Source organism: Oryctolagus cuniculus, chromosome 18 (genome assembly GCF_964237555.1).
Source record: "Oryctolagus cuniculus chromosome 18, mOryCun1.1, whole genome shotgun sequence".
NCBI classification, from domain to species: domain Eukaryota; kingdom Metazoa; phylum Chordata; class Mammalia; order Lagomorpha; family Leporidae; genus Oryctolagus; species Oryctolagus cuniculus.
In genome coordinates, this window is record NC_091449.1 from 9038075 (window position 1) to 9110163 (window position 72089).

Here is a 72089-nt window from a genome sequence, read left to right on the forward strand (position 1 = left end):
ATGAACATGGGCTATCTTGGGCCATTTGTAAGTTCCATGGTGACTCACAATCTCCTGTTCATGGCACTGATGATCTGGTCCAGCCTCTACATGGTGGGGCTCCTCTACAGACACCACAGGAGAGCCTGGCACATCCACATCTCCAGCCAATCCTGGCAGAAATTTCCAGAAAACAGAGCCACCCACACTATCCTTTTGCTGGTATTTTGCTTTGTGTTCTTCTATTTTTCATACAACTTTTTGACCCTTTTGGTGGCTTATAGAACTGAAAAAGACTCAAGATTGGAGAGCATTAGTGGATTTTTATCAACATGCTATCCAACATTCTGTCCCTTTTTTCTGATGAAAAATAACAAAATGATTCCCAAATTACTCTCCTTCCTTTCAAATATGAGAGTGACCTTTCTTCGGAGAGCTTTCAGTGGCTGATCTGACATCTTCATCAGAGAGGTCTCCACATAGATTTTATGAGGAAAAGAAGCCATGTGTCCTTGGGAAACTGCAAATGGGACTATTGGAGTTGAACTATGCTGTACTTTTTATATAAATTCAGACTTTGAAATGTTTTTGAATAAAAATATATAAATGAATTAATATTCACAATGATAACATATTTAAGTTATAATATTTTAGGTTAAAATAGTGTTTTATATTATTAAGACTACTGTATATGCTTAGTTTTGTGTTTTTTAATTCAGCCACGAGAAAATACAAAATTTCCACTTATGCTTGCCTTACATTTCTGTTCCTAAGAATCCATCCAAAAAAACCACAATACTCAAATCATACATTTGAAGGACTCAGGTAGGTGGATAGAATGAGTGCACTAAATCAATAAAACACAGGAACTAATGGGATTCCCAAAGAATGTCTCTGATGCAGGAAAAATATGTACAAAAAGAGCTATAAAAATAGAGCTGATCAAGAGGACGGGGAGTCTTGGGGGTTCAATCCTTAATGTACAGTAAAACGCAGGGCTGTCTCTGCGTCTTCATAAACCCACCCACAATGATCCCCTCCCCTTCTCAGGCTGACATATTTGTCATTTGTATCCAGTCCCTTGTGCTGTCCTGAGATGGGTCTCTGCAGTTCAGTACTCACCAGCAATGGCCTGAAGCTTTCCCAGTGCTCTACATCTCTGGATGTAGATCAGCATGTTGATGACCCAGAAGAAAAGGAAAGATGGGAAAATCCAGGTGGTCAGTTTAGACTTCAGCCATGCCCATTTGGAATGACTGGGACTGATAGTAATGGCTTGCAGATAGCATTGGCTTGCAGTGTTTCACTTAGCAAGTCTCTTTCTTCAATACTATTTTTCCTTATATTCAGTTTCCCTAATCTTTTTTTTTTTAATTTTTTTTAATCTTTTATTTAATGAATATAAATTTCCAAAGTACGACTCATGTGTTACAATGGTTTCCCCCCCATACCGTCCCTCCCACCCACAACCCTCCCCTTTCCCACTCCCTCTCCCCTTCCATTCACATCAAGATTCATTTTCGATTATCTTAATATACAGAAGATCAGCTTAGTATACCTTAAGTAAGTATTTCAACAGTTTGCTCCCACACAGAAACATAAAGTGAAAAATAATAGATGATTTTTTTTAAATGATGATGAAATCAGATCAGACCTATTGTCATGTTTAATCCCAGTGAGAGTCAAGTTGGGAATTGATAATTTCTTTCTTTCTTTTTTTTTTTTTTACAGAAGATCAGTTTAGTGTACATTAAGTAAAGATTTCAGTCGTTTGCACCCCCATAGAAACACAAAGTGAAATATACTGTTTGAGTACTCGTTATAGCATTAAGCCTCAGTGTACAGCACGTTAAGGACAGAGATCCTACATGAGGAGTAAGTGCACAGTGACTCCTGTTGTTGACTTTACCAATTGACACTCCTGTTTATGGCATCAGTAATCTCCCTATGCACCAGTCATGAGTTTCCAAGGCTATGGAAGCCCCTTGAGTTCTCCGACTCTTATCTTGTTTAGACACGGTCATAGTCAAAGTGGAGGTTCTCTCCTCCCTTCAGAGAAAGGCACCTCCCTCTTTGAAGACCTGTTCTTTCCACTGGGATCTCACTCACAGAGATCTTTTTGCCAGAGTGTCTTGGCTTTCCATGCCTGAAATACTCTCATGGGCTTTTCAGCCAGATCCGAGTGCCTTTAGGGCTGATTCTGAGGCCAGAGTGCTATTTAGGACATCTGCCATTCTATGAGTCTGCTGAGTATCTCACTTCCCATGTTGGATCACTCTCCCCTTTATTTATTCTATCGGTTAGTGTTAGCAGATACTAGACTTGTTTATGTGCTCCCTTTGACTCTTAGTCCTTTCATTATGATCAATTGTGAACTGAAATTGATCACTTGCAGTAGTGAGATGGCATTGGCACATGCCACCTTGATGGGATTGAATTGGAATCTCCTGGTATGTTTCCAACTCTACCAATTGGGGCAAGTCAGCCCGAGCATGCCCCAAATTATACATCTCTTCCCTCTCTTATTCCCACTCTTATGTTTAACAGGGATCACATTTCAGTTAATTTTCAACACTTAAGAATAACTGTGTGATAATTACAGAATTAAACCAGTCATATTAAGTAGAACAGACAAAAAAAAATACTATGAGGGATAATGTATTAAGTTGTCCATTAGCAGTCAGGGCTATGCTGATCAAGTCACCATTTCTCATAGTGTCCATTTCACTTCAACAGGTTTCCTTTTTGGTGTTCAGTCAGTTGTCACCGATCAGGGAGAACATATGGTATCTGTCCCTTTGGGACTGGCTTACTTCACTCAGCATGATGTGTTCCAGATTCCTCCATTTTGTTGCAAATGACTGGATTTCGTTGTTTCTTACTGCGGTATAGTACTCTAAAGAATACATATCCCATAATTTCTTTATCCAGTCTACCGTTGATGGGCATTTAGGTTGGTTCCAGGTCTTGGCTATTGTGAATTGTGCTGCAATAAACATTAGGGTGCAGACCGCTTTTTTGTTTGTCAATTTAAACTCCTTTGGGTAAATTCCAAGGAGTGGGATGGCTGGGTCGAACGGTAGGGTTATCTTCAGGTTTCTGAGGAATCTCCAGACTGATTTCCATAGTGGCTTTACCACTTTGCATTCCCACCAACAGTGGGTTAGTGTCCCTTTTTCCCCACATCCTCGCCAGCATCTGTTGTTGGTAGATTTCTGTATGTGAGCCATTCTAACCGGGGTGAGGTGAAACCTCATTGTGGTTTTGATTTGCATTTCCCTGATTGCTAGTGACCTTGAACATTTTTTCATGTGCCTGTTGGCCATTTGGATTTCCTCTTTTGAAAAATGTCTATTGAGGTCCTTGGCCCATCTCTTAAGTGGGTTGTTGGTTTTGTTTTTGTGGAGTTTCTTGATCTCTTTGTAGATTCTGGTTATTAACCCTTTATCTGTTGCATAGTTTGCAAATATTTTTTCCCATTCTGTCTGTTGTCTCTTCACTCTCCTGACTGTTTCTTTTGCAGTACAGAAACTTCTCAATTTGATGCAATCCCAATAGTTGATTTTGGCTTTGACTGTCTGTGCCTCCCGGGTCTTTTCCAGAAATTCTTTGCCTGTGCCAATATCTTGAAGGGTTTCTCCAATGTTCTCTAATAACTTGATGGTGTCAGGTCGTAGATTTAGGTCTTTAATCCATGTTGAGTGGATTTTTGTGTAAGGTGTAAGGTAGGGGTCTTGCTTCATGCTTCTGCACGTGGAAATCCAGTTTTCCCAGCACCATTTATTGAATAGACTGTCCTTGCTCCAGAAATTGGTTTTAGATCCTTGATCAAATATGGGTTGGCTGTAGATGTTTGGGTTGATTTCTGGTGTTTCAATTCTGTTCCATTGGTCTATCCATCTGTTTCTGTACCAGTACCATGCTGTTTTGATTACAACTGCCCTGTAGTATGTCCTGAAGTCTGGTATTGTGATGCCTCCGGCTTTGTTTTTGTTGTACAAGATTGCTTTAGCTATTCGAGGTCTCTTGTGCCTCCATATGAATTTCAGCATCATTTTTTTCTAGATCTGCGAAGAATGTCTTTGGTATCTTGATTGGGATTGCATTGAATCTATAAATTGCTTTTGGGAGAATGGACATTTTGATGATGTTGATTCTTCCAATCCATGAGCATGGAAGATTTTTCCATTTCTTGGTATCCTCTTCTATTTCTTTCTTTAAGGTTTTGTAATTTTCATCGTAGAGATCTTTAACGTCCTTGGTTAAGTTTATTCCAAGGTATTTGATTGTTTTTGTAGCTATTGTGAATGGGATTGATTTTAGCAGCTCTTTCTCAGTCATGGCATTGCTTGTGTATACAAAGGCTGTTGATTTTTGTGCATTGATTTTATATCCTGCCACTTTGCCAAACTCCTCTATGAGTTCCAATAGTCTCTTAGTAGAGTTCTTTGGATCCTCTAAGTACAGAATCATATCGTCTGCAAAGAGGGATAGTTTGACTTCTTCCTTCTTGATTTGTATTCCTTTGATTTCTTTTTCTTGTCTGATGGCTCTGGCTAAAACTTCCAGAACTATGTTAAATAGCAGTGGTGAGAGTGGGCATCCCTGCCTGGTGCCAGATTTCAGTGGAAATGCTTCCAACTTTTCCCCATTCAATAGGATGCTGGCTGTGGGTTTTTTATAAATTGCTTTGATTATATTGAGGAATGTTCCTTCTATACCCAATTTGCTTAGAGTTTTCATCATGAAAGGGTGTTGAATTTTATCAAATGCTTTTTCTGCATCAATTGAGATAATCATATGGTTTTTCTTCTGCAGTCTGTTAATGTGGTGAATCACATTGATTGATTTGCGAATGTTGAACCATCCCTGCATACCAGGGATGAATCCCACTTGGTCTGGGTGGATGATTTTCCTGATGTGTTGTTGTATTCTATTGGCCAGAATTTTATTGAGGATTTTTGCGTCTATGTTCATCAGGGATATTGGTCTGTAATTTTCTTTCAGTGCTGCATCTTTCTCTGGCTTAGGGATTAAGGTGATGCTGGCTTCATAGAAAGAATTTGGGAGGATTCCCTCTTTTTCGATTGTTCTGAATAGTTTGAGAAGAAATGGGATTAGTTCTTCTTTAAATGTCTGGTAGAATTCAGCAGTGAATCCATCTGGTCCTGGGCTTTTCTTTGTTGGGAGGGCCTTTATTACTGTTTCAATTTCTGTTTCAGTTATGGGTCTATTTAGGTTTTCGATGTCTTCATGGTTCAATTTTGGTAGATTGCATGTGTCCAGGAATCTATCCATTTCTGATAGGTTTTCCTGTTTGCTGGCATACAGGTCCTTGTAGTAATTTCTGATGATTCTTTTTATTTCTGTGGTGTCTGTTGTTACGTTTCCTTTTTCATCTCTGATTTTATTGATTTGGGTCTTTTCTCTTCTTTTTTTAGTTAGTTGGGCCAATGGGGTGTCAATTTTGTTTATTTTTTCAAAAAACCAGCTTCTCGCTTGGCTGATTTTTTGGAATGTTTTTCTTGATTCAATCCTGTTAATTTCTTCTCTGGTTTTAATTATTTCTCTTCTCCTACTAGATTTGGGTTTGGTTTGCTGCAGTTTTTCTAGGTCCTTGAGGTGCGCTGAAAGCTCATTTATTTGGTACCTTTCCAATTTCTTGGTATAGGCACCTATTGCTATAAATTTGCCTCTCAATACTGCTTTTGCTGTATCCCATAAGTTTTGATATGTTGTGTTGTTGTCTTCATTTACTTCCAGAAAGTTTTTGATTTCTCTTTTGATTTCTTGAATGACCCAGTGTTCATTCAGGAGCATGTTGTTCAGTCTCCATGTGTTTGCATACTTTCTGGGGTTTCCTGAGTTGCTAATTTCCAGCTTCATCCCGCTGTGGTCTGAGAAGCTGCATGGTATGATTCTAATTCTTTTAAATTTGCTGAGACTTGCTTTATGGCCTAGTATGTGGTCAATCCTAGAGAAGGTTCCATGCGCTGCTGAGAAGAATGTGAAGTCTGTAGATGTAGGGTTGAAAGTTCTGTAGATATCTGTTAGATCCATTTGGGCAATAGTGTCAATTAAATCTACTGTTTCCTTGTTGATCTTCTGTCCGGATGATCTGTCTATTTCTGAGAGTGGAGTATTGAAGTCCCCCAGTACTATTGTATTGGAATCTAAATCTCCCTTTAAGTCCCTTAACATATCTTTTAAATAGACCGGTGCCCTGTAATTAGGTGCATATACATTTATAATAGTTACATCTTCCTGTTGAATTGAACCCTTAATCATTATATAGTGTCCCTCTTTGTCTCTCTTAACAGTTTTTGTATTAAAGTTTATTTTGTCTGATATTAATATGGCTACACCTGCTTTTTTTTTGTTTCTGTTGGCATGGAATATCTTTTTCCAACCTTTCACTTTCAGTCTGCATGCCTCTTTGTTAGAGAGATGTGTTTCTTGTAGGCAACAAATAGTTGGGTTGTGTTCTGTGAGCCAGTCAGCTAAACGGTGTCTTTTAACTGAAGAATTCAGACCATTAATGTTCAATGTGACTATTGATACGTAGTGACTTTGCCCTGCCATTTTCCCGGAAATATTTTCTAGTATATGCTTTGAGCTTCCCATGCTCTTTTACTGGTAGGTGTTCTTCCTTTCCCTTCTTTCATATTGATGGCCGTGTTTCTGTGTTTCTGAGTGTAGCACATCTTTAAGTATCTTTTGCAGGGCCAGATGAGTGGCCACAAAGTCTTTCAATTTCTGTTTGCTATGAAAGGTCTTTATTTCACCTTCATTCACAAATGAGAGCTTGGCAGGATATAATATTCTGGGCTGGCAATTTTTCTCTCTTAGCACCTGTGCTATGTCTCGCCATTCCCTCCTAGCTTGTAGGGTTTCTGATGAGAAGTCAGCTGTGAGTCTGATTGGAGATCCTCTGAGAGTAATCTGACGTTTCTCTCTTGCACATTTTAGGATCTTTTCTTTATGTTTCACTGTGGTAAGTTTAATTACCACGTGTCGTGGTGAGGATCTCTTTTGGTCATGTTTATTGGGGGTTCTATGAGCTTCCTGTACTAGGATATCTCTGTCCTTCTCCAAACCTGGAAAGTTCTCTGCTAGTATCTCACTAAAAAGGCCTTCCAATCCTTTCTCTCTCTCCATGCCTTCAGGAACTCCTAGAACTCGAATGTTGGTTTTTTTAATAGTATCCTGTAGATTCCCAACAATATTTTTTAGGTTTCTAATTTCCTCTTGTTTTCTTTGGTTTGACTGTATGTTTTCCTGTGCTCTATCTTCTAAGTCCGATATTCTCTCTTCTGCTTCACCCATTCTGTTTTTAAGGCTTTCTAATGTGTTTGTCATTTGATCTATTGAGCTCTTCATTTCATTTTGATTTCTCTTCACTATAACACTTTCCTGTTCTACTAGTTTCTGAGTTTCATTTTGACTCTTCCTTAAAATTTCGTTTTCACGAGAGAGATTTTCAATCTTGTCCATTAAGGATTTCTGTAGTTCAAGGATTTGCTTTTGAAAACTTCTAAATGTTCTTATCATAAATTTTTTGAAATCCGTATCTTGCATTTCTTCTATCTCATCATCTTCATACTCTTGGCTTGGGGTGTTTTGCTTATTTGGAGGCATCATAGTGTCATCGTTGATCTTGCTCCCTCAATTTCTGTGTTTGTTACTCGGCATAGTTAATTCTTCTTGCATCACTGTGCGTTTTTTTTTTTCTTTTTCTTTTTTTTTTTTTTTTTATACTGTGTCTGTGTTAAGTGGACTGCCTGCTGTTGGAGGAGCCTTGGAGGCTTGAGATGGGTGCGGCCTGAGAGCTCTGCCTGGTTCTTCCAGGTTAAGGGTGTGCAAAGGTGACACCCTCAGGTTATGCGTGGTAAATCTCTCTCTTTTTATTTATTTATTTATTTTATTTATTCAGGGGGTAAGTAACACCGCAGGGCATGGCTGTGCAGAATTGATGGTATTTAGCTTCCAGTCTTTGGCTCCTCTGGACTCCCACTGGGTTGCCTAGGCTACTGAATTGTAGTGACTCAGTTCCTTAGCTCTCCCCCATTGATATGTAAATCCAGAGAGCAGGCCTGCTCTTTGTCTCTTGGGAATTCTTCTAGCCTCCCAGTCTTGTAACCTTTGCAAGGTTAGGGGGAAGAGAAACCCCGAAGCTTTTTTTTCCTTCTTTCCGGTAGTGAGTTTGCTGCACTTTCTGGCCCCCCTCTAGATTCTGACCCCCGTTTCCCCACCAATGTCTCGGGTTATTGAGCTCACCTCCCCTTCCAGCGCCGATGTGTGGACTCGGAGCCCTGAGCGTCCCAAGTCTCCCCGCTGTTGTCTGTGTGGCATGCACTCCCCTTGGAGCACTGGGGCTTCTGTGGCTCGGTCCCGCGACTTGGCTTCCGTGCGGTGGGCGACCTTGTTCTCCCAGTAGGTCCTCCGATTCACGATTCCCGTGCAATTTTTTCCTGGTTCTTTTTTCTGCGGCTACCGTAACTCCCTTTTATTAAACTAAATTTTCCCGGACTATCGGTGCGCGCCCTCACTATTCCGCCATCTTGGCTCCGCTCCTTTCCCTTTTACCCAGTTTCCCTAATCTTACAGCCTGTGTCCCACTGAAGTCATTGATGAATTCCAGTCCTCAGGGACATCGCACAGGGCTCTGCAGCCTGAATCCTTGCACATCTCTTTGTCCCCGAGGTTCATGGGTTCCACCTTGTCTGTCCCCTAGATTCCAACGGTCGTATCCCCATCTCTCAAGAGCTCCCATTTCCTCTCTTCAGCTTTCTGTGGTTCAAGCACAATGTCGAACACCAGAAGGAGGCTCTTCCCACGGAGAAACTCACTTTTTGTCCATGAGCTTTTAAAAATATTCTTTAACCTGCTGTGTCAGATAGGGTGAGGTTTGGAAACCCATCAGAGACCATCAGCTCCGGTTCTGTTCTGGTACTTGGCGGCAGGCTGGCCTCCTCCAGGTTCCTGCTCTCCCTCTCCCCCTCCTCCTCTCCCCATCATGGCTGCATTTCCTTGATGAGTAGTTTGATGTTTTCTTTTCCTTAAATTTCCAAATTCATCTCAGGTTGCATCATTGGATGTGCTCTTGCTCAAAAGTATTTTCTGAATCTTGTTTTTGAAAGTCCCGGAAATACTCAGCAACTGGTCCAGTTCCACAGGTGTCCTAGTGGACACGCACACAGCAGCTCCCACGTCAGGAAGCCGACGAGTGTGGCTGCCTCGAGCCCCTCACACCTGCCCCGTCACCAGCCCGCGGTGCCTGCTCTGGACTAACAAGCCCTCACTGCCCTTGTCGGCTCCTCCTCTCTTGTCCATCGTTCCTGTGTCTCTGTGGAGCGGACCACGCGACTCCTCCCACGTGGTCCTGCAACTGCTCCCCTCGCACCCTGCGCCAGCGGTGGCTGCTGGGAGTTCTGAGGGTGCCCCCGCCCCCACCTGCCACTGGCCGCTCAGCAGTGAATCTTACTTCCGGGTCTGCGCGCGGTGCTCCGCAGTGATCCTCTCAGGAGGCAGCGCCCTGAAGACGCAGAGAAATGACATCATAGAGGGGCCGAATGCAGACGCTGTGCAGGGGAGGCCCTGCAGAGGCCTCGGGGTGAGACCCGTTTGTCTCCATGTTTGATGTGTGCCCGGTTTTCTCAACTTGGATGACAAAAGCAGTGAAGAAACTCTACCGGGACTTACAACGCAAAGCGGACAGGCGCAGACTGCCTTGGTCACTAGTTTTCCTCAATGCGTCTGTTCCCGAGCACAGTCTAATCAGGCTGCCATGTTGACAACATATTGTGGACTCCAAAGAGCAGAAATTCATTTCCTCCCGCGTCTGGAGGCTCCGCGTCTGAGATGAGGAAGCCAGCATGGCCGGACCCTGGCAGGGCTCTCATCTGGGTTGGGGAAGGTGGTCCTCTTGCTGTACCCTCACATGGCCTTTCCCGGGTGTGTGTGCGTGGAGACAGAGGCACACTGGTCTCCCTTCCTCTTATCACAAGAACAACCCTAACGTGTCAAGACCCATCCTCATGGCCTCCTTTATAATTACATGACAGTCGCATCTCCCAACACCATCACATTTGGGGTTAGGGCATAACAATGACATTTCAGGGGTCACAGGTGGTCTGTGACACACACACACACACAGGGGACTTATCTCTACATAGAAACCTTCACGCTTGAAGCTTCCCATATTTATATGCTAAAAATAAATAACTTCTTATGCCACTCCTTTGGGGGACTTGGGAGAAGCAAAGGTTATTCGTTTCCTTTGAAATGTTTTTTGGCCCCTTTTCTGTTGGCCACAGATGATGAGTGAACCAGGTCCTATGGAGTGGTCTGCAGACTTCTTGCTCTGCCCCCACAAATCCCCTGAAAATTGGCTCCTATTTGATTGTATTGGAATCTGTTCACTTGGATCACCCCCAATTTGGCAGAATCTGAATTTAGCTCAAGCAGGTTCAGAATACATGGCGATTTCTTCACAGATGGAAAATCATGGCAGAATTCAAAGCAAAGATATATCTTTGAAACACTTTGGATTTTTGCTACTAGGATCAGGAAGAGCTGTCTTACACACTGTATTTCTATCATTATCATTGACACACTTTGTTTAGTCCTTCATCATGTTTCACTGAGTGTTTCTTTTGTTTTAAGTTTCTGGAATAGTTTTTGCAATATTCAGATGATTCTGTCTCTGTAAGCTTTTTAGAAACATGAAAGAAGAATTCACTATGTTTTGATAGATGTTTAAAAAAATCATAATGATTGCTTGTTATTCAACTGTTTCTTTTATTCTGAGTATCTGTGAAACTCTCCAGATCTCTCATTCCCAAGCCTACTGAATATTTCCTTTTCTGCTCAGACCTCCTCTTTTCTCTCAATACCTAAATGGATATTATCTATTTACATTGGGGATAATATGCCTCTAATTTTATTTTATTAGTTCCTTGTATACTCTATTGTTATTTTCTCAGCAACATTCCATTTTCAAACAACCCTTTATTTCAAATTAATGGATACATATTTTAAAAGATTTATTTTATATGACAGATTTAAGGAGAGACACACAGAGAGAGATCTTCCATCCATTGATTCTCTCCCCTCATATGGCCACCATGGCCAGGGCTAGTCCAGGGCAAAGTCAGGACCCTGGGACTCTATTCAGGCCTCCCGTGTGGGTCGTAAGACCCAAGCACCTTCAGTATCCTCGAATGTTTCTCAGGTGCATTAGCAGTGAGCTAGGTCAGAGGTGGAGCAGCCTAGAATCAATCCAGCACGTACATGGGATGCTGGCAGCACCATACCCTACTGTGGCCCTCACATTTTTATTTTAGAAGGTTTCAGTCACATTTAGATTAATTTATACCATCATTTCCAATTAGAAATTTTATATATTTTATCATATATAATTTTGAGGCTAATCATATATTCATGTTATTTAACTGGTGTTAAATCTTTAAATTTTTAAAATAATTTTTGCTGGACTATGCAAATCAAAATAATTTATATACTCTTTTAGTATCCCTAAAATTCCTAAAATTATTCAAATAATTTAGCCAGTTACTTCATTAATTTTTTATTTTCATTTTTTGACAGGCAGAGTGGACAGTGAGAGAGAGAGAAAGAGACAAAGGTCTTCCTTTGCCGTTGGTTCACCCTCCAATGGCCGCCGCGGCCGGCATGCTGTGGCCGGCGCACCGCGCTGATCCGATGGCAGGAGCCAGGAGCCAGGAGCCAGGTGCTTTTTCCTGGTCTCCCATGGGATGCAGGGCCCAAGCACCTGGGCCATCCTCCGCTGCACTCCCTGGCCACAGCAGAGGGCTGGCCTGGAAGAGGGGCAACCGGGACAGAATCTGGCACCCCGACTGGGACTAGAACCCGGTGTGCCGGCGCCGGCCATTAATTTGTTATTAACGCATATAATCATTGATAAGAGGCTGTTAATTTATTTGTAATGATATTGATTTTACTTTCATTCTTAAAATAGACCCATGCAAAAGCATGAGTAGTAGAAGTGGTGAAATTTTTCTGATATCCATTATCAAAGCAATATTTTTATAAGATTTATTTTATTATATTTGAAAGGCAGTGTTACAGAGACAGAATGAAATAGAGAGATCGATGTTTCATCTGCCAGTTCACTCTCCAAATGGCTATGATGACCAGGGCTGGGCCAGGCCTAAGCCAGGAGCCTGGAATGTCATCTGTGTCTTCCATGTGGGTGCAGGGGCCCAAGCACTTGGGCCATTTTCCGCTGCTTTCTCAAGCACACTAGTAGGGAGGTGGATCATAAGTGGAGCAGCCAGGACTTAAACTGATGCCCTTATGGGAGGCTGGTGTTATACATAACTTTTCAGTGTTAACCTTACACTTCCTCTGTGGGTAATTCTCTTGGTCAAATGCTAGACTCATTTTGGAAAGCACTGCATTCATTTTGATAATCAATGTTTGTAGATTACTTAAGTAGGTAGTCTTGTTATCAAGCACTTAAAAATTTAATTATGTTTTGCTACTAAGATTATGCCCACCTCATAATGCAATTAATAGAACACTCTTCTCTATCCTTAGAAATTGTTTATAGATATTTTTTGTGCCTCACTGTTTATTTTGACATAGTTCAGCTTTATTTCCTCTTTTGGTACCAGTGATTTTTCTGTCATAGCCAAATAATGATTGCCTAGATCTGCATCAAAACTTTTTTCCTTATGGTTTCAACTAGAAGTTTTTTGGTGTCAGGTCTCACATTTATGTCTTTAATCATGTTTGATTGATTTTTGTATATATTGTTAAATAATGATTTAGTATCATTCTTTTGCATGTGGATATCCAATTTTCCTAACATCAGTTATTTTATACACTCTCCTGTCACCATTGTGTATTCTTGGAGTCTCAGTCAAAGATTATTTGACCATATACATATTGATTTGCTTCTTGGATCTTGGTTCCATTGGTCAGTGAGTCTACTCTAATGTCTCTACTTCAATCTTTAGGTGACTACAACCCCCAGGTATGGCTTGAAATCACAATATCTAATGATCCAGCTATGTTTTCCTTACTCAAGATTGATTTATCTTTTCAGTGTCTCTTGTGTTCCATGAGTTTTTAGACCACGTTTTCTATTTCTCTGAAAAATGTGGGAACTTTTGGTAGGGATTGCCTTGAATCTATCAATAGTACAAACATTAATATTACTTTTCCATTTTCCTTCCTAATTGGTATGGATAAGACCTGTAGTACTATGCTGAGCGTAAGTGGCAATAATGGGCATCCTTGACCATGATCCTAGAAGAAAAGCTTTCATCTTTCCATTTGACATTAGCTTTGAACTTCATATATGTGGCATTTATTATATTTAGGTCTGTGCATTCCACACATAGTTTATTGAAAATTTTTTATCATGAAAGGATGTTCAAGGTTATCAAATGCTTTTTCTGCATTAAATCATTAAAATAATTGTATGGTTTTTGCTTTCATTCTGTTAATGCAATGCATCACGTTTATCTGCATTTGTTGAAATGTCTTGCATAAATTGTGATCAACTATGGTGAAGGATCCTTTCCATGTGCAACTGCAGTCTGCTTCAAAGTGTTTTGTTGAACATTTTTGCAGAAATTTTCATCAGAGATACTGGCCTGTAATTTCCCTTTTCCAGAGTCCTTCTTTAGCTTTTTTTTTTTAATCTGGGGGATTCAATTCTAAAATGAGTTCAGAAGTATCCCCTCTCTTTGTGTTTTGGAGAATGTTGAGAAGGATATTAGCCAGTCTTTAAATATTTATTAGAATTCAATATTTAAGCAGTCTGGTTCTGGAATTTACCTTGATGGAAGACATTTTATGACTGATTCAGTAGCCTCACTCATTTTATTCATTTACCTTTGATATTTGTTTAGCATTATCCTTAGCATTTTTTGGTCTAGGAATTTATTCACTTCTTTTAGTTTGTTTGCATATGATTATTTGTAGTAGGCTTTTATGATCCTTTGCATTTTTGTGGTGTCAACTGCCATGTCTCCTCTTTTACTTATTTTAATTTTCTCTTGTTTCTTGGATAGTTTAGCAAAATATTTTCCTCTGCTTCATCTTATATAAATTTTTTGCATGATTACTTTTTTATTCAAGCTTAATTTTCATTTCTCTTTTTCTCTTGCATATGTGTCTGCCTATGCATATCTACATATGGATATCTGTATATAGACAGATGCATATCTTTAGGAACAGGTCTATGTCTAGCTCTGTCAAACTATCTGTCTTTATGTTATCTATGATTATACCATGATAATTTCACTTCACTCATATTTTATTTCTCCGAATATCTAACATGATATCCTTTAAGAGTTTTAAACTATATATAGCAATGTATACAGTATCAAAAGTTGTAAACACAATGAATAACACACAAACAGAATCACATGGGATTTTTAAATATCTTCTTTTGTGCAGATGGTTTTACAGATCTTCAGTTCTCTGAAGGATGATTATATATAATATTTGAGAGCCTTATTTTGCTATTGCCTTTAATTCAAAGTGAATGTAGTATATAAAGATGTCAAATGGACAGTTGTGTAGCCTGTGGTTAATCTTGATTTATAAACTTGGCTGTCTGTCGTTCCTGAGACTGAGCCATATTTTTCAGAAACCCCTTCCTTGGAGAACAATGGGCCTGATTTGGCCAAAACAGGTCCTACTAGTTTAGAATGCTAGGGTTGGAACATACGCCTTCTGTTGTTTCAATATTTAGTCACCAGACTCAGACACAGAAGCTCCCAAAGAGCTAAGCTTTCAGTTCATCTTCACCAATACCCCAATCTCATGCATATAAGACCAGCTGCAGTTTCTTTACCTTGGCAGCTTTTCTGAGAGCTCCACAAGTCACTCCTGTAGAAGCTAACCTTGATCAGATACCCATGACTGTTGGATGTTCCCATAAGCTTACCCCTGCCCTCCCAGGGAGTGCTCAGGAAACTGCTAGGTGACATTCTCCATTCCTCTGATTGCCTTTTCTAGACATCCACTGAGGCACCTCCCACATGTTTGTAAGGTTTAATGTCCATTTTGACCCTCCTTCAAGGATTCTAGCTGTTCCATATTTTTTATAAGATTTATTTATTTGAAAGACAGAGTTATACAGAGAGAGGAGAGGTTGAGAGAGAGAGAGAGAGAGAGAGAGAGAGAGAGAGAGAGAAAGAGAGAGAGAGAGAGAGAAGGGAGAGAGAAATATCTTCTTTCTGCCAGTTCACTCCCCAATTTGCCACAATGGCTGGAGCTGCACTGATCTGAAGCCTGTAGCCAGGAGCTTCTTCTGGGTCTCCCATGCAGGTGCGGTGGTCCAAGGGCTTGAGCCATTTTCTACTGCTTGCCCAGGCCATAGCAGAGAGCTGGATCAGAAGTGGAGTAGCCAGGACTTGAACTGGCATCCCATATGGGATGATGCTGGCACTGCAGGTGGCAGCTTTACCCACTATGTCATAGTGCCAGCCCCTGTTCCATGTTCTTGAACTAATGTGACAGATATAGTGTTAATATAGTTATTTTAAATTTTTTGTTCAAATCAGGGCAAGCATATCTGCATGAACATTTATCATTTCTTTGTGGTGAAAGCATTTGAAATCCTTTCTTACAGCTTTTTTGATATTTATACATCATTATTATTATCTGTAGTCACTCTACTAAGCAATATAACACCAGAATGTATTTCCTATCTTTTTTAAAGATTTATTTATTTATTTGAAAGTCAGAGTTACACAGAGAGAGAAGGAGAGGCAGAGAGAGAGAGAGGTCTTCCATTCACTGGTTCACTCCCCCAGATGGCCACAATGTCTGGAGCTGTGCTGATCTGAAGCCAGGAGCCAGAAGCTCCCTTGGGGTCTCCCACATGGGTGTGGGGGCCCAAGGACTTGGGCAATCTTATACTGCTTTCCCAGATGCATTAGCATGGAGCTGAATCAGAAGTGGAGCAGCTGGGACTTGAATTGGCGTCCACATGGGATTCCAGCACTACAGGCGGCAGCTTTACCTTGTACACCATAGCTCCAGCCCCTTTATTTTCTATCTTAATGTAACTTAATACCCATTAACCAACTTTCCTCATCCCTTCCTCATACCTACTCTTCAAGCCCCTGGTGACTGGTATTCTACTGTCAGCTTCCATGAAACCACCCTTTTGAGATTCCAGATGGGAGTGAAATTGGACAGCATCTCATTTTTAAAAATCTTTGTGGTCTCTACTGCTAGCCTCTCAACATTTTCACAGATGATTTTTTGGTGCCTTTTTGGAGAAGGTATGATCTCACTATTGGTTTCCTTTTTATTTTTTATAGAAAACTTTTATTTAATAGATCTAAATTTCAAAAGTACAACTTTTGGATTATAGCAGTTCTTCCCCCCATAATCACCCTCCCACCCACAAATCATCCCATCTCCTACTCCTTCTCCCATCCCATTCTTCATTAAGATTCATTTTTAATTATCTTTATATACAGAAGATCAACTCTATACTAAGTAAAAATTTCAAAAGTTTTCACCCATAGACACACAAAGTATAAAGTACTGTTTGAAGACAAGTTTTACCATTAATTCTCATAGTACAACACATTAAGGGCAGAAGTCCTATATGGGGAGCAAGTGCACAGTTACTCCTGTTGTTGATTTAACAATTGACACTCTCATTTATGACATCAGTAATCACCCGAGGCTCTTGTCATGAGCTTCCAAGACCATGGAAACCTCTTGAGTTCACAAACTCTGACATTATTTAGACAAGGCCATAGTCAAAGTGGAAGTTCTCTCCTCCCTTCAGAGAAAGGTACCTCCTTCTTTGATGGCTTGTTCTTTCTGCTGGAATCTCATTCACAGAGATCTTTCATTTAGGTCATTTTTTGCCAGAGTGTCTTGGCTTTCCATGCCTGAAATGCTCTCATGGGATTTTTAGCCAGATCCGAATATCTTAAGGGCTGATTCTTAGACCAGAGTGCTATTTAGGGCATTTCGCATTCTATGACTCTGCTGTGTGGGCCATTTCCCATGTTGGATCATTCTCTCCTTTTTAATTCTATCAATTATTATTAGCAGACACTAGTCTTATTTATGTGATCACTTTCACACTTAATCCTATCTATTATTAGTTATAAACTTAAACTTATCACTTTAACAAGTAAGATGGCATTGGTACCTGCCACCTTAATGGGATTTGGAGTCCCATGGCAAGTTTTTAGCTTTACCCTTAGGGGTAAGTCCAAGGGAATGTGTGCCAAACTGTACATCTCCTCCCTCTCTTATTCCCACTCTTATTTTTAACAGGGATCAATTTTCAGTTAAGTTTAAATGCCTACGAATAATTGTGTGTTAATTAAAGGGTTCAACCAATGGTATTAAGTATAAAAAGTAAATACTAAATAGAATAAAATGGTATGCTGTTCTTCTACAGACAGGACAAGGGCTAATGAAGTCATTGTTTCTGATTGTGTCAGTTTCACTTCTACAGGTTTCCTTTTAAGTGTTCAATTGCTTGTCACAGATCAGGGAGAATATATGATATTTGTCCTTTTGGAATGGCTTATTTCACTCAGCATGATGTTTTCCAGATTCCTCCATGTTGTTGCAAATGACCAGATTTCATTTTTTAAAAGATTTATTTATTTGAAATTCAGAGTTACACACAGAGAGAAGGAGGGGTAGAGGGAGGGAGGATCAGAGGGATAGAGAGGTCTTCCATCCAATGGTTCACTTCCCAATTGGCCACAACAACTGGAGCTGTGCCGATCTGAAGCCAGGAGCCTGGAGCTTCTTCTGGGTCTCGCACATGGGTGCAGGGGCCCAAGGACTTGGGCCATCTTCTACTGCTTTCCCAGGCCATAACAGAGAGCTGGATTGGAAGAAAAGCAGCTGGGTTTTGAACCGGCACCCATATGGGATGCTGGCACTTCAGGCCAGGGCTTTAACCTGCTGCACCACAGTACCAGACCCAGGATTTCATTTTGATTTACCACTGTGTAGTATTCCATAGAGTTCATATCCCATAATTGCTTTATCCAGTCTTCTGTTGATGGGCTTTAGGTTGATTGCATGTCTTAGCTATTGTGAATTGAGCTGCAATAAACATTGAAGTGCAGACAGCTCTTTTATTTGCCAATTTAATTTCCCTTGGGTAAATTCCGAGGAATGGGATGGTTGGGTCATGTGGTAGGGCTATATTAAGGTTTCTGAGGAATCTCCAAACTGTCTTCCATAGTGGCATTACCAGTTTGCATTACCACCAACAGTGGATTAGTGTGCCTTTCCCCCCACATCCTTGCCAGCATCTGTTGTTTGTTGATTCCTGTATGTAAGCCGTTCTAATCAGGATGAGATGAAACCTCATTGTGGTTTTTGATTTGCATTTCCCTGATTGCTACTGATCCTGAACATTTTTTCATGTGTCTGTTGGCCATTTGGATTTCCTCTTTTGAAAAATGCTTGTTTAGGTCCTTGGCCCATCTCTTAAGTGGGTCATTTGTTTTGTTTTTGTGGAGTTCCTCAATCTCTTTGTAGATTCTGGTTATTAATGCCTTATCAGTTGCATCATTTGCAAGTATTTTCTCCTATTCTTCAGTTGCCTCTTCACTTTCCTGTTTATTTACAGTACAGAAACTTCTCAATTTGATATAATCCCAGTTGTTAATTTTGGCTTTGACTATATGTGCCTCTGGGATCTTTTCCAAAAAGTCTATTCCGGTGCCTATATCTTGCAGGGTTTTCCAATGTCCTGTAATAATTTGATAGTGTCAGGTCATAGATTTAGATCTTTAATCAATAATTTCTGGATTTTTGTGTAAGGTATAAGGTAATGCTTCATACTTCTGCATGTGGAAATTCAGTTTTCCCAGCATCGTTTGTTGAATGGACTGTCCTTGCTCCAGGAATGGGTTTTAGATCCTTGATTAAATATAAGTTGGCTGTAGATATTTAGATTGATTTATAGTGTTTCTATTCTGTTCCATTGGTCTATCCTTCTGTTTCTGTACCATTGCCATGCTGTTTTGTTTATAGCTGCCCTGTAGTATGTCTTGAAATCTGGTATTGTGATGCTTCCAGCTCTTTTTTTCTTGTACAAGATTGCTTTAGCTATTCAAGGTCTCCTGTGCCTCAATATGAATTTCAGCATCATATTTTCCAAATCTGAGAAGAATGTCTTTGATATTTTGATTGGTATCGCATGAAACTTATAAATTGCTTTTGGGAGAATGGACATTTTGATGATATTGATTCTTCTAATCCATGAACATGGAAGATTTTTCCATTTTTTGTATTCGTCTCTTTCTTTCTTTAAAGTTTTGTAATTCTCATCATAGAGATCTTTGACATTCTTGGTTAAGTTTATTCCAAGTTATTTGATTTTTTGGTAGCTATTGTGAATGGGATTGGTCTTAGTAGTTCTTTCTCAGCTGTGGCATTATCTGTGTATATAAAGGCTGTTGATTTTTGTGTATTGATTTCATATCCTGCTACTTTACCAAACTCTTCTATGAGTTCCAATAGTCTCTTAGTTGAGTTCTTTGGATACCCTAAAAAAAGAATCATATCATCTGCAAAGAGGGATAATTTGACTTCTTCCTTCCCAATTTGTAGCCCTTTGATTTCTTTTTCTTGCCTAATGGCTCTGTCTAAAACTTCCAGTACTATATTTAATATCAATGGTGAGAGTGGGAATCCATGTCTGTTACCAGATCTCAATCAGAATGCTTCCAACTTTTCCTCATTCAATAGGATGCTGTCCATGGGTTTTTCATATATTGCCTTTATTGTGTTGAAGAATATTCCTTCTATACCCAATTTGCTTATAGTTTTCATCATGAAAAGGTGTTGTATTTTATCAAATGCTTTCTCTGCATCTATTAGATACTCATATGGTGTTTTTCTTCTGCAGTTTGTTAATGTGGTGTATCACATTGACTGATTTGTGAATGTTGAACCATCCCTGCATACCAGGGAAAAATCCCACTTGGTCTGGGTGAATGATCTTTCTGTTGTGTTGTTAGATTTATTGGCTAGAATTTTATTGAGGATTTTCTTGTCTATGTTCATTAGCGAAATTGGTCTGTAATTCTCTTTCTCTGCTGCATCTTTTTTAGGTTTAGGATTTAAGGTGATGCTGGCTTCATAGAAAGAATTTAGGAGAATTCGCTATCTTGCAATTGTTTTGAGTAGCTTGAGAAGAATTTGAGATAGTTCTTTAAATGTCTGGTAGAATTCAGCAGTGAATCCATCTGGTTCTGAGCTTTCCTTTTGGGAGGGCCTTTATTACTGATTCAATTTCTGACTTGGTTATGGGTCTGTTTAGGTTTTCCAAGTCTTCATGGTTCAATTTAGGTAGGTTGCATGTGTCCAGGAATCTATACATTTCTGATAGATTTCCCTGATTGCTGGCATACAACTCTTTGTAGTAATTTCTGATGATTCTTTTTATTTCTGTGGTGTCTGTTGTTACATTCCCTTTTTCATCTCTGCTTTTATTGATTTGGGTATTCCCTCTCCCTTTCTTGGTTAGTTAGGCCAGTGGTGTGTCAATTTTGTTTATTTTTTCAAAAAAGCAGCTCTTCGTTTTACTGATCTATTGCAACTTTTTTTGATTCAATTTTGTTGATTTCTTTTCTAATTTTAATTATTTCTCTTCTCCTACTGGTTTTGGGTTTGGTTTACTGTAGTTTTTCTAGATTCTTAAGATGTATTATAGTTCATTTATTTGGTGCCTTTCCAATTTCTTGATGTAGGCCCCTATTGCTATAAACTTTCCTCTTAACACTGCTATTGCTATATCCCGTAAGGTTTGATATGTTGTGTTGTTATCTTCATTTGCTTCCAAAAAGTTTTTGATTTCTTTTTTGGTTTCTTCTATGACCCAGTGTTCATTCAGGAGGATGTTATTCAGTCTCCATGTGTTTGCATAAGCTCTAGAGATTCCTGAGTTGCTGATTTCCATCTTCATTCCATTGTGGTCCAATAAGATACATGGTATGATTTCCATTTTTTTGAATTTGCTGAGACTTGGTTTATGGCCTAGTATGTGGTCAATCCTAGAGAAAGTCCCATGCACTGCTGAGAAGAATGTGTATTCTGCAACTGTAGGATGAAAAATTCCATAGATATCTGTTACGTCCATTTGGTCCGTAGTGTTGACTAAATCTTTGTTTCCTTGTTGATTTTTTGTCTGGTTGATCTGTCCATTGCTGAAAGTGGTGTATTGAAGTCCCCCCAGTACTATTGTATTGGAGTCTAAGTCTCCCTTTAAATCCCTTAACATATCTTTTAACTAGCCCAGTGCCCTGTAATTAGGGGCATATAAGTTTATAATAGTTACATCTGCCTGTTGAATTGCTCCCTTACTTATTATATAGTCCCCCGTTTGTCTCTTTTAACAATTTTTGTGTTTAAGTCTATTTTATCTGATAGTAAGATGGTTATGCCAGCTCTTTTTTGGTTTCTTTTTCCAACCTTTCACTTTCAGTCTGCATGCACCTTTGTTGGAAAGATGTGTTTCTTCTAAGAGGCAAATAGATGGGTTTTGTTCCTTAACCCATTCAGCCAATCTGTGTCTTTTACCTGGAGAGTTGAGGCCATTTACATTCAGTGTGATTGTTAATAAGTAGTGACTTTGCCCTCCCATTTTTCCAAAGATATTTCTAATTTATACTTTGAACTTCCTGTGATATTTTACTGAGAGATTTTCTTCCTTTACCTTCTTTTGTATTAATGGCTATGTTTCTGTATGTAACACATCTTTTGCAGGGCTGGATGAGTGGTTACAAATTCTTTCAATTTCTCTTTGTTATGAAAGGTCTTTGTGTCACCTTCATTCACAAGTGAGAGCTTTGCAGGGTATAATATTTTGGGATGAGTTTGTTTTTCTCTTATGACTTGGACTATATCTCGCCATTTTCTCCTAGCCTTTAGGGTTTCTGATGAGAATTCTTCTGTGAGTCTAATTGGAGATCCTCTGAAAGTAATCCTGCATTTTTCTCTTGCACATTTTAGAATCTTTTCTTTATGTTTCACTGTAGTGAGTTTGATTACAATGTGTCTTGGCAAGGATCTTTTCTGATCATGTCTATTGGGAGTTCTGTGTGCTTCCTGTACTTGACATCTCTTTCTTTCTCCACACCTGGGAAGTTTCCTGCTAGTATCTCACTAAAAAAGCCTTCCAATCACAGGTGGCAGGTTAACTGTGATGCTATCATAGTTTTCTTCTTCCATGGTAAGAAGCAGCCCATCTTTAAATTTATTTACATAGCAAACTTTCTAGGATATAAATTTGGAGTCATTTTCTTTCACTAAGTGGTTATCTAGAAGTACCCTTCTTAAGTTTGAACATATGGGGATGTGAGATATGAGTAATATTTCTTAGTCAATTATTTAATAATTTATAACTCACTATGATTATATTCACATAACAGTCTGCATAAATTAGTCTTGAAACTTGTGAACACCCACTAAATGTTCTCTGCATGTATGCTTTTTTTAAGTGCTTCATCTGTGCTAGAGAAAGAAAAATGAGTATTTTTTCAGCAAGTGAGTAAATTAGTAGTCTAGGCAGTTAGGTCAAGAGTGTTAATTGTGGGGCTGGTACTGTGACCTGGAAGGTTATACCTCTGCCTGCAGTGCTGGCATCCCATATGGGTTCTGGTTCAAGTCACAGCTGTTTCACTTCAGTTCGCTGCTAATGCACCTGGGAAAGGAGCAGAAGATAACCCAAGTACTTAGGCCCCTACACCCACTTGAGAGACCCAGAAGAAGCTCCTGGTTCCTGGCTACAGATCAGCCCAGCCCCAGCCATTGGGGCCATTTTGGTAGTGAATCAGCAGGTAGAAAATTTTCTCTCTTGCACACGCATTCTCGCTCACTCTCTCCCCATTCTGTCTCTGCTCACTTTGCTCTCTCTCCTGCTTTTCACATAAATAAAAAAAATTTTAAAAAAGAGTGTTAATTTTCTGCTCACACTTTCTTGTAGCCCTGACAGCCATGTGGTATATCTGGTTTGATTCCTGGCTCCCAGTTTTGGCCAGGCCCATACTGGGTGTTGTGGGCATTTGAGGAGTGAAACAGTGAGTTTGAGCTCTGTCTTTCTGTTCATCAAATAAGAGAAAATCTAAAACTTACAGAATATAGAGTCAAGAAGAAATAGAAAACCAGAATATTTGGATGACCATCTAAGAAGTAATCTATATGATTTTTAAAAATCTCTTCAAAAATAGTGTTATTCACTTATGAGTTCTAAAAACTTAGAAATATATGAATATTGAAATATGATGAGCTTTGTTCTAAAGCACATAAATGACAACAGTATAATTAAGACATGAATAATGGGAGACCCGGAGGAAGTTCTTGGCTCCTGGATTCAGATCAGCACAGTTCTGGCTGTTGCAGCCATCTGGGGAATGAACCCCTCTGTCTCTACCACTCTCTGTAACTCTGTCTTTCAAATAAATAAAATAAATCTTTAAAAAAAGACATGCATAAGACAACTATACGTGTTCCTAGTTGCAAAAATCCAAATAATATGTTTGAAAAAATATCCTATCCATTGCATTTTGCCATGATTTCTCCATTTATTCGGAAGCACAGTGATTTCTGAAACTTGTTTTAGCTAAATTCAGATTCTTCCACCCCTGGGAATTATCAAGGTGAACTAAATCAAACAAACAACAGGAACCAATTATCAGGGATTTCCTAGGTGCAGGGGAAGAAATCTGTAGACATACTCCAAGGACTTGGTTCACTCATAAAATGTTGCCTGAAGAAGCAGCAGAAACCATTTATAAAGAAAACAACCTTCACTCCCCCAAAATCCCCAAAAGGAGTGGATAAAAAGTTACATCTTTAAATATGAATATACAGCAAGATTCAAATGGTATAAAGATTTATAGATAGCAACGGGATCCCTTCTCCTAATTTTTACAATGACCTTCTCTCAGTTACATAATGATCATAAAGTTAACCCTGCACTATGTATAAGAATTCAACAAATAGTGTGAAGGAAAAAACACTGTTCCTCAACAGAAGAGACAAGAGCTGCAAACAATCTTAGAATCTCAAAATGTGCATTTCACTCCAATACATTACATTTCAGGTACTCTATTAGTTACTTCAGATCAAGGAAAACATATGGTATCTGTCTTTTGGGACTGGCTTATTTCACTAAGTATAATGGTTTCAAGTTGCATCCATTGTGTTGCAAAAGACAGGATTTTTTTTTATAAAGATTCATGTATTTATTTGAGAAGTAGAATTACAGAGAGAGGGAGAGACAGACAGAAATCTCTTCCATCCACTGGTCATTCCACAGATGGTCACAAAAGCTGGAGTTGGGCATATCCAAAGTTAGGAACCAGGAGCTTCTTCTGGGTCTCCCATGTGGGTACAGGGGACAAGGACTTGGGGTCATCTTCCACTGCTTTCCCAGACAATAAGCATAGAGCTAGATCAGAAAAGGATCAGCCAGGATACGAACTGATGCCCAAATGGATTGCTGGTGCCACAGGTGGAGGCTTAACCTACTATGCCACAGGGCTGGCCCTAGGATTTCATCTTTTTTAACAGCTGAGTAGTACTCCATAGTGTATGTATACCATAATTGCTTTATCCAGTCAATAGCTGATGGACATCTGGGTTGATTCCTTATCTTCTCTATTGTGAATTAAAAGCACAAATTTAAGAGCTTGTGGAGTAAACTGAGTTTATTCATAGAAAGAGCCTCTTCTGGAGTTAGATAGTGGGTTTAAACTACAGAAAACTGAAGAGAGTGGAACGGTGAGCTCCTGAAAGACTGGGACCCAACCCTCAGAATCTAATGGTGATGTGAGGTGAAACCCATCATCCTTGGGGAATCCTAGATGTGCTAGGATTCAAGCTGCAGGGTACATGGATGATGTCCCTGGGGAACAGGCTGAACAAGTCAAGTGGCTTAGAGACTTTACGACAGTGAAGATGAAAATAAGGAAAATAATGTTGGGTAAAAAGATTTTATAAAGTAAATATACTGAAAGTCTCTACACCCCAACCACTGGGAAAGCCTCAGGCCATTGCTGGTGGGTATTTAACTGCAGAGATGCAATTCGTAGACATCACAAAGGACTGGATCCTAATAACAAAGACATGAGCATGAGAAGTGGAGGGGATCTTTATGGAAGGATTTATGCACACTGGCAGACATCCCTGCATTTCATTGTTTGTTAATGAACCTCCAAGATTTCCCATCCTGTTCATCAGCTCTATTTTCTGAGCTCTTTACACAGGAGGTCTATATTTCCTGCATCCCATTCTGTAGGAATTCCTGTGTTTCATCTCCTGAGGTCACTTGATGCACATCCAACATCTAGCTGAGTCCCTGAAATATGAGACCTGGGTATTAAGATTTGTTGATTGAATAAGGAAGTTCTTATGAGCAACATGGCTCAGAAATATAAGGCAAGCCCTGAATAAAATTTTGCATTTTCTAGTAGCTACATTAAAAAGCAGAGAAAATTAGCTTTAATGATATACAACATATTAATTTCACCCAAACATTGTAACTTAAACATAGGTGTTAGGAAACTGGCACAGTTTTATCTATGGCGCAATCTATACCCTGATTTACATCCTAGGCTCTATCCCCTGCCCCCATTGATGGAAGCCAAGTGGCCACATGGCCCAACCGCTGTTGTCAAGCTCCACCCCCATCCTAAAGGGAATAACTGCTCCTGCTTCCCTGCCTGCCCTCCGGCAAAGTTTTAGAAGGGCCTGTTCCTGAACACGTGCTCTCTTGGCTCTTCTCTCCTGCTCTCTTGCCTCCTCTCATCTGCTCTCCTCTCCTCCTCTCATCTCTCTTCTCTCTGCTCTATCTTATCTCCTCACTAGCTCCTCTCCTCTGTCTCTCTCTTATACTCTCTCTCTCTTATCCTTCTTCATCCCTCCCCTCCAGTCTGCTGGGTTTTCCCCAATAAACCCTTTCCCTTACTCTGGTGTTCGGTGTGCTTTGTGATGGCTAACAATAGGCTCATTGGGAAATTAATGTATTTATATACTTTGACTCAATTTAACATTTTGAAATGTGTTTTTAATTTTTTAAAAAGATTTTATTTATTCAATTGAGAGGTAGAGTTACAAACGGAGAGGGAGAGAGAGAGAGATCTTCCATTTGTTAGTTCACTCCCCAAATGGCCGCAATGGCCAGAGCTGGGCTGATCCAAAGCCAGGATCTTCTTACAGGTCTCCACACAGATACAGGGGACCAAGGACTTGAGCCATCTTCTACTGCTTTCCCAGACCATAGTAGAGAGCTAGATTAGCATAGGAGCACCCAGGATTACAACCAGCACCCATATGGAGTGCAGGCACTGAAGGCAGAGGCTTAGCCCACTAGACCACAGTGCCAGCCCCAAAATGTGTTTGTTTTTTTTTTAATTGACTGGATAGTTCCACTGAGACTAGCCCCATTATAGGTACTCATGTCACCTACTGCCTTTTCCTCATAAAATATTTATGAAAACTGCTCTGTGGTAAAGGATGTTGAATCAGCCACTGAAAGCTCTTGGAAAAAAAGGCATTATCATCATTGAATGGAAATAAGTCAATTTGAGAAAATTTTCATTATTTTAATCAGCAAAAATGGGCAGAAATTTGGGTAAGCTTGTATTTTTAGCTAGTATATTGGGATGATTTGATATGAATACTACCTCTAAGTTAATTAACATAACACTCACCTTACACAGAAAGCAGGTGTATGCCACATAATATTGGAAAAACGAGCATTTAGGGAACAAAGAAGCTAAATATAAAGAAGTGTGCAAGGCAATAAAGAAGGTTGTAAATCTGTGAGAATCAACACTGAATGTGCAAACACATGAAAGGATCAGAACATGGAGGGGAATCCACCATCATAGTGACACGTAAGCAAACGCTTCCACAACTTCAGAACCACCAAGCAAAAGGTGAGACAGATAATGAAGTGTCGAGTGTGTCAGATCATTCTCTGCACTGAACTCCTTGATTAATACATGAGTCACTGTCAATGCCCTACCTCCCTTCTCAGCTGTAACATGCACCATGTAATCCACACAGCCACCGCTCTACACTGAACTGAGAACAAAGTGCCAGAGCTGAACATAACAGAACAACTTACCTTAACACAATTGTAATACATTTAAAAAGGGGAGGATATTTTACATTAACACTAACTTTTCACTATGTTGAAAAGAAAAAGTTTTTAATAAGAACAAAGTGAAAAAAAAACCTTTGAGTATTTTTAAATGCATTATGGAAATGTACAATGCAGTTAATTCTAATGAATAAAAAAGTAACCTCAAGAGAGATGGTAGCACTTCCTAAAGAGAAGACACCAATAATATCTGACTTAAAATGTTAAAAATCATAAAAACTGAGAAGTAAAAATAATTTTAAAACACAAGATCATGACTATGGCAGATTTGGAAGATTGAGACACATGGACAAATCCCCAGAAAACATGACTCATGAAAATTACATTAGAATTGTAGAAATATACCAATGTGCAAAGTTCACCATGATGAAACTGAGTTGCAGGAAAAACTATTTCACAAAGAATCCCAAAGAATTCCTAATGGTGAGGAATAAACAATGTCTGCAAACTTCCTATGGACAGAAAAAGAGCATTTTCTTAGTCACATAGTGTAGTGAGCACAACACTGATAGCAACAGCTAATAAATCAAGTCTTAAACATATAGAGATGGGACTATCTACTCCAAAGTCAAGTGGAGAATACCTACACAAATTCATTATAAAGTGGATCAGTGCTCTCCAAAATGAGTCTACCAAAGACCAAGAGAATTACCCAATTGGAAAAGTAAGGTGGGAATCATTTTACTGAAAAAACAGAGGCTCAGAAACCACTAAGACTTCTGAAGCTTCCCAGTAGTTTGCACAGCTTCAGTTCAAAGACCTTCAACTCCAGATCTTTTGCTATTATCAACATTACACAGAGGGCGGAGCCAAGATGGCAGAATAGTGAGGGCACGCACCGATAGTCTGGGAAAATTTAGTTTAATAAAAGTGGAGTTACGGTAGCCTCAGAAAAAGGATCAGGAAAAAATCACAGAGGAAACTCTTCCTGATCTAGTGGCTGTGACTTGGAGGACCTACGGGGAGAGCAGGGTCACCCACCGTGTGGAAGCCGAGCCACAGGAGCTGCAGGGTCTGTGCACCAGTGAGGGAAGGGGAGTGGATGTGACACAGACGACCAGCGGGGAGAGCAGGGATTCCCAGGGCTCTGAGTCCAAACATCGGCCCTGGAAGGGGAGGTGAGCTCAGTAACCCGAGACATTGGCGGGGACACGGCGGTCAGAATCTAGAGGGAAGTGGGCTTGAGGTGGGAAAGTTCACCAGACTGACTACAGGAGAGAAGGAAAAAAAAAAGGTTGGGGGTACTGGTACAGATGAGTTTCTCTCTCCGCCAACCTTGCAAAGATGAGCAAGAGACAAAGAGCAGGCCCCACTCTGGATATACATAACAAAAGGGTAGAGCTAAGGAACTGAGGCACTACAATTCAGTAGCCTAGGCAACCCAGTGGGAGTCCGCAGGAGAAACTGAGCCCACACAGACTCTTTGGGTAGAAGCCAGAGATCAGAAGATAAATACCATCAATTCTGCTCAGCCATGCGGTATTACTTACCTCCTGAATAAAAAAATAAAGTAAATAAATAAATAAATAAATAGAGAGAGATTTACCACACATAACCTGAGGGTGTCACCTTTGCACACCTGTAACCTGGAAGAACCAAGCAGAGCTCTCAGGCCACACCTATCTCAAACCTCCAAGGCTCCTCCAACAGCAGACAGTCCACTTAACACAGACATAGTATTAAAAAAAACTCACAGTGAGGGAAGAAGAATTAACAATGCAAAGCAAGAAACACAAAAATCGAGGGAACAAGATCAACAATGAAACTATGATGGCTCCAAATAAACAAAACACCCCAAGTCAAGATTATGAAGATGATGAGATAGAAGAAATGCAAGATACGGATTTCAAAAAATTTATGATAAGAACATTTAGAAGTTTTCAAAAGCAAATCCTTGAACTACAGAAATCCTTAATGGACAAGATTGAAAATCTCTCTCGTGAAAATGAAATTTTAAGGAAGAATCAAAATGAAACGCAGAAAATAGTAGAACAGGAAAGTGTGATAGTGAAGAGAAACCAAAATGAAATGAAGAGCTCAATAGATCAAATGACAAACACATTAGAAAGTCTAAAAAACAGAGTCAGTGAAACAGAAGAGAGAATATTGGACTTAGAAGACAGAGCACAGGAAAACATACAGTCAAACCAAAGAAAAGAGGAGGAAATTAGAAATCTAAAAAATATTGTTGGGAATCTACAGGATACTATTTAAAAAACCAACATTTGAGTTCTAGGAGTTCCTGAAGGCATGGAGAGGGAGAAAGGATTAGAAGGCCTTTTTAGTGAGATACTAGCAGAGAACTTTCCGGGTTTGGAGAAGGACAGAGACATCCTAGTACAGGAAGCTCATAGAACCCCTAGTAAACATGACCAAAAGAGATCCTCACCACGACACGTTGTAATTAAGCTCACCACAGTGAAACACAAAGAAAAGATCCTAAAATGTGCAAGAGAGAAACGTCAGATTACTCTCAGAGGATCTCCAATTAGACTCACAGCAGACTTCTCATCAGAAACACTACAGGCTAGGAGGAGAAGGCGAGACATAGCACAGGTGCTAAGAGAGAAAACCCAACTATCTGTTGCCTACAAGAAACACATCTCTCTAACAAAGATGCATGCAGACTGAAAGTGAAAGGTTGGAAAAAGATATTCCATGCCAACAGAAACCAAAAAAAGGCAGGTGTAGCCATATTAATATCAGACAAAATAAACTTTAATACAAAAACTGTTAAGAGAGACAGAGGGACACTATCTAATGATTAAGGGTTCAATTCAACAAGAAGATATAACTATTATAAATGTATATGCACCTAATAACAGGGCACCGGTCTATTTAAAAGATATGTTAAGGGACTTAAAGGGAGACTTAGATTTCAATACAATAGTACTGGGGGACTTCAATACTCCACTCTCAGAAATAGACAGATCATCCAGGCAGAAGATCAACAAGGAAACAGCAGATTTATTCGACACTATTGCCCAAATGAATCTAACAGATATCTACAGAACTTTCAATCCTACATCTAAAGACTTTACATTCTTCTCAGCAGTGCATGGAACCTTCTCTAGGATCGATCACATACTAGGCCATAAAGCAAGTCTCAGCAAATTTAAAAGAATTTGAATCATACCATGCAGCTTCTCAGACCACAGCGGAATGAAGCTGGAAATTAGCAACTCAGGAAACCCTAGAAAGTATGCAAACACATGGAGACTGAACAACATGCTCCTGAAATTATGGGATATGTACTCTTTAGAATACTATACCGCAGTAAAAAAAAAAAAATGAAATCCAGTCATTTGCAACAAAATGGAGGAATCTGGGACACATCATGCTGAGTGAAATAAGCCAGTCCCAAAGGGACAAATATCATATGTTCTCCCTGATCGGTGACAACTGACTGAACACCAAAAAGGAAACCTGTTGAAGTGAAATGGACACTATGAGAAACGGTGACTTGATCAGCATAGCCCTGACTGTTAATGAACAACTTAATACGTTATCGCTCTTAGTATTTTTTTGTCTGTTCTACTTAATACTACTGGTTTAATTCTGTAATTAATACACAGTTATTCTTAAGTGTTGAAATTTAACTGAAATGTGATCCCTGTTAAATATAAGAGTGGGAATAAGAGTGGGAAGAGATGTACAATTTGGGACATGCTCAAGCTGACTTGCCCCAAATGGTAGAGTTAGAAACATACCAGGGGATTCCAATTCAATCCCATCAAGGTGGCATGTACCAATGCCATCTCACTATTCCAAGTGATCAATTTCAGTTCACAATTGATCATAATGAAAGGACTAAGAGTCAAAGGGAGCACATAAACAAGATGAGTGCCTGCTAATACTAACCGATAGAATAAATAAAGGGGAGAGTGATCCAACATGGGAAGCGAGATACACAGCAGACTCATAGAATGGCAGATGTCCTAAATAGCACTCTGGCCTCAGAATCAGCCCTAAAGGCATTCAGATCCGGCTGAAGAGCCCATGAGAATATTTCAGGTATGGAAAGCCAAGACACTCTGGCAAAACAACAACAACAACAACCACCACAACAACAACCACTAAATGAAAGATCTCTGTGAGATCCCAGTGGAAAGAACAGGTCTTCAAAGAAGGAGGTACCTTTCTCTGAAGGGAGGAGAGAACCTCCACTTTGACTATGACCTTGTCTAAGTAAGATAAGAGTCGGTGAACTCAAAAGGCTTCCATAGCCTTGGAAACTCATGACTGGAGCATAGGGAGATTACTGATGCCATAAACAGGAGTGTCAATTTGTAAAGTCAACAACAGGAGTCACTGTGCACTTACTCCTCATGTAGGATCTCTGTCCTTAATGTGCTGTACATTCAGGCTTAATGCTATAACGAGTACTCAAACAGTATATTTCACTTTGTGTTTCTATGGGGGTGCAAACTGTTGAAAGCTTTACTTAATATATACTAAACTGATCTTCTGTATATATAGAAAATTGAAAATGAATCTTGATATGAATGGTGGGGAGAGAGAGTGGGAAAGGGGAGGGTTGCGGGTGGGAGGGAAGTCATTGGGGGGAGGAAGCCAATGTAATCCATAAGCTGTACTTTGGAAATCTATATTCATTAAATAAAAGTTAAAAAAAAAAACATTACACAGAAGTTGAAACTTGAATTTTCTCAGTATGTGACAATTCCCTGAAGCACTTGGTGAAGTGATTGTCATCTAACTTTAGATTAGACGAGTGTCTATACTACCTCAATAGGATATTTTAATTTCTGTAAATAAAGTGTGCTTTCTCCAACATTATACTATGGAGTAGAATAAATAAAAAAGTGAAGGGTAAGGTTAGCATTATGAAGATATGTATAAGATTAACCACAGCTGTAATAGAGGAGAAAAATGGTTAAAATTTATACAACAGAGCAAAAAAGAAAGGCTTAGCATTACATGATAAAAGATGTACAAAGTCAATGTCTAACATATAATGATTATGTATTGGAAATCCTTGTTTTGAAATTGGATATGAGTAAAAATATATGCTATTTCCACTTTTATTCATCACACATTTGCAAACATCTATTTTAAAAAGATAATAATATTAGTATCATTAAAAAGAAATTATCAGTCTTTTATCTTTGAGTGAGTGAATGTTTTCAGAAAGACATTCATAGAGACAAGGACTAAATTACTTAAATGATTAAGGAAGTTTCAAGGTTACTGACAGCAAAGTCTGTATAAGTACATTTAGATTTCTAAAAAACTTAGAGGCTGATACTGCTTATATAACATAGATATATGAAAATATCATAGTAAATATAAGATAAAAAAAACCTCTAAGGAGAAATATCAATTGATCTAAGTGTGACTGAAACCTTTTTAAATAAAAATGTGCATACATTATTTTGAAATAAGAACTAATAACTAAAAATGCAAAATGCCATAAAAACAAAAGAAAATAACACTAAAATTAAAGGGGAAATTATGACATGAAATTAGAGGCATGTTCATTCCAGTGTCATAAACATCCAGGTGGGTACTGAAGCAAAGAGCAGAGCATAGGGCAGAAGCAAAGAACTCAGTGGACAGGGGCAGTGAGGGATCTGGAGAGGTTCAGAGACTGAGAAAGAAAAGAATGAAGGAGTGAAAACAACTGCAGGGATGACAAGAAACATAGTGGCAACAAAAATGACAATATACAGGTAAAGTCACAAAAAAGATGCCGGAAGGATGAATCTGAGTGAGTAGGTGCAGTTGGGAGTGGGCAGGAGGAGAGGCCTTGCCACCCTCCCACCCCAGGCTTAGGGTGCAGGATCCTTCTGGGGGCGTCCTGCACAGGCTGGGGCTGCCCAGCACTGACTGTGGATCAGGCCTGGACCAGCAGGACGTCTCCTCCCGGTGGACACCGGTCACCTTGTCACTGCTGCCGTGTTTATCGTCGTCACTTTGACACTCCCAAGAGAGCCCTTAATCTCTCTCCCAGATACACATCGAGTCTCCTGGGGGAGTGAACAGGGTTTCCTCCAGGACAGCATGAAGTCAGCGCTTGGGGCTGCAATTTACTTTCTGAGGGTGCTCAGCTGGAGAAAATTCAGGATGACACAGTCATCAGAAGTTTGGCTCCATGCATCTGGTGGCAATTGTGATCTCACTGGTGGCTTCTTCTTTGGTTGTTTTGAGGGATAGTATCCTAAGTTCATTATTTTAAAGATTTAACATTTTTTGGGCAAGTGTTGTGACAAAATGTGTTAAACTTCTGCCCACAATGCTGGCATCCCACTTCTCAGGGTTGGTTCGAGTCCTGGCTGCTCAGCTTCTGATCCAGCTCCCTTCTAATGCCCCTGGAAGGCAGTGGAGGATGTCCTAAGTACTTGCGCCCCTTCTCCCATGTGGGAGACCATGATGGAGTTCTTGGTTTCTGGCATCAGCCTGGCTTCTTTTTGCTGTTGTGGCCATTCAGCAGGTAGACCAGAAAATGGTAGATCTCTTTCTCTGTCCAACATTTTGTCACTGTGCCTTTCAAATAATGATGAGGTGGAATCCATGAGCCTTGGGGACAAAGAGATGTTCATGGATTCAGGCTGCAGAGCCATGTGTGATGTCCCTAACTACTGGAACTCATCAATGACTTCAGTGGGCCACAGGCTTAAGATCGGAGAAGATGAAAATAAGGAAAAATAGTATTGAAAAAAAAAAGACTTGCTAAGTAAAGACACTGCAAGCCAATGCACCGCAGAGCACTGGGAAAGCCTCAGGCCATTGCTGGTGAGTAGTTAAGTGCAGAGACCCATCTCAGGACATCACAGGGGACTGGACCCTGAGAAGGGGAGGGGATCATTGTGGATGGATTTATGAAGATGCAGAGTCAGCACTGTGTTTTATTGTACATTATGGATTGAACCCCCCAAGACTTCCCATCCTCTTGATCCAGCTCTATTTTCGTAGCTCTTTTTATACATATGTTTCCTGCATCACAGACATTCTTTAGGTATCTCATTAGTTCCTTTGTTTTTTGGCTATAGTTCACTGATGCTATCCATCTATGTGAGTCCTTCAAATGAATGATTTGAGAATTGTGTTTTTGTTGGATGGATTCATAGGAACAGAAATATAAAGCAAACACATGTGGTAATTTTGTATATTCTAGTAGCTGAATTAAAAAGTACAAAACTAACAGATACAATTAGGTTTAATAATATATAACACTTTAATTTAACCTAAAATATTATAACTTAAATATATAATCAAACTTAAATATATAATCAATATTTGTATATTTGTATCAAATATATTTCTAAAAGTGAATGTATATAAAAGTACTGCATAGTTAACTCAAACTAGCCCCATTTCCAGTGCCCCATGGTCACATGATTCATTTCCTTATAAAATCTATGTGGAGACCTCTCTGATGAAGATGTCAGATCAGCCACTGAAAGCTCTCCGAGGAAAGGTCATTTTCATATTTGAAAGGAAGGAGAGTAATTTGGGAATCATTTTGTTATTTTTCATCAGAAAAAAGGGACAGAGTGTCGGGTAGCATGTTGATAAAAATCCACTAATGCTCTCCAATCTTGTATTTTTCTCAGTTCTATAAAGCACAAAAAGGGTCAAAACGTTGTGTAAAAAATAGAAGAAGACAAAGCAAAATACCAGCAAAAGGATAGTGTGGGTGGCTCTGTTTTCTGGAGACGTCTGCCTGGATAGGCTGGAGCTGTGGATATGCCGGGCTCTCCTGTGGTGTCTGTAGAGGAACTCCACCATATAGAGGCTGGACATGATCATTAGTGCCACAAACAGGAGATCGCGAATCACCATGGAACTTACAAATGGTCCTGGATAGCGCATGTTCATCTTCTTGCTTTGACAGTATGCATTGACATATCCCTGGCCAACCATAGTGAAATTCAATTTGGCTCCCATGGCTCTAATGACCTGGATATAGATCAGCATGTTGATGACCCAGAAGAAAAGGAAAGAGGGGAAAATCCAGGTAGACAACTTAGATTTCAGCCTTGCCCATTTGGAATGACTGGGACTGATAGTGATGGCTTGAAATACACTCAGGAGAGAGGTGGTGCAGATGGAAAGACCCCGGGTGACTCTGTATATGTACAAAAATATTTGACAACCAATATTGTCCAAGAAACGTTTGACTCCGAATGATGACATGATTTCTGGCACTGAATGGAAAATAATGTTTAAAATATTGGCCATTGTCAGGTGCATGAAAATCCAGTCTATGGGCTTCTTCAGCTGAGGCTGGATGAGGAAGGTGTAAATATAGATCGTGAAGAGCAGTGAGTTGGCCGTGACACTGGTGGACATCTGAGCTATGAGAAAAAAGCTATAAATTGTGTCACTTGGAACCATTATCTCAGTGATGTTTTTCTAAGATTAAGTTAGGTAAGTTTGGCCTTTTCTTAAAGATATAGATTGTACTGTGAAATTATAAAAAATGGAGCCCTTTGAAGAATATGATGAGTAGCAACTTGGATTGAGAGATGGGTCCTGAAATGTTCAATTCTTCTAAGTTTCAGATACAGGGGTGGGATTTCCAGGAACTGGTTTCCAGTCATCCTTTGAACTGTGGCATGTAGAGATAGATGATAAGAAAGTAGAATTCAAATGCTTACATCCTTCACTCTTCTATTGACACAGGGACCTGTTGGCCTCTGTGAATGAAGAATTTGCATGTGATGTGTTCCTCAGAGTTTTAGATTGCTTGTTATCGCTAAACCTATGTGTATAGTCACCTTTCTTAAGAATATTCCATGTCTATTGCATTAAAATAGTGTGTGTCTATGAATTGCTTTTTTAGAATTTACAATGCAGATAATTATTTCAAATAAGACACATTTTAACATGTTATTTAGACTACTTTTAAAATTAAATAATCATATGTCATGCCAATCAAAAAAGGAATTGGGGCAAGCATAGGGATGTAGCAGGTAAAGCTGCTGCCTGTGCCTCCTAAATTCCATGTAGGTGCTGGTTTGTGTCCTGGGTGCTCCACTTCCTATTTAGCTCCCTGCTAATGCACCTGAAAAGCAGCAGAAGATGGTTCAAGTGCTTGGGCTCCTGCACCCATAAGGGAAACTCAGCAGAAGCTCCTGGCCCATGGCTTTGGCCTGGCCCATCCCTGACTACTGTGGTTATTTGGGGAATTAAGCAGCAGATAAAAGATTCTATCTTTCTCTTTCTTTCTCTCTTTCCCTCTCCTTCTGCCTCTCCATATCTATTTTTGACTTTCAAATAAATTTTCTAAATATGGTAACTATTTTTAAAATATTTATTTATTTGTTTGAAAGGCAGATTTATGAGAGGCAGAGGCAGAGAGAGAGAGAGAGAGAGAGAGAGAGAGTCTTCAATCCACTGATTCACTACCCCAGTGGCCTCAATGGCTGGAGCTGGTCCAATCCAAAGCCAGGAGTAAGGAGCTTCTTCTCTGTCTCCCACAAGATTTCAGGGGCCTGAGACCTTGGGCCCTCTTCTAACGCTTTCCCAGGGCATAGCAGAGAGCTGGATCGGAAGTGGAGCAGCTGGCACTCGAACCAGCACCCATATGGGATGCTGGCACTGCAGGCAGTGGCTTTACTTGCAATGCCACAGTGCTAGTCCCAGTGGAAACTAATTTTTAAAACACAAAAACAAATAAAGTTTTCCACATGGGGCTTTTGCCTCTACTCATCTAACCACGGTGTTTGGAGATGTTTCTGTTAGCAAATGTGGTGCAGAGTTCCAGACAGTGTGAGTAGGGGAAGACTGATGATAAATTTCACCAGTGCACAGGACAGATCTCAAACTTTCTGTCCCCAAGAGGCAGTCACGCCATGATGGATGAACTCAGTCTAACAAGCATCCCTGTGTCTTACTCCTCAGCCATCTTGAATTTTTACCCAATGTTTTCTTACATACAATCATTATGGAAACAGTTTGTCAACACAGTGACCAGGAGTGATAACAGTCATTGAGGTTGACATTCAAACAAAGTTCACACTTCGTCTCTATTGACTGGACAATGGAGTTTGCTTCTGGTATTCTCTCAGAGACTATGTCTTTGTCATGTAGGCATCACCTTCCTTCCTACACAGATCTCCAGTGAGTTTCATGTGTGTTTGTTCTATGCTGACAATGGCCATTGAGTGTCTGAACTCCTTCAACTCTATTCCCAGGTTCACCTCAGCTCTCTCTCCTGGCATCCTCTCTACTACAGCAATGGCATTCTCGTTACCAGCACAGAGGAAGGAACCTCAATGTGTAACAAACAACAATGATTCGAAAATATTCTTCCTCCATGGTCCCTTTTGTTCCTTCTAGTTTCTTTGAAATTTATGATTCATTGATTGGTTTTATTTAAAATTGTGATACCTGATATGATTGACAATTGTGGTCTATTCTATTTTGTAAAAATGCATCCTGGGGTTGGTACTAGGGGAAATGGTAAAGACTCTGGGATGCACACACCCGTATTAGGGTGCCTGGGTTCAAATCACCACTCTGCTTCTGATTCAAACTTCCTGCTTGCACATCCTGGGAGGCAGCAGATGACGGTTCCAGGGTCTTGGCTTCTGAAACCTGAATACAAAATGAGGATGCAGTTTCTGATACCTGGCTCCTCCTGACAAGGCCCCTGCTGTTTCCGATACTTGTGGAGTGAAACAGTGGATGCGCGCTCTCTCTCTCTCTGTCTCTCTCTCACTCTCATTCTCTCCCCTCCCTCCTTTATATTTCAAAAAATATGATTAATCAGTGAAGGAAGTGTTTGAAGGCATCGTATCTTTAATTTGTGGGATGATGGTTTCTGGTTCATGTTCCTGACCAATCATCGCTCATCCAGTATCACTGAAGATGGTCCACTGCATTCATAACCATCAGCCACAGCTCTTGTGCAGCTGAATTCTATGCTCATGACACATGCCTGTTTTTAGCAACTTCAAATTGTGTCATTGAGCTGAATTCCAAAAAAATCCCTTCTGTTCAGTTCTCTTTCTGCCAAGAGTGAGAGGCCCTGGCTAATAAATAGGAGGCACTTGCTTGCACACAACCATCTCCAAATCTGGACATTTAAAGAAGGTTGGATGCCATAAGTTCTGACTGTCACCAGAAGAGGCAAAGGGAAACCAACTACAATGGAGATCACACCATCTATAACTTTTATAGCTAAACATTCAAGAAAATCATAGAGAAATGCATAGTGGGTCAGAAAGCCCTTGATTGTAATGTACATTATAAAATGTTATATCAAAAACTAAAAAAGAAGGAAGGAAGGAGGAAGAGGGTATCATTATATTGTTAGAATCGTATCTATGAACTACATTGAATATTCTCTTTCTAAAAAAACCATTGAAATCAAATAAAAAGAAATTCAGGTAGACAAATGATTTCAAACATGACAGAAAAACACACTTTGAAAATGCCAAAACTGAACAACAGGTTTTCTGGGTGTAGAATCAGCACATAGGGAATTTTAAATGTCCATGTTAATATTGCCTGATACAACATTAGGAAAAGAGAGTCTTCACATGGAACAACAGAATCATTCAGGAAGAGAGAGTTAGAATGGGCATCAGAACTTGTAAAACTGTGGGAGGTGCTTAAAGTCTACAAAAGGCAACCTGAAGAACAGAGAAGCTCACCAAACCAGTTCCTGGGAGCACTCACTGGGAGGGCAGGGGGAAGCTGCTGCGAACATCCAAAGGCCACGAGACCCTTCAAGGTTGGCTTGTATAGGGGGAACTTGTGGAAGTATCAGAGAAGCTGAGACAGTTGAAGACTCTGTAGCCACGTGCATCGGCCTAGAATGGGGGCTCGGTGGGAAGACACTTTGAAACTGTAGCCCTGGGGAGCTTCTGTGTCTGTCATGGAGTCTGATGACTTACTATTTAAAACACAAAAGGCCTATGTTGTACTCGTACCATTCTAAACTCTATGAGGATCTCTGCTGGCCAAGTCTGCACCTTGGTTCTACAGGGAAGGAGTTGCAGGAAAATATGACTGTCAGTCTTAGGAAAAAGATCATGTCCAACTAACTAAATGGAATCACAGTTGCTCATCTTTCAATCTGACATCCTTAGATACCCCTTTTACTCTGAATTATTGCCAAGAGCAAATCCATGCTCACAAATATTATATAAATCATCCCTCGGAGAACTGAAAAAATGCAAAACTACCCCCAAAACAAAGAAAATAAAAATTTCACATGACTATGTTTGTATGCTATTCATTCTATCTATAATTGATGATATCTTGTCAATATGTATCCTTTATATAGAGCTTAAAACTGTGAACAGATGTCAGTGTTAGATACTGGGAGAAATGAAGTATAAGCAAAGGAAAATTATCATGGTATAAGAAGAGATAACATAAATGTTGATACACAGACTATACCTGGACTTGTTTTGATTTCATTTTTTCTGTATATAAAAATATCTGTATGTAGATAAAGACAGACACACATAGCAAGCAAGCAAAAAGAGAGGGACACAGAGATGAAAGTAGAACTAAAATAAAAGATTCATGCAAAAATTATAAATGCAGCAGAGGATAATCTTTAGCCAACCTATTCAAAAAATTAAAAAGTAGCTTAAAATAAGTGATATCAGAAATAAAATATGAGACATGGAAACTGATACTAGAGAAATACAAAGCATTATAAAACCTACTACAGACAAAGACATACAAGAGAAGACCATGAGCTAGAAGTAATGTATCAGTTCCTAAAACATACAACTACCTAGACTGAATCACAAAGGAATATCAGTAGAAGTAATGAATCAGTTCCTAGAAACGTGGAAACTACCAACATTGAATCACAAAGAAATATTAAATCTGGAAGGAAATTTACTTATATTCTTAGAATTGTATCTATGAAGTATGTTGAATATGTTAAAAACTGATTAAAAACTGAAATAAAACATATTAAAGAAGAAAATGCATAAGATGATTGCCAGTATATCGCAGGGAAAAAGGTACCCTTAACTACTGTTGGTAGTAAACCCACTATGGAAGACAGTATAGATATCTCAGAAACATGAATATAGTCCTACCATATGACCCAGCCATCCCACTCCTGTTAATTTACCCAAGGGCAATGAAATCAGCATATCAAAGAGCTATCAGTACCCCCCTGTTTATTGCAGCTCAGTTCACAATAGCAAAGACATGGAATCAACCTAAATACCTGTCAAATAAAAACTGGATAAAGAAATTATGGGATATGTACTCCATGGAATACTACACAGCAGTTAAAAAAGAAATTTGGTCATTTGCAACAAAATGCATGAATCTGGAAAACATTTAGTGAAATAAGCCAGTCTCAAAGGGACAAATATCATATATTCTTCCTGACCTGTGATAACAGAACACCTAAAAGGCAATCTGTAGAAGAAAAAATGGACACCTTGAGAAGCAATGACTTGAGCAGCCCATACCTTCACTGTTGAGGAACAGTTTTGTTTTCTGTATTTTTCATTATTCTCCTTTTCATTCATTTTATCTTATTTTCCTTACCTTTTTTTCCTTCAACTAATTGGTGAACTCTTTACTTAACATAGTTAACCACATATGTATAAAGTTAATTGAATATAGATCTCAGTTAAAAATAAGAGCCAGAATAAGAGAGGGAAATGGAAGAGGGTCAGGAGTGTGGGTGAGATGGCAGGCACAGAGGGAAGAATCACTGTGACCCTAAAGTTGTAATTGTGAAAAGTATGAAGTCTGTAACTGTAAGCTGTATAGTGCTGCATACATTCCTATGGACCTACTTCTAAGGGTACAGGTTAAAAACTTGCCATGGGCCGGCGCCGCGGCTCACTAGGCTAATCCTCCGCCTTGCGGCGCCGGCACACCGGGTTCTAGTCCCGGTCGGGGCGCCGGATTCTGTCCCGGTTGCCCCTCTTCCAGGCCAGCTCTCTGCTGTGGCCCAGGAGTGCAGTGGAGGATGGCCCAGGTGCTTGGGTCCTGCACCCCATGGGAGACCAGGAAAAGCACCTGGCTCCTGGCTCCTGCCATCGGATCAGCGCGGTGCGCTGGCCGCAGCGCGCCGGCTGCGGCGGCCATTGGAGGGTGAACCAACGGCAAAGGAAGACCTTTCTCTCTGTCTCTCTCTCTCTCACTGTCCACTCTGCCTGTCAAAAAATAAAAAAAAACAAAAACAAACAAACAAACAAAAAAACAAAAAAAAACTTGCCATGGGACCTTAAATCCCCTTAAGCCCAGTGCTAAAAATAGCATTCAAAGTGTTATAGTGAGTATATGCATAGGATTAAGTGTTAAAATTAAGTGTTATTCTGGTCTGGCTGAAAAGCCCAGGGGAGAATTTCAGGCATGGAAAGCCAAGACACTGTGGCAAAAAGTGATCTGTGCACTAACTTCCTATGCAGGACCTTTACCCTCAAAGAGTGTATTAAGAGAATTATTGTAAAACTTGTTCTCAAAGAATTACATCATTTTAGTGTATTAAGTGGAGGATATTCTTATGTCACACAATTTATAGTTATATCCAAGTTGTCACAAAAGCTGTACCATTCTTGTTTTCAACTTTAAAGATAAATTTAAAAAAAAGCACATTACCATCTAGATGCAACAACTTTAACCACTCCATATCTGGACTGTTGAGGAATAGCTTTTGTGTTTTTTTTTTATGTTTTTTGTTTTTAGGGTTTTTTTGTTTGATTTGTTTGATTTTTTTTCTTTCTTTTATTTTTCCCCCTTATACAAATTCCTAAACTCATTGCCCAGAATATAATTAATTTCCTATGTATGAAGTTAAATGAAAATATATATTAATAATAAACAAGACTGAAGCTCTCTGCTGTGGCCCAGGAAGGCAGTGGAGGATGACCCAAGTGCTTGGGTCCTGCACCTGCATGGGACACCGGGAAGAAGCACCTGGCTCCTGGCTTCGGATCGCCACAGTGCACCAGCTGCAGCATGCCAGCCATAGCAGCCATTTGGGGGGTGAACCAAGAGAAAAGGAAGACCTTTCTCTTTGTCTCTCTCTCTCACTAACTCTGCCTGTCACAATAATAATAATAATAATAATAATAAACAAAAATCTTTACTTAAAATATACTAAATCAATCTTCTGTATATAAAGATAATTGAAAATGAATCTTGATGTGAATGGAATGGGAGAGGGAATGGGAGATGGGAGGAGTGCGAGTGGGAGGGCAGTTATGGGGCGGGGGGAAGCCATTGTAATCCATAAACTGTACTTTGGAAATTTATATTTACTAAATAAAAGTTTAAAAAAGAAAAAAAAATACTGGAACAGGAGAGAGAAGAGGAAGAGGGGTGGGAGTGGGGGTCAGAGGGTGGGTATTGTGGGAAGAATTATATTTCTAAAGTTGTATACATGAAATGTATGCAAATCAAAAAATAAAATAAATGTATAAAAATATAATGTCTCCTCTTAAGAAAATCCCAGAAACAGATGGCTTTACTATTGAATTCTATAAAACATTAAAAGATAAGGTAATAAATATCCTTCTCAACATCACCAAAACATGAAGAAGGAGACTATTTCCTAACTCATTTTAGAAGGACTATATTACCTGACTTTTTAAAATAAAAAGGGCAAAGAAACCATGAGAAAAGAAAATTACATGCTAATATTTCTGATGAACATGGCATCAAAATAAAGTGACAAATTATGTATACAAGAAAACTGCAGAATAAATGGATTTCACCTCATGTAATCAGGACATCTCTGGGATGTAAAGATAGTTATACACACACAAGTATAGAAAAGTCCTCGACAGCACTGAATATCCTCTCATGGTAAAAAAAGGCCTCAAAAACTAAGTAGATGAATGGAACTGAATATAATTAATGCCACATGTGACAAGTTCACAGTTAAAACAGACTCAATGATGTAAAGATGACAGCTTCCCCTGTAAGATACAGCTCAAGATGTCTACCATTGCCACTCCTAGCTGTAGGAATTAGACAGAAAAATGAATCATTTTAATAGCATTAAAATAGCCATAATATTTACAGTGATCTGTGAGTTCAAGGCATCCCTACCCAAATCACAGAAACTGACAAAGCTGTCCTGAATGCATGCGCAAGACAAGAGGAAAAAAAAAAAAACACCTAAATGAAAGATCTCTGCAAGTGAGATCCCAGTAGAAAAAATGGGCCATCAAGGCCGGCGCCGTGGCTCAATAGGCTAATCCTCCACCTTGCGGTGCCGGCACACCGGGTTCTAGTCCCGGTCGGGGCGCCGGATTCTGTCCCGGTTGCCCCTCTTCCAGGCCAGCTCTCTGCTATGGCCAGGGAGTGCAGTGGAGGATGGCCCAGGTGCTTGGGCCCTGCACCCCATGGGAGACCAGGAAAAGCACCTGGATCCTGGCTCCTGCCATCGGATCAGCGCGGTGCGCCGGCTGCAGCGGCGGCCATTGGAGGGTGAACCAACGGCAAAGGAAGACCTTTCTCTCTCTGTCTCTCTCTCTCACTGTCCACTCTGCCTGTCAAAAATTAAAAAAAATAAAAAGAAAAAAAAAGAAAAAAAAAAGAAAAAATGGGCCATCAAAGAAGGAGGTACCTTTCTCTGAAGGGAGGAGAAAAGTTCTACTTTGACTATGACCTTGTCAAAATAAGATTGAAGTCAGCGAACTCAAAATGCTTCCATTGCCTTGGCAACTCATGACTAGAGCCTAGGAAGATTACTGACACCATAAACAAGAGTGTCAAATTGTTAAGTCAACAACAGGAGTCACTGTGTACTTACTTCTTATGTAGGATCTCTGTCCTTAATGTGTTGTCCAATGTGAATTAATGCTATAACTAGTACTCAAATAGTATTTTACACTTTATGTTCTTTGTGGGTGCAAACTGATGAAATCTTTACTTAATATATACTAAATCTATCTGTGTATAAAGATAATTGAAAATGAATCTTGATGTGAATGGAATGGGAGAGGGAGCGGAAGATGGGAGGGGTGCGGGTGGGAGGGAAGTTATGGGGGGGGGAAAGCCATTGTAATCCATAAACTGTACTTTGGAAATTTATATTTACTAAATAAAAGTTTTAAAAAAAGAAAAATGTGTAAAATAACTGATGCTGAAAACTGGGTATCCATATTGAATCACTATTTAACTACATACACAAAAATCAACTGAAATAGGATTAAAGACATAGATGCACCCTGACACCAGAAAACTCCTAGGTGAAACCCTAAGGAAAAAGAATCACTGACTTGGATCTAGGCAATGCTTACTTGGTTATGACTCTGAAATCACTGAAAAAAAGAAAATATATAAAATGGGACAACATCCAAATACCAAGTTTTTGCAGAGAAAAAGGAAATAATCAACAAAATGAGAATAATGTCTATGGACTATGAGAAAAGATGTGCAAATCATACAATAGACAGGGCAAAGGACCTGAATACACATTCTAAAGACATATAAATGGTCAATGTTATATGAAAAGTGGCCACAAGTATTTGCAAAGAAGGCAAATCTTAAATCATCCTGAGATAAATGTCAAAATCACACAGAGACATCACCTGCCAGTGATGGATGACCACTATCATAGTGCCAAAGGAATTTTTATTCACTATTGGTATAAAATGAAAAAATTCTTATAAGAAATGAATGGAGTTTCCTCAAAAAGTTAAAATAGAACAGCACGTGAACTGACAGTGCAACAACTGGATAAGTATCTAATAGACCTGAAGTCAATATGTGAATGAGATATATGCATCCATCTCAGTGCAGCATAACTCATAAAAGTCAAGATGTGGACACAGCCTTAGTGTCCATCAACAGGGAAATAAATGGATGAAGGGAGTTTCATTCAGCAACAAAAAAATCCATGGATTCATGACAACATGGATGAACCTACAGACTTTATGTTAAGTAAAATAATCAAAACACAGAAAGGCAAATGGTATATGATCTCACTTGTATGTGAAATATAAATACCTAAGATAGAGAACTACAAGTCATGGTGACTGGCAGGGGAGAGAGATGGAGAGCTGTTAGTGAAAAGGTACAAGCTTTGTTGTAAGAAGATAAATTCTGGTTATGTAATTTAATATGGGATGACTATTAATAATGTATTATATAACTAATAATGTGTTTTATAATTGAAATATGATAACATCATCTATCTTACTAACATCCTGTCACCAGACACAAAAAAGTTCTGATATAAGGTGAATAGTATGCTACTTAGCCTGCCTATAGTACTCATTTCAAATGTGAATAAAGGGGCCAGCACTGTGGTATACTAGGCTAGGCCTCCCCCTGGCATCAACATCCCATTCAGGCCCCAGTTTGTGTCCCAGCTGCTTTTTGTCTAATTAAGTTCTCTGTGTATGGTCTGGGAAGCAGTTGAATATAGTGCAAATGCCTGGGCTCCCACATGGGAGATTCAACAAAACCTCCTGGCTCCTTGTTTAGATTGGCCCATTCCAACCATTTGGGGAGTGAATTGCAGATAGAAGACCTCTCTCTGTCTCTCCAACTACTGTATGTAAAATCTTTAAATAAATACCACATTCTAAGCATGTGCTGTCTGGTACTTTAACAATGTAAATACAGAAGCACATCTAGTCCAAAAGTCTGGCACCTGATATATAGGGCCAATGTTAATCTGCAGACCTAGTGAGTGTCCACATTTATATGAGAGGAACTAAATTCAAGAGGATTACAATGTTTCTGCAAGACACATGTCCAATAAAGAAGAATGACCAGGATTCAAAATAAAGGAAGATGACAAGCTACAAACTAAGCAACAGAAAGCAGGTGCATGCAAAATAATATTGGAAAAACTAACAATTAGGGAACAGATAAGCTGGATATGATAAAGCCTACTTTGAAAAGATCAAAGTTGTTAAGTTTGTGAACACAAAACAACAGCAACGTTTAGTGTAAAGACGTAAAAGGATAAGAAGACCTAGGAGAAGCAACCATTGTAGTAAGAGAGGGAACCAAAGGCTTTCAGAGACTCCAGAACCACCAGAAACCGTGAGTCAGACAATGAGGAAGCTGAGCACGTCAGTTCATTCTCTGCACCCACCGCCTTGCCCAACACAGCAGTCACTGACAAATGCCCAACCTCCATTCTCAACTGTAACATCACCATGTTATCAATGCAGCCACAACTTACTGAACCCAGTGAGAACAAAGTGCAAGAGTTGAATGTAACAGAACATGTATCTTAACACAATTATAATCAATTACAACAAGGAAAGGCTATTTTTCATTAACACTGATTTCTCACTATGTTCAAAAGATAAACATATCTTAGTAAGAACAAAGTGAAAAAATCCATATGTATTGTGAAACGAATTATGGAAACATAAACTCAAAATTCAGGTTATTTCTGAAGAATAACAAAGTTAATGAACTTTTAGAAGGAGAGTACCACTTCCTAAAGGGAAGACACCAATCACACCAGACTTAAGAAAAACCATTTTCACAAAGATTTCCAACAAATGCTTCCATGGTTAGGTACAAAAAAAAAAATCAATAAACTCTTCCTGAAGAGAGAAAAAGAGCATTCTGTTGATACATTATGATTAATAAATAAGGCTGAAGTAATTAATAAACAGTGTTGAAAAGCATAATAATGAGACTACCTACTCCAAATATCAAATGGAAAATAACCTACACGAATTGATTGTAAATGATTTCAGTGTTCTCCAAAATGAGTGCAGCAACTGACCAGGAGATCACCTACATATGAAGGGTAAAGGGAACATTATAACGGTTACATGTAAAATTCACCATAGTTGTAGATTAAAGGAGAAGAATGGGTTAGCACTTCAGTTGATACATAAAATACTGTGATAAATTCTATTCCTATAAATGGCTAAAAATTATATAGCAAAAGAAAGGCTTAAAATTCTCTGATAAAAATACTACAACGTTAACACTATCATATAATGGCTAAATATCACCATGTTTTTGCTTTGAGACAAATAAATAAAATAGCTGCCATTTCTACTTCTATTCATCATGATTTTTTCAGGGGTGTCTTTTAAGAAACTGAATAAACTCAATGTCACTACAAAGAAATGCAGTCATATCACTGATGGATTATTTATTTTAGGAGACATTCACAGAGACATTGGCTAAATTACTGAAAGATTTGATGAGTTTTCAAGGTTACTGAGAGCGAAGTCAGAATAAAAACCATCTGAATTTCTAACATAAATTGCTCTGTTTAATATATCAAAAACATAGGATAAATGTCACAATATGTGATAAAATCTCTAATCAGAAATGATGACATAAATTGACTACACCCTTTTTAAGTACAATGGGTATACATTAATTTGAAATAAGAAGTAATGACTAGAAATGGATGATGGCATAAAAACAAATGAAAATAACAAAAAGTAGGAAAGGAGTTTTTAAAATGAAATTAGAAGCACATTTATTCCAGTGTCCTAAACATCCAGGTAGGCACTGAAAAGAGCAGAGCATAGGGCAAAAGCAAAGAACACTCAGTGGCCAAGGGCAGTGAGAGATGTGGAGAGGTTCAGACAATGGGGAAAGAAAAGAATGAAGCACGAGAAAACAAATAGTGAGATGAAAGAAAAAACTGTCAACAAGAACAAGAACATAAAGGTAAAGGTCACAGAAACATGGAGAATGCATCTGAAGACAACAAAAAGGAGTTGGTGTGAGCAGGCATACTGGGGAGCAGGCAGGTGGGAGAGGCCTCGCCGCCCTCCCGCCCCAGGCTGAGGGTGCAGGGTCCTTACTAGGTGCATCCTGGACAGGCTGGGGCTGCACTGCACTGACTGTGGATCAGGACCAGGCTGGCAGGACGTCTCATCCCTGTGGACATTGGTCACTTTTGTCGCCTGCTACATCCACGGCCTTATTTATCGTCGTCACTTTGACGCCCCCGGGAGAGCCCCAAATCGCCCTCCCAGAGGCACAATGAGTCTCCTGTGAAGCGCATGGGGTTTCCTCCCTGGCAGCGCGAAGTCGGTGCTTGGGGCTGCGTTTTCCCCAGCTGAGCAGTGTCAGAAAGTAAACTTCAGGACGACACACATCATCAGAAGTTCGTCTCCAACAGCTGCTGGCAATCCTGAGCTCACTAGTGGCTTCTTAATTTTCTTATTCAAGACCTGAAGTTTGACTTTATTTTTCCTTTAAATTTGTGGCTATTTTCTAAGAGTTTCTGTTTTTACCTCTCAATCCTACTAATGTCCTTTAGGGGAAATCACTTTGTTATTACTATATATTTAAACATTTGTTTGTTTGAAAGGCAGAATGAGAGTGAGACAGAGACAGAATATCTTCTATCTGCTGGTTCTTTCCCCAGATTGTCAAAATGACCGAGGCTGCTCCAGGCTGAAGCCAGGAGCCGGGAATTCCAGTTATGAAACTGTGTGGGCCCAGGTGCAGCTTTCTTAGGCACCCCATAAGGAAGCTGCTTTGACCGAGGGGCAGCTGACACTCCACGGGCGGGCTGGCTTACAAGTGGGAGGTTACCCTGCTACATATTGCCGGTCCCTGCTGTACTTGTTCTAGTATCATTGGTTTCTTAAAGGTGCTCATTCAATCCTCACACTTATTTACATAATGGACTTTATAAGAAGGAATTTTAGTTCACTTTTCTCTGTTATCTAGAAATACTATTCTCAAGGTTGAATGTGTTTGGATAAGGGCTATAAGTACTGTTTCCTATTCAATAATTTATTTGTGGGCTGGCATGTTGTGTACAGATAAAATTGACGCCTGTGATGCCAGCATTCTCTATGGGTGCCTGTTTATTCCAAATGCTCCACTTCCAATCCCACTCCCTGCTGATGTGACTGGGAAAGCAGCAGAAAATGGCCCAAGTGCTGGAGCCATTGTACCCACTTGGGAGACGTGGAAAAAGCTCCTGTCTCCTAGCTTCAGAAAGGCCCACCTCTAGCCATTGGATCCATTTAGGGAGTAAACCTGCAGGTGGAAAACCTATCATTCTGTAACTGTGCATTTCAAATAAATATTTTTTTAAAAAATGATTTACTTTTAGTCTGTAACTCATTATGACTGTACAAAGACCACACGTGTCTAAATGAATTAAATTCTTAATTCCTACACACACTCCCTGTGTGTTCACTGCACAGTTGCTTTTACCAAGTGCCTCCACAGCTGGGGAAAGAAACATAAGGATTTTGTGTAACTGTGAAAATTACTGTTCTATGCCGTAAGTCAAGGGTGTTCAATGTCTTTATTCACATTTTTGTCACCCTGCTGTTGTTCTGGGATTTGCTAATGTTAATGACTAAAGTACACTGATAAGATTCCTATGGTTTGCAATATTTCCATTTTTAATCATTCTATTAATTTACACCACTTATTAAAATGCTATTAATTTGCATATAGAAATATAAAATTTGTATTAAGATAACCTCTGGCAGCTAATATGAATGCAAAAAAATATGTAGGCATGAAGTGGTCACTCTGGGATATGATTGTGAGTTTCAGCCCGTGTGTACACTCCACTGGAACTGTGGCCTTCTTACATTTCTTTTAAAAGATTGTATTTATTTGAAAGTTACAGTTACAGAGAGGAAGAGGCAGAGAGAGAGCAGAGCTTTCATCAGCTGGTTCCCTTCCCAAATGGCCCAGGCAGGTCTCGGGCAGGCCAAAGCAAGGAGCCTGGAGGAAATGTCGGGGACAGTTTCTCTCAAAGGGAATTCTTGTGACTGTTGGCTTTCTAGTGTAAATACCTGTGTAGGATGTTTATTGTTTCCAGCAAGCTGCAGAGACGACCTCCCCAAACCTGGTAACAGAGAGGACTTCCCGGCCGCCTCAGCACAGGGCCCAGAAGCCTCTGCACCCGGGCTCCATCTATGACGTCACTTCCCCGCGACCTCAGGGCGGTGCCTCCTGAGCGGCTCCATGACCTGAGCACCAGCCAGCAGACCCGGAATTGCGATGTCACCTCTGCGTGGCCAAGCGCCTGAGCGGGAGACCCCTCAACTTTCTTATAGCCTACACAGACCCAGGACAGAGGCGCTCTTACACAGACTACCTCCGAGAGGTCGCAGGGCACGTAAGACCACCTCATGGATGAACTGGCAACAGCACAAGACCAGACAAGGACGGGGTGTGGTGGAGACTGGGGTCGTGAGGGATGGGGGCAGCAGCGCTGTTCTGCTTCTGGATCTGGGTGCTGCTTCATGGGGTCCACTGCGAAAATCCGTGGAACAGGAAATTTCGGAGAATTTGCTGAACTTCAACATTCAAAACTACTTCTGAAGGAGAGGAGAGGCGGTCACAAAACTAGAATTGGATTTGGTAATTCAAGGAAAAGACTATTTTAAACTGCACTGATCAACTAAATGAAACCATGACGAGGGCAGAGGGGGACGTGGAGAGCCGTCCAGGAGGCAGTCACATCTGCTCAGGACCAGAGAAATCCCGGAGCGGAAAGAGGCAATGGTGGAGGGCAGACCACCACTAAGCGATGGACCAGTTCTTAGTTGAAGGTCGCTGAGGGGTATTTCCAAATGTCACTCTGACACAACAGGATAAAGCACAGATTTTATGAGCTTCTGTAATAAACTGAGTTTCTTCACAGGAAGAGCCTCTTTCTGGCGTTAGATAATGGGTTGGAACCACAGAAAACTGAAGAGAGTGGAACTGTGAGCTCCTGAAAAGACTGGGATCCAACCCTCGGAATCTAACGGAAATGTAAGGTGAAATCCATCAGCCTTGGGGACAAAGACATGTGCTAGGATTCAAGCTGCAGAGCACGTGTTGATGTCCCTGAGGAACAGAACGGAACAGCAAGTTAAGTGGGTTAGAGACTTTAAGACAGGGAAGATGAAATTGGGAAAAAATTATATTTATTCAAAAGATTTTATGAAGTAAATACACTGAAAGTCTCTACAACCCAACCACTGGGAAAGCCTTAGGCCATTGCTGGTGGGTATTTAACTGCAGCACACAACTCCTGGACAGCACAAGGGACTGGATCCTAATAACACAGATATGTGCATGAGAAGGGGAGGGGATCTTATGGAAGGATTTATGCACATGCTGGGAGACACCCCTGCATTTCATTGTCTGTTAAACAATGAACCTCCTGGATTTCCCATCTTCATCACCTCTGTTTTCTGAGCTCTTTACACAGGGACATTTATGTTTCCTGCATCCCATTCTTTAGGAATTCCTGTGTTTTATCTCCTGAGGTCACTTGATGCACATCCAACCTCTAGCCAAGTTCCTGAAAAATGAGACCTGGATGTTAAAATTTTGTAAGTGAATATGGAAGTTCTTACAAGCAGCACAGCTGAACAGATATGAGGCAAGCGCCAAATACAATTTTGCATTTTTCTAGTAGGTGCATTAAAAGCAGAAGTAAGTAGCTTTAATAATAGACAATACATTAATTAAACCCAAAGTATAACTTAAATATGTATACCATTTGAAAATTTATATATTGATTCAATTTAACATTTTAACTTATATTTAATAAATATAGATTTCCAAAGTACAGCTTATGGATTACAATGGTTCCCCCCCCATAACTTCCCTCCCACCGGAAACCCTCCCATCTCCCACTCCCTCTCCCATTCCATTCACATCACGATTCATTTTCAATTCTCTTTACATACAGAAGATCAATTTAGTATATATTAAGTAAAGATTTCAACAGTTGCACCCATACAGAAACATAAAGTGTAAAATACTGTTTGAGTACTAGTTCTAGCATTAATTCACATTGAACAATTTAACATTTCAAAATGTGTTTTTTAAATGAGCCAAATACTTCAATTGAGATTACTTCCATGGTCACCTGCCTTTGTTTCCTCATAAAATCTCTGCGGTAAATGATGTCAGATCAACCAAGGAAAGCTCTTGGAGAAAAAGGCATTCTCATCATTAAAGGGAAGAAGTCCATTTGGGAATATTTTTGTTATTTTTCATCAGCAAAAATGGGCAGAATGTTGGGTAGCATGATGATAATATTCCAGTAATGCCCACCATCCTTGAGTCTTTCTCAGGTCTGTAAAATGCGTAAATGTCCATAAAGTTGTGGCAACAGTAAAAGAACACAAAACAAAATGCCAGCAAAAGGATAGTGTGGGTGGCTCTGTTTTCTGGAGACGTCTGCCTGGAAAGGCTGGAGCTGTGGATGTGCTGGGCTCTCCTTTGGTGTCTGTACAGGAGGCCCACCATGTAGAGGCTGGACATAATCATCAGTGCCACAAACAGGACATCATGAGTCACAATGACACTTATAAATGACCCTTTATGGCGATCTCCAGACTGCCTGGTTTGACAGTATGCATGAACAAATCCATGTCCAACAACAGTGAAATTCCATTTGGCTCTTACAGTTTCAATGATGTGGATGTAGATCAGCATGTTGATGATCCAGAAGAAAAGGAAAGAGGGGAAAACCCAGGTAGACAACTTAGATTTCAGCCTTGCCCATTTAGAATAACTGGGAGTGATAGTGATGGCTTGAAAAGCACTCAGGAGAGAGGTGGTGCAGATGGAGAGACCCCGGGCAACTCTGTAGATGTAAAAAACAGTTTGACAGCCAGCATTATTTAAGAAATGTTTAACTCCAATGGATGACATGATGTCTGGTATTGACTGGAACACGATGGTTACCATATTGACCCCTGTCAGGTGCATGAAAATGGAATCTATGGGCTTCTTCAGCTGAGGCTGGATTAGGAAGGCATAAACATAGATTATGAAGAGAAATAAGTTGGCCATGACACCAATAAAGATCTGAGCTATGAGAAAAATACTCAAAATTTTGTCACCTGGAAACATGTCAATGACCTTTCAGTTACATAAGTTTGCATCCACTGAAAAATAAATAGATTGTACTGTGACATTTTTTTTACAGGCAGAGTGGGCAGTGAGAGAGAGAGACAGACAGAAAGGTCTTCCTTTTCCATTGGTTCTCCTCCCAATGGCCACTGCACCCAGCGCACTGCACTGATCCGAAGCCAGGAGCCAGGTGCTTCTCCCAGTCTCCCATGTGGGTACAGGGCCCCAGGACTTGGGCCATCCTTCACTACCTTCCCAGACCACAGCAGAGAGCTGGCCTGGAAGAGGAGCAGCCAGGACAGAATCCGATGCCCCGACTGGAACTAGAACCCAGTGTGCAGGTGCTGCAGGTGGAGGAATAGCCTACTGAGCCACGGCTCTGGCCATGACATGATGTTTTTAACAAGGAACCTTTGAAGAATGTGAAGACTGACAGTTCAGTATTAGGGACAGAAAGACAAATGTTCAAATTTTCTTTCAGACTTGTCTCTGCAACTTCCAGGAACTGAGTAATGGGCAGTGTTTGAAACTTAGACTACAGAAATAAGTGATATGAAGAAGGTGAAACCAGATGTTCACGTCCTACATTCCTATTAGGGCATACTGGCATCTGTGAATGACAAATTACATTAAAAGTGATTTTTGTCTTCAGAGTATTAGATTACTTCTTACCTCTGATGATATGTGTATATCCTATCCGTTCTAAAGAACACTACATTTCTGATACATGTACAGTACTATGAATACCTGAACTTCTTTTTTACAATTTAGATTGCAGACACAATTCTTTCAAGACAGAAATCATTTAACCACTCACATATTATGACACTCTAAATATATAATTCATTTTTAAAATACAGTAGGAAGTAGCAAGAGTTTTCAAGTGCAGCTATTTTTCCTCCCCTCATCCAACCAGCAGTGGTTGGAGACATGTTTGGTCTCACACTTGGTGCAGCGCTCCTGTCACTTAGTGGGTAAAGGCCAAGATTGCTATTAAATTTCTCACCACACACTAAGTTTCCCACAATGCACAGGATAGCTCAAGCCACAGAACTTTTGGGCCCCAAGAAGTCACATGACAGTTGATGAGCCCAATCTAGCAAATCATCACTGAGTTTTTCTCTCTGCAGCACATCTAAAATCAATATTTTCACCAAACATCTTTTGAACACTTTTAAGGGAAACAGAGTGAGTTGTTTCACAAATATAGTGAGAATAGGAATGGTATGGCAGTCACTGAGGGTGACTTCTAAATTAATAACTTTAAAATCTATGTTTGTTGGTCTTTGGAGTTGTTTCCTATATCATTCTCTCAGAGACACTCTTCTCAATTGTCTTTGTCATGCACACATTACCATTCTTTTCTATATAGATTTCTAGTTATGATCTCACTTCTATATGGACTATAAAAGATCAAAGTTTGAGAAACAGAGGAAAGGTGATTCTCAGGAATGATGAGGTAGGGGAGAGTGATGTTAGTGAAAGGGCACAAACTTACAGTTAGCAAATGAATACTTTCTGGATAGCTGCTGCAATATGAGTTGAACAACTTGATAATAATGTACTATATTATTTATATTTGCTCACAACAAAACTCTTACAATGCTCCCACTAACATATAAGGTTTCTATGGAAGGTGAATGACATGCTAATGAACTTAGTTGTAGTACTCATATCAAGTGTATGTCAAGTAATCCCAATATTTTAGCTATCAAATAGGCTTTCATCTACCAATTATACCACCACAAAGCTGAAAACAGGCTAAATCACAAAGTTACAGAGAGAATGCAAGAGTCAAAAATACCACATCCCAAGTATGTGCCGTCCAATGCATCTATATAAATACAAATGCACAGTCCAAAAGTAATTGAATGGGGCATGATACATAGGGCCAATGTTGACCTCTAGACATAAGTGTGTCCCTTAAATGTTAGATGCAAGAAACTTCATAACCATTACAACATTTGTAGAAGAAACATGTCCAATAAAGAAGAAAGACAAAGTCCAAAATAAAGGAATATAACAAAATACAAACCTTGCAACAGAAAGCAGGTGCATGCCAAATAACACTGGAAAACAAACATTTATGGAACAAAAGAGCTGGATATAATGAAGTGCACATGACAATAACAAAGGTTGTAAATCTGTGAGAATCAACACTAAACATGCAAAAACATGAAAGGATCAGAACATGGAGGGGAATCCACCATTGTAGTAAGACACGTAAGCAAAGGCAATGCAATTTCAGAACCACCAAGCAAAGGGGGCGTCAGACAATGAAGTTGAGCAGCTCAGTTCACCCTCTGCATGCAATGCCTTGACCAACACATGCATCTCTATCAAATGCCCAACCTCCATGTTCACTAGAATGTGCACCATGTTATCTATGCAGCCATACAGCAAACACTGAACCTAATGAGAATACAGTACAAGGGTTTAACTGGGCAGAATAATGTATGATAGCAGAATTATAATGAATTCTAAAGAGGAAAGGATATTTTATATTATCATTGATTTTTCACTAAGTTCAAAAAATTTCTTAGTAAGAACAAAGGGAAAAAACCTTTGAGTACTGTGAAATGCATTATGGAAACATAAAGTCAAAATGTAGTTATTCTGAAGAATAACAACATTACCAAACCTCTAGAGAGATGGTAGCACTTCCTAAAGAGAAGACACCAATAATATCTGACTTAAAATGTTAAAAATCAAAACTGAGAACTTAAAAATATTGTTAAAACATGATATTGTGACTATTACAATAAATTTGGAAAGTTGAGATATATGGACAAATCCCCAGAAAACATGACTCACCAAAAATACATCAGAATTATAGAAAGTCACCAGTGTGCAAAGTTCCTCATGACAAAACTGAGTTGCAGGAAAAAAATATCATTCCACCAAGCATCCCAATGATTGCCTCTATGATGAGGAATAAACAATGTCTAAAAACTTTTCCTATGGACAGAAAAAAGAGCATTCCCTTAATCACATAATGTAGTGAGCACAACACTGATAGCAACAGCTAATAAATCAAGTCTTAAGTGTACAGAATTTGGACTACCTACTCCAGTAGTCAAATGGAGAATAACCTACACAAATTCATTATAAAGTGAATCAGTGCTCTCCAAAATGAGTCTACCAAAGGTCAAGAGAATTACCCAATTGGAAGGCTAAGGTGGGAATCATTTTACTAACAAATGGAGGCTCAGAAACCACGAAGACCTCTGAAGCATCCCAGTAGTTTGCACATCCTCAACTTGAAAACCTTCAACTCCAGATGTTTTGCTATTATCAACATTATACAGAAGTTGAAACTTGAATTTCCTCAGTATGTGACAATTCCCTGAAGCACTTGGTGAAGTGATTGTCATCTAACTTTAGCAGATTAGGCGCGTGTTTATACTACCTCAATAGGATTTTTTTATTTGAAAGACAGAGTTACAAAGAGAGGTAGAGACAGAGAGGTCTTCCATCTGCTGGTTCCCTCCCCAAATGGCCACAACAGCTGGAGCTGTGCTGATCCGGAGCCAGGAGCCAGGAGCTTCTTCCAGGTCTCCCACATGGGTGCAGGGGCCAATGACATGGGTCATCTTCCACTGCTTTCCCAGACCACAGCAGAGAGCTGGACCAGAAGAGGAGCAGCCAGGACTAGAACCGGCACCCATATGGGATGCTGGGGCTTCAGGCCAGGGTTTTAACCCACTGCGCCATGGTGCAAACCCCAGGATATTGTTTCTTTATTTGATAGAGTTAGACAGTGAGAGAGAGAGAGACAGAGAGAAAGGTCCTCCTTCCATTGCTTCAGCCCCGGAAATGGCTGCAACAGTTGGCACTGTGCCAATCCAAAGCCAGGAACCAGGTTCTTCTTCCTGGTCTCCCATGAGTGTATAGGAGCCCAAGTACTTGGGCCATCCTCCACTGCCCTCCTGGGCCACAGCAGAGAGCTGGAATGGAAGAGGAGCAACCAGGACTAGAACCTGGCACCCATATGGGATGCCAGTTCCGCAGGTGGAGGATTCACCAAGTGAGCCACAGCGCCAGCCCGGGATATTCTAATTTCTGTAATAAAGTGTGCTTTCTGAATGCCTTCTCCTACATTATACCATGGAGTAGAATAAAGAAAAAAGGGAAGGGTAAGGTTAACATTATGAAGATATGTGTAAGATCAACCACAGCTGTAACAGAGGAGAAAAATGGTTAAAGTTTATATAACAGAGCAAAAAGAAAGGCTTAGCATTACATGATAAAAGATCTACAGTTCAATGCTAACATATAATGATTACATATTGAAAATCCTTGATTTGAATTGGATATGAGAATAAATATCTTTTGTCCAATTTATTCATCACAAGTTTGCAAGGGTCTATCTTAAAAAGAATAATATACAAAGAAATCAACAGTCTTTTACCATTTAGTAATTGTTTAAGAAAGATATTCAGGGCCAGCCTTGTGGAACAACAGGTTAACGCCCTGGACTGAAGTGGCAGCATCCCATATGGGCACCAGTTCTAGTCTCAGCTGCTCCTCTTCTGATCCAGCTCTCTGCTGTGGCCTGGGATAGCAGTGGAGATGGCTCGAGTCCTTGGGCCCCTGCCTCCATGTGGGAGACCCAGAGGAAGCTCCTGGCTCCTGGCTTCAGATCAGCACAGCTCCAGCACTTGCACCCATCTAGGGAGTGAACCACCAGATGGAAGACCTCTCTCTCTGTCTCTGCCTCTCTTTGTAACTCTGTCTCTCAAATAAATAAAATAAATTTTTTTGAAAAATTCAAGATATTCATAGAGACATTGACTAAATTATTTAAGTTATTTAAGGAAGTTTCAAGGTTACCATGAACTTTTATATTTCTAAAATATTAAAGGCTGATACTACTTACATAACAGATATATGGAAACATAATAGTTAATATATTATAAGATAAAAAAAACCTCTAACTAGCAATGATATCAACTGATCTAAGTGTGACTGAAGCCTTTAAAATAAAAAGGTGTATACATTAATTTAAAACAAGTAATAACTGAAAATGGAATGATGCCATAAAAAAGAATATAACATTAAAATAAAAAATTATAATATGAAATTAGAGGCACATTCATTCCAGTGTCATAAACATTCAGGTAGGTACTGAAGCAAAGAGCAGAGCATAGGGCAGAAGCAAAGAGCACTCAGTGGATGGGGGCAGTGAGGGATCTGGAGAGGTTCAGAGACTGAGAAAGAAGAGAATGAAGGAGTGAAAACAAATGGAGAGATGACAAGAAACAGTGGCAACAAAAATAAGAACACACAGGTAAACTCCACAGAAAAATGCTGGGAGGATGAAACATTGAAAGGGAGCTGGTGTAAGCAGATGGGAGAGACCTCGCCATCCTCCCGCCCCAGGCTGGGGGTGCAGGGTCCTTACTTGGGGCATCCTGCACAGGCTGGGATGCCCGGCAAGGACTGTGGATCGGGCCTGGGCCAGAAGAACGTCTCTTCCCGGTGGACACCGGTCACCTTATCACCTGCTGCCTCCACCACCTTGTTTATCATTGTCATTTTGACGCCCCTGAGAGTCCCAAATCACCCTCCCAGATGCAAAATGAATCATGCACATAGAATTTCAGTGTCTGGGGTGGCATTTTCCCAAGCTGAATGTCAGAAAGTAAACTTCAGGATGACACACATCATCAGAAGTTCATCTCCACGCAGTTGGTGGCAATCATGTCTCACCAGTGGTTTCCTAATTTTCTTAGTCAAGACCTGATTCTGACTTTATTTTCCCTTTCCAAGCTGTGATCATTTTCTATGAAATTCTGTTTTTATCTTTATCAAGCATAGTAACGTCTTATGGAAAGCTAGTGTTATTCTTTTTTAAACATTTATTTATTTATTTTTATTTGAAAGGCAGAATAAAAGGGAAAGAGGGACCTTTCATCTGCTGGTTCATTCCCCAAGCTGCCAAAATGACTTGAGGATGGGCCAGACTGAAGCCAGGAGCCAGGAATTCCATCTTTGAGCAACTGCTGGGGCCCAGGTGCTTGGGTCCTCCTCTGCTGCTTTCTCAGCCACCCACAAGGAAGCTGCTTTGAGTTTGGGCAGCTGACACTCTGTGGGGATGCTGACTTACAAGAGGGAGGATAAACTGCTGCACTGAATACTGGCCCCTCCTGAACTTGTTCTAGTATCATTGTTTTCCTATAGGGTTCTATTTCAAGGGTTGACAAGATGCCACCCTCCCTCCCACCAGAGACCCTAGCACAGAAACCACGCTCAACCTCCCCCAGACTCCTTCCAAAACAGCTGGAAGATAACCTGCATGGAGCAGCCTGTGAAACAGCTAAGAGGAAAGTTCCCAGTGGCTTCTGAAAAGCCTCCCTTCCCACCCGCAGCAAGTTCCTGCCTCAGCCAGATACAAACCCAGCCCCACACGTGCCCTCACACAGTCTCTGTGAGAACAGACTCTCCTCCCTCTTTGCTACACTAAAAGCAACCTGTCTGTTGATGTAGGTCTCTGTCTCCTTTTCCATCTCTTTTCTGGGGGCTACAAAAAGCCAGAACCATGACATACTCAAACCTAACAACACTTATTTACATAATGGATTGTATAGGAAGGAATTTATTTACTTTTCTCTAAATGGTTACCTAGAAATACTTTTCTTAAGATTGAATGTTTTGGGATGTGAGCTATGAATAAGTTTTCTTATTCAATTATTTAGTGTGGTGCTGGTGCCATGGCATGGAAGGTAACTTTGCTACATGTGGTGCCAGCATCCCACATGGGCACTTATTCCATTTCCCACTGTCCCACTCTCCATTCATCTCCCTGCTGGTGTGCCTGGGAAAGCAGGGGATGATGGCCCAAGGGCATGGGCTCCTGCACCCATGTGGGAGGTGGGGAAGAAGCTCCAGGCTCTTGGCTTAGGCCTGCCACTGCCCAGGCCATTGTGGCCCTTTGGGGAGTGAACCAGAAGGTTAACTGTCTGTGTGTCCCTCACTCCCTCTGTAACTCTGCCTTAAAGTAACTTTTTAAAAAGTTATTTCTAGTCCATAACTCATTATTTTTGTACTCAGAAAACATGTGTCTAAATGAATTAAATTCTTGAAATCTGTGGACACTCACTCTGTGTTCACTGTACAGTTGCTGATATCAGGGGCCTCATGTGTGCTGGGAAAAGAAATGTGAGGATTTTGAGTAACTGTGGGAATTGCTGTTCTATGCAGTTAGGTAAAGGTGTTAAATGTCTTGTAGAAACTGATACATTGTTACAACCTCTTTACAAAATGAAAAAAATACTATTCTTCAGATTGAATGTTTTGGGATGTGAGATATGGATAAGTTTTCTTATTCAATTATTTATTGTGGCATGGAAGGTAACTTTGCTACATGTGGTACCAGCATCCCACAGGGGCACTGGTTCCAGTTCCCACTGTCCCACTTTCCATCCATCTCCCTGCTGATACACCTGGGAAACAGGGAATGATGGCCCAAGGGCATGGGCTCCTGCACCCATGTGGGAGATGTGGAAGAAGCTCCAAGCTCCTGGCTTTGACCTGGCACAGCCCTGTCCATTGTGGCAGTTTGGGGAGTGAACCAGAAGATGGAATACCTCTCTTTGTCTGTCCCTCACTCTTTCTGTAACTCTGCCTTTCAAGTAACTTTTTTTAAAGTTACTTATTTCTAGTCCATAACTCATTATTTTTGTACTCAGATAACATGTGTCTAAATGAATTAAATTCTTGAATGCTGTGGACACTCACTCTGTGTTCACTGTACGGTTCCTTTTATCTGGTGCCTCATGTGTGCTGTGAAAAGAAACGTGAGGCTTTTGAGTAACTGGAAATTGCTGTTCTATGCAGTTAGGTCAAAGGTGTTAAATGTCTTGTTGAAACTGATACCACTGCTGTTGTTCTGGGCTTTCTGTTAATGAGTAAGAATGCTGATAAGATTCCTCCCATGGTGTGGGATTTTTTCCACTATTTTTAAAATTTTATTGATTTATACCACTTATCAAAATTTTATGAATCTGCATATGCAGATAATATTGGTATCATTATAAAGATAATCTCTGAAAAGTGGCAGCTAATATAGAATTAAAGAATGTGTAGGAAAGAAATGGTCACTTTGGGATATGATTGTTGGTTTCATCCCATGTTTATACTTAATCCAACTGTGTTTTATTTATTTCTTTATTTGGAATTCAGAGTTAGAGAAAGGGAGATGCAGGGGCAAACAGAGAGAGTGGTGCTCCATTTGCTGGTTCACTCCCCAAAAGGCCGCAAAGTCCAGGGCTGGGCCAGGCCGAAGTGAGGAGTCAGGAGCTTCAAGTAGGTCCCTCGTGTGGGTGCAGTGACCAAACACATGGGCTATATTCTGCTGCTTTTCCCAGGCTCATTAGTAGGGAGCTGGATCTGAAGTGGAGCAGCCACTACTCAAACTGGCACCCACGTAGGATGTGGGTGCTGCAGGCCACTACTTAACCTGCTACAGTATGACAACACCAACCCACATCTTCCCACTTTGTACATTCCTATATTCACATAGTCACCAAGATTTATTTTAATTCACAATGTGTGTGGTAGACAACAGCCAGTTGCCAGGGAAGGGGTGGGGAAAATGCTCCTACTTGGCAAATACAAATATACCTAAAGCACAATTTGTACCTAATGCAAAACTGACAGGGGTGGGATTTTGGCCTGGCAGTGAAGATGACAACCAGGATGCAGACATCCTGTAACCAAGTGTCTAAGTCCAATCCCAGCTCTGGGGCTTCCAATAATGGGCTCAGCCTGATGCAAAAACCTTGAGGGAGCAGCTGATGACTCAAGTAAATGGGTTTCTGCCTCCCATGTAGAAGACCTGGCTGCAGTGGGCATTTGCAGGAGAGCACAATCAGGTAGTAGTATTTGTATGTCTGCCTATCTGGGTGTCTGTCTATCCTCAAAAAAAAGGAAGAAAAATTAAAACTTATAAAATATACAGTTAAGAGAAAAACAAAAGCAATCATCACAATTGTTTAAAATACCTCAAAACTAATGATTTCTTCTTGTACGAGTTCTAAAACACACAGAGACAGAATCACTTGAATACTGCAAAAACCCCTCCAGAACCAGAAACATAGGAAACATTCAGTGAACCATGATGAAGGACCTCAAGAGCTTTGCTTGAAGTCCATCAATGACATCAGTAGAAAGGAGACTTGTGTAAGGCAAGGACTCATGATTCTGATTGTAAAAGTCCAAACAAGGTGTGTGGAAGAAACATCCTGTAGGTGGCATTTTACTAGGATTTTACCATCTGTTCTGGAAGCACAATGCATTCTGAACCTGGTTTGGCTGAATTCAGATTCTGCCACTTTGGGGATGATCAGACAAATGGCACCACACACAATCAGGGAACCAATGTTCATGGGTTGCAGGAGGGCTGGGGAAGAAGTCCTCAGATTTGCACTGCATGTGACCTGGTTCACTCATCACCTGTCACCTGAGGAAGGTGAGTCAGAAAATACTCAAAATGCAAACCACCTTTGCCCCCAAAAATTCCTAAAGCAGTGCCATAAAATGTTATATATTCAAAAGGTATGGCAGTTTCTAGGTGTCAATACAACACATGTGTGTGTGTATGTGTGTGTGTATATGTGTGTGTGTGAGAAACAGACTGAGTACTACCATGAAATGAAAACGCTGAAGGCCCAGTGCACGTGTGACTGTATCTGGAGATAAGGGCAAACCCAGGCAAACACAGTGCTTCTGTTTTGCTTCTGTCACTTCCAAGTGAAAGAAACGGCCAGATCATGCTTTGATATGTCAGATGCAGCCTGACAAAGCCTCCCTTCTAAATTGGGAGACAAAAAACACAATGGTTACACCTGTGAGCTCCCTGTTGTTCACAAGCTACTAATAGCTCTAAGCCCAATTCTGATTTATAGTGCTCAACGCTGGCAACAAGGCATGTGAAACCATTTCATATTTGTAAAATGGAATACATAGAGGATATTAAATATGAGTACATATGGAGAGAGAGCTGAGATAAAGAAAACAGATTGGTGCTGAAAAAAAGCCAGGGATGACTACAGGAGGGGAGAAGAGAGAATGGGAAGAAAACGGTCTAATCCTAAATCCATGCCATCCACCATGACAGGAAATGAAAGTGGAACAGACCGAAACAACAGAGAATGAAAAGTGAGAAAAAGTCACGTCCCCTCTCTGACCTGTCCGATGCTTTTGCATGTCCAGCACACAGACACACATAGGACATATGTGCTGAGAAGGGGAGGGATGCACAGGCCAGGTTATCTAAGGGGGTGCCACGGTTTACAGGCTCACAGCAGAGATGAGGCTGCAAGAACAACTGCCAGGGTTTTCTAAGAGTCGGCTCCCAAAACAAGTTAAGACACAAAGGCTCAAGGAAAGGCAGGCAGGGGACGGCCTGGTGCCACCTCCCCAGCAGGAAGCCGCTGCTCCTGCAGGACCTTCAGACAGAACCAGCTTTGGGAGACCAGAATCCTGGGCACTGAGAGGCCCATTCTGATAATATTATAAGGTCTGAAGCTGCTGTGAGCAAAGAAACCAGACTCAGTGTGCGAGGGAAACCTCCACAGTCCATGAAGGTGTGATAGAAACCAGGTTTCTTTGGTGCAGAAGCCTCTGAAACCCGTGCATACCTTTTCCCCCATCAAAAAGTTCACAGGAAAAAAACAAAGCCAAGACTAAGTGAATTTTGGTGCCAAAAAACACTGTGAAATCTGTGTACACTAGAGGCCTGCAAGAGGTTGGTGAAGAACACATGGTATGAACAAAATCATGTGTAGGTTCCCCACATCTGCACCAACGTGAACTTGGTTTTCATTCTACTTTCTATCAGACTTTTGAAGACTGCTCCTTGATTACATCAATGGACAGAGACTGACAGGGATATAGGAGAATCCACCACAGTAGTGGCAGATTTTAACAGTTGCTGTACCCAAGAAAACTGGCCACGAGGTCGGAATGGTCATCTCCCCAGCACGATCCAGTCAGTGGGTGGGACAACACCCATGGCAGCCACCCAGTGCCCCTCTCTGAAGCACATCAGAGCCATTTGGAAATGCGCGGTCCCACTGACACCAAGGGCGGGAGTTTCACTCACAGAATACTCTCCCTCAGGGTGATGCTAATGAGTTGTGAGGCAGGCTGAAACTTTAAAGAAAGGGGGTATCTTAATACATTTCCAGCAGAGGCACTTTGGAATCATCAGGGAGTGGGGAAAGATCCCACAACCCAGAAGTCCATCGTGGCACACCCACTGTGGACATCAGTGTGGCTGTCAGCTAAGTCACATGGTGACCTCAGGACAGGAACAGTGAGGTGGCAGCAGCTGCAGCCCAGCAGGTTTCTCCACACTCCTATTGCCCCACCCCATATGGGCCTACTGCCAGGGACCGAGTTGCCCACCCGACCCCCAGTCTGATGCAGCTTTCTGACACAGAAACAACCACAGATCATGGTTCCACCAATAAATCTGGAAATGTAGGAGACATGCACAAATTTCAGAATATTTACACACCCAGAGATCAGGAGAGTATTAAACTAGAAACTATGATAAAATGGGGTCATCAGAGAACTCCCTGGGAAGACTGGGCCTAAGCAATCTTCAGTGGTGAAACTGCCAGTCACAAATAACACACACAGGCTCCTGAGGGTGGCGGAATCCTTGCAACCCCGGGAGCAAACACAGCAGGGAAGGATGAGAAGGACAAACCCAGACCATCTGCTGCAGGAGCCAAGTGGAAACCAACCAACCATAAATAGCTGCACAGTGCATTCCACAATACTTAAGCGATCATGCTGTTAATCCAAAAAGTCATGCCAAAGACACAAAGTGATTTTAACACATTTTTAAAAGTTTAAAGAAATCCTTATATCCAGTAATGTTGTTCTAGCAAAACTTGTATTGTGTGCTGACATTAAAAGAGCAGCAGTTTGGTACGGATCCGATTTTTGCCTAGATTGCAATCTTTCACTGTTTTGTCATGAGACTCATGGAACTTCCTGGATGTATCTTCTGTGAAACACACTCAATGCTCATGAGGTTTAATGACTCCCATATTCACACAGTCACCCAGAGTTATTTCAGTTCACACGTGTGTGGTGTATGACAGCCAGCTGCCATGGAAGGGTTGAGGCGATGTTCCCACTTGGTAAATACAAAACACCAAAACCAAAATTTGTACCTAATGCAAAACTGACATGGGTGGGTGTGTGGCCTGGCAGTGAAGATGTCACTTGGGATACAGACATCCTGTAGCCAAGGGTCTAAGTCCAAATCCCAGCTCTGGGCCTCCAATTATGGATTCAGCCTGATGCACACACTGGACAGAGCAGCTGATGACTCAAGTAAATGGGTTTTGCCACCCACGTAGGAGACCTGGCCTGATTCCTGGATCCCACCTTCAGCCAGGCCCAGTAACCGGGTGTTGTGTGCATTTGGGGGAAGAGAACCTGTAGGTAGGACTATTATTTTATATTAAAATATAAAATACAGAGTGAAAAAGAGATAAACAGAAGAGTTGAACAACCATCTAAGAAGCAATCAACACAATTCTTTAAAATACCTCGAAAACTAATGATTTATTCTTCTGCTTAGAGACAGAATCACCTGAATACTGCAAAAACCCTTACAGACCCAGAAACACAGGAAACATTCAGTGAACCACGATGAAGGACCTCAAGTGCTTTGTTTGAAGGCCATCAATGACATCAGTAGAAAGAATTGTGTTAAGGCAAGTACTCATGACTCTAGTTGCAAAAATCCAGACAAGGTTTGGGAAAGAAACCTCCTGTAGTTGGCATTTTACTAGGATTTTCCCATTTGTTTTTGAAGCACAATGCATTCTGAACCTGCTTGTGCTGAATTCAGATTCTGCCGCTTTCTGGGTAATTAGACAAATGGCCCCAGACACAAACAAAGGGAACCAAAGTTCATGGGTTTCAAGGGGGTGGGGTAAGAAGTCCCCAGATTTGCACTGAATGCGACCTGGTTCACTCATCATCTGTCACCTGAGGAAGATGAGACAGAAACCACTGAAAAAGCAAACAACTTTCCCCTCCCCCAAAAGAACTCCTAAAGGAGTGGCATAAAATGTTATATATTTTTAATGTATCATGTAGCATGATAAATATCATATGGTATCTCTAATCTGTGGTTACTAATAGAGTACCACAGATATATGTAATCTATCATTGCAAAACTGACACATTGAGATGTGATGACTTTCAACAGCCCTTCCTTTTTTTTCTTTTCAACTTTTATTTAATAAATATAAATTTCCAAAGTACAACTTTTGAATTATAGGAGCTTTTCCCACGATAAACTCCTACCCACCCGCAACCATCTCATCTCCCACACCCTCTCTCATCCCATTGTTCATCACAATTCATTTTCAATTATCCTTATGTACAGAAGACCAACTTAGTATATACTAAGTAAAGATTTCAACAGACCGAACCCACAAAGACACACAAAGTATAGAGTACTGTTTCCTTTGACTGTGGAGGAACGTTTTTCCTGTTTGCTTGCATTTATTATTTTCTTGTTTTTCCTTCATACTAACCTGTGAACTCTCTTCTTAGTGTAGGGTTAATCTTATGAGTATAAAAATTAACTGAAAATTGATCTCTGTAAAAAAAATAATAATGGGAAAGCAAGAGGGAGGAAGAAGAAAGGTAGGAGTAGGGTGGGAGTGAGGTGTGTGTGGGGGGAAGAATCACCATGTTCCCAAATCTGCACATAGTAAAGCATGAAGAAGGCCACCAGCAGCCAGGGGGAGAGCACTCCCATGGCCCGGCCATGCAGGTGCCCTCATCCCAGATGCCAGCCCCACAAGCCTGAGAAAATCAATGTCTGCCCTCTCAGCCTCCAAGTCCACCAGCTTCTGTCAAAATGGCAGCCTGGAAAGCACCTGTGTATGTGCAGGGCACGCATGCAGAAATTTCAGTGAGGTTACCCTCACCCAGGGATTTCCTATGAATATTAGCTCTGTGTTGGAAATACCTGTGGATTGTTCATGGTTTTTACCAAGGACAGAGGTGGTCTCAGCAATCCCAGGGACAAACAGACCTTCCTCAATGTCTCAGCTGGCATCCAGCAGTGACAACATCCTGGCCTGTCCATGATGTCACTGCTCTGCCTTGGGGCAGAGCCTCCTGAGAGGCTCAGGGGCAGGAGCATCAGGCGGCCACTGAAAGTGCGATTTCACCTGAGCCGTCAGTGGCCTCAGAACTCTCTCAGCAGCTACTTCAAAACAGGAGAGAGCCACAGCAACTGCATGATTTCCTCTGCGAATTCATGGGCCACTCAGTAGCAATGCCTAGGACCAATGGGCGTGAGTGGGAGACCTGAGAGGCAGGGTGGTGGGGTTGTTGGTCCAGAGTAGACACAACGGGGTGCAGCCAGGGAAGGGTGAGGGCAGCTGTGCTGGTCTGGATCTGGGTGCTGGGGCCTGGGTATGGCCACAGTGAACATTCATGGAGCAAGATAAACTGCTGAGTATTGTGCTACTTTAAAAAATAACATCTAGAATAAAAAGGGGGAGAGAACGATCCATCATGGGAAGCGGGATACACAGCTGACTCATAGAATGGCAGGTGTCCTAAACAGCACTCTGGCCTCAGAATCAGCCCTTAAGGCATTCAGATCTGGCTGAAGAGCCCATGAGAATATTTTAGGCATGGAATGCCAAGACACACTGGCAAAAAAAAAAAAAAGACCTGAATGAAAGATCTCTGCTAATGAGATCCCAGTAGAAAGAACGGGCCATCAAAGAAGGAGGTACCTTTCTCCAAAGGGAGGAGAGAACTTCCACTTTGACTATGATCCTGTAGGAATAAGATCGAAGTTGGTGAACCCAAAAGGCTTCCATAGCCTTGGCAACTCATGACTAGAGCCTAGGGAGATTACTGACGCCATAAACAAGAATGTCAAATTGTTCAGTCAACAACAGGAGTCACTGTGTACTTACTCCTCATATAGGATCTCTGTCCTTAATGTGTTGTCCAATGTGAAGTAATGCTATAATTAGTACTGAAACAGTATTTTACACTTTATGTTCTGTGTGGGTGCAAACTGATGAAATCTTTACTTAATATATATTAAATCGATCTTCTGTATATAAAGATAATTGAAAATGAATCTTGATGTGAATGGAATGGGAGAGGGAGCGGGAGATGGGAGGGGTGCGGGTGGGAGGGAAGTTATAGGGGAAAAGCCATTGTAATCCATAAACTGTACTTTGGAAATTTATATTCACTAAATAAAAGTTTTTTAAAAAATAACATCTAGAAAATGCATTGGGGGCCTACACAGTGGAAGAGCTGGTAAGGCTGTTGCCTACAACACTGGCATCCCATATGGGCACTGCTTCAAGTCCCAGCTGCTCCACTTCTGATCCAGCTCCCTGCTAATGCACCTGGGAAAGCAGCAGAAGATGACCCATGTCCTTGGGCTCCTGCACCCACATGGAGACCTGGATTAAGCTCCTGGCTTCAACCTGGGCCAGCCTTGACAATTGTAGCCACTGGGGAGTGAAGCAACAGAGGGAAGATCACTCTCAGTCTCTGCCTCTGCCTCTCCTTCTGTTACTTTCAAATAAATAAATAATATTAAAAATAAAGTACTTTTGAAGAAGATAGCCAATCATAAGACATGAATTAAATTTGGAAATACAAGGAAAAAATTTTAAACTCCATTGATCACAAAGATGAAACCATGATGGGGAGGAGGGCAGAGCAGGAGTTGGAGAGCTGTCCACAGGGCATCCATGGCCACCCATGAAGAGCAACACTTCCTGAGGGGAAACAAAGAACTAGGGGAGGAAAGACAGCCATGAAGTAATGAAGCAGTGTTTAAGTAGAAGGCCTCTGAGGTGTATTTCCAGATGTCACCATTAAAATAAAGAACAATTTTTAAAACCTCATGGAGAAAACTGAGGTTCTGCCTGGGAAGAGCCTCCTCTGGCATTAGATAATGTGTTTGAACCACAGAACACTGAAGAGAGGGTAAAAGGGAGCTCTTGTAAGATTGGGATCGAAGCCCTGAAGTCTTTGGACAGGCAAAGTAGAATTCCTTAGTCTGGGGAACAAAGATATGTGCAAAGGTTCAAGCTACAGTCAGTGTGATGTCCCTTTGGTCTGGAACTGAACAATCTGCTCAGGCGAACAGAGAATTTAAGATGTGAGAGATGAAACTGAGAAAAAACTGATGTTGGCTGAAAGGTTTTGTAAAGTAAATATACTGTAAGCCAATGCACCATGCACAATGGGGAAGAATCAGGCCCCTGCTGATGAGTATTTAAATGTAGAGACACTTTTCACTGATAGCCAATGGATTGGATCCAAATAATAAATACATCAGTGTAAAAGGGGAGGTGATCATTATGGATGCATTTATTTAGATGCTGGGAGATGCCCCTGCATCGTACTATATATTAAGGATTGAATCTCCCACAGTTTCCCAAACTCTTATTCAGCTCTATTTTCCAGCTATTCAAAATACAACTATTTTTCCAGCATCACAGACATTCTTGAGTGCCCTTTTTGCTTCACTTTATCTTTTGGTCACTGGGGCACATCCAACCTCTAGGTGAGTTCTGAAAATATGCAAGGTCAGTGTTATTTATTGAATGGATAAGGGAAGTCATTATGATCAGCACAGTTTAACAGAAATATAAGGCAAGCTGAAATGTAATTTTGTATTTTCCAGTAGCTCCATTCAAAGGCCCAAAAGCAAGCAGATTAAATTAGGTTAATGATATACAACACAATCATTTAACCCAAAACGTTGCTTAGTAAGTAATCAATATAAAGATTAATACATTTTGGGGCTGGTGCTATGGTGCAGTAGGTTAATGCACTGGCATCCCATATGGGTGCTGGTTCTAGTCCCGGCTGCTCCTCTTCCCATCCAGCTTTCTGCTATGGTCTGGGATAGCAGTAGAAGAAAGCCCAAGTCCTTGGGCCCTTGCACCCATGTGGGAGACCTGAAAGAAGCTCCTGGCTCCTGGCTTTGGATTGTCACAGTTCCAGCCATTGCAGCCATCTGGGGAGTGAACTGACAGATGGAAGACCTCTCTGTCTCTACCTCTCTCTGCAACTCTTTCAAGTATATAAAATAAATCTTTTAAAAAAGATTAATACATTTGATTCACATTAACATATCAAAAATGAATTATTTTAAATGGACTACCTAGTTCAACTCAAACTAGCCCCATTTCCAGTGCCCCATGGCTTGTGGCTTCTTTTCCTCATATAAAACTTGATGGAGACTCCTCTGTTGAAGATGATGTCAGATCAGCCACTGAAAGCTCATGGACAAAAGGTCATTCTCATATTTGAAAGGATGGAAGTCAGTTTGACAATAATTTTGTTATTTTTCATCAGAAAAAAGGGGCAAAATGTTGGGTAGCATGATGATAAAATTCCACCAACACCCTCCAACCTTGCATTTTTCTCAGATGCATAAAATCCATAAAGGGTCAAACAGTTGTTTGACAAATAAAAGAACACAAAGCAAAATACCATCCAAAGGATTGTGTGGGTGGCTTTGATTTCTGGAGACATCTTGGAAGAGAGACTGAAGTTGTGAATGTGTTGGGCCTTCCTGCGGTGTCTGTAGAGGATCCACACCATGTAGAGGCTGGACCAGATCATCAGTGCCAAGAACACTACATCATGAATCACTATGATACTTATAAATGACCTTGATTCATACTCTCCGAGCTTCCGGGTTTGACAGTGTGCATTTACATATCCCTGACCAACTACAGTGAAATTCAATTTGGCTCTTACACTTTCAATGACGTGGATGTAGATCAGCATGTTGATGACCCAAAAAAAGAGTAAAGATGGGAAAATCCACTTGGAGAGTTTAGATTTCAGTCTTGCCCATTTAGAATGACTGGGACTGACAGTGATGGCCTGAAATACACTTAGGAGAAAGGTAGTACATATGGAAAGACCTCGAATCACTCTGGATACATACAGAAATGTTTGACAACCAATATCATCAAAGAAATTTTTGACTCCAAAGGATGACATGAGTTCTGGTATTGATGGGATTATAATGGTTGAAATATTGACCACTGTCAGGTGCATGAAAATCCAATCTATGGGTTTCTTCAGATGAGGCTCAATTAGGAATGTATATGTGTATATAATGAAGAGCAGTGAGTTTGCCATGACACCAATACAAATCTGACATATTAGAATAAAGCTATAAATTGCGTCACTTGTAAACATTATCTCAAGCATGTTTAGATGTTTTAATTAGATTAATTTGGCTTCCTCTAAAAATACATAGACTGTATTGTGAAATTATAAAAAATGGAATCTGTTGAAGAATATGATGATTAGCAGATCTGAGATACAGGTGGTGAAATGTTCAAATCTTCTATATTTTAGGCCCAACTATGCTATTTCCAGGGCCTGGTCTTGAGGCATCCTTTGACCTCAGAGTACAGTTATGTGTGATATGAAGACAGTGGACATCAAATGCTCACATCCTACATCCTTGTCTATGGAATGAGGATGTCTTGGCCTGTGGAAATGAAGAATCTGCATGCGATTTTTTTCTTCAGAGTACTAGAGTCCTTAGTATCTCTAAACCTAAGTGCACAGTCTCACCTTTCTGAAGAGTATCTAATGCATGAAGAGTAGTGTGTGTGTGTGTTTGAACTGCTTTTTTAGAATTTACACTGCAGTGGGCTGGCTGGCGTTAGCGTATCCTGTAAAGAAGCTGCCTGCAGTAACGGCACCCATATGGGAACAGGTTCAAATCCTGCTGCTCCTCTTTGGATCCAGCTCTACTATGGCCTGGGAAAGCAGTAGAAGATGGCCCAAATCTTAGGCCCCTGCACCCATGTGGGAGACCTGAAAGAAGCTCCTGGCCCCTGGCTTTCGATTGGCACAGCTCCAGATGTTGCCACCAGTGGAGTGTGAACCAGCAAATGGAAGACCTCTCTATCTCTCTATCTGTATCTCTTTATCTCTATGTGTAACTCTGACTTTCAAATAAATAAATAAATAAATCTTAAAAGGAAAACCCAAGGAATGAAGCCATGATATCCCCCAGATTTTCTTTAAAAAAAAAACAAACAAATTTTACACTGTACACACAATTCTTTCAAACAAGGAACATTTGTAACATTTAGTTTCAGGGTAGTTTTAAACACTCATG

At 40.5% G+C, this 72089-nt stretch overlaps 3 protein-coding genes and 1 pseudogene across 3 annotated transcripts; 1 reads left to right on the forward strand and 3 right to left on the reverse strand.

Annotated features, from left to right (window-relative positions):
* ORYCUNV1R-PS1545 (vomeronasal 1 receptor oryCunV1R-ps1545 pseudogene) overlaps positions 1 to 429 on the forward strand; it is a 940-nt pseudogene extending 511 nt beyond the window's left edge.
* Positions 34565 to 35512, reverse strand: ORYCUNV1R1518 (vomeronasal 1 receptor oryCunV1R1518). Its single transcript, NM_001167207.1, is given in 1 exon segment — positions 34565 to 35512. A coding segment is annotated over 1 exon segment (948 nt).
* Positions 35513 to 51994: 16482 nt separating this feature from the next.
* ORYCUNV1R1515 (vomeronasal 1 receptor oryCunV1R1515) lies at positions 51995 to 52900 on the reverse strand. Its single transcript, NM_001167204.1, is given in 1 exon segment — positions 51995 to 52900. A coding segment is annotated over 1 exon segment (906 nt).
* A 17319-nt stretch (positions 52901 to 70219) lies between these two features.
* ORYCUNV1R1522 (vomeronasal 1 receptor oryCunV1R1522) lies at positions 70220 to 71092 on the reverse strand. The gene has a single exon (NM_001167211.1). It carries the CDS (start codon positions 71090 to 71092, stop codon positions 70220 to 70222), a length of 873 nt encoding a protein of 290 aa, NP_001160683.1.
* Between the last annotated feature and the right edge of the window lie 997 nt (positions 71093 to 72089).

Coding starts and splice junctions, on each gene's coding strand:
- ORYCUNV1R1522 (NM_001167211.1), bottom strand. CDS start 71,092: ATGGCAAACTCACTGCTCTTCATTATATACACATATACATTCCTAATT.